Consider the following 72,089-nt stretch of genomic DNA (forward strand, 5'->3'; position numbering starts at 1 on the left):
GTCAGACCAGATTAACAAGAGTACAGTATCTCTGATTTTTGCAGTTCAAAATCACCGTCCATCATGTGGTGTTGGATATCTTTAGAAATGTGACACTCAGAAAGCTGTCTAATTGTCTGCACCCTGTTTTAAACAAAATTCACTCATGGTTGTCTCCAGTCGTATATATATTATGTGCGCTGACACTTAAAGCAAATGCAAGAAATGGGCCACCTGAAAGCACTAAATATCTAGCATTACGAGGTTGTATTAGTGTTTATTGCCACACTTTATTTTGCTTTTGCTTATCTGAATAATGGCTTAAATAATAAAAATATATTACACACTGTTCTTTCTGCCTGCATATTTTGCTCTATTTTTAATCACTAGGGGTTGAGAACCAAGTTCCTTCTCTCAGCTAGGTCAATCGGGGTGAGGAAGAGAGCACCTTGGTCAAGTCCGAAGCAACTTCTACACAGATGGTAGCAGGCTGTTGTCCTAGGCACAAGTGCATTGCAACTGTGAACTGTATATCCCCAAAGATTGGTAAGTGTTATGAATAGGCAAACTAAAGTAGTGATAGAGAATTAAACAGTATACTGCGGGCTTACATTAAAAAGAACCTGTGCATTTAAAAAGGGATTTTATGTTTTAAGAATCCTTCCATAATAAAAACATGAAGTCACCTGAAAAGCCACTGTTGTAATATTTTAAAAAAGCAAGGAATGAAATTGTTGCAGCATACGAGCATACTACAGTAGATGTTAATTTATTTGCAAGAGTTGGCAAAATGTTTTAGAACACCTCTTATGCTTTCCAGTCATTACTAACAGGAATTGTCCCACTTACAACTGTAGCACATCAGTTCACTCTGTTTTCTAGCACATGTTGGCACCATGCCCTTACAAGTGCAGAATTCAGACTGGTATAAACATGGTCTTGTTTCTCAGCAATAAAAGCTGCTGAAGTTGATACAAATAATTTACACAAATAAACTGTAAAATAGGACACAAACAATGATAAAGAGTTGGGGCATCACCTTGGTGAACCCATATAATTGAAAGGCTTTAAAGGAAAGAAAAACATGCAACAACTGCAGAAACGTCCTCACAGATGTGAGTTCATAATAGAACTAACTCGAGATGGCCGATTTCTGGGTTATGGGTTCACAAGGCAGAGAGGGTCCAGGCAGACGGACACTGAAGTCATGTCAGAGATGGAGTAGCTGTTAATCTTACATTCTGCACAGGGAGTAGAAGAGAAGGTATTTGAATATGTTCAAACCATTTAATAACAAATTACTATCAATTTTAAAAAATCCTGTTTCAAAACTTTCTGGGCAGGTCCTGTATTTCAGCTTACACTGTGTCTCTGCTTCTTCCCATCAGCAGGTCATCCACCTTTAGCATCCTTGTCTCTGGGGTCTTTGCTACGTGGGCTAGTTGCATTGCAAGGAAAGGTAAAATGGAGAATTTAAGTAGTTTCTGTTTGGGAATTATGTACTTCAGAATATTTTAAGTAAGCTGAATAAACCACTGAATTGCAGCAATTACTGTAATTTTCACATTACCTCCTCCTTTCAGCATAATATTCTAATTTCACCAAACATACTGTCTGAGAGCAATGGTTAGTGTAAAAATAGCATTATATGATTAGCGTTAACTGATCAAATATGGTATAATACACCAACAAAGAAATTATGCAGGTAAGTCAAAAAGTAAATATTACGTGGTAACTGCAACAGATAGAAGCTGATGCAATACATTTGTGATGGCTTATGGGTAGTTCAAACATGCAGAGCACAGCACTTTGCTGTTTGTCTAACTCAGGGGTGTTAAACTCTGGTCCTGGACGGCAATGGCTGCAGGTTTTCATTTTAACCACCTTCTTAATTAGTGACCTGTTTTTGCTGCTAATTAGCTTCTTTTGCCTTAGTTTTAATTAAGTCGACTCAGACCCCTTAGTTCCTTCTATTTCCTTAATTAGCACCCAAACAATAATGAGACACAAAATGAGCAAACAGGTGATCAGCTAACCACATTATCTGAACATAAAGAAAGATGAGGGTATCAGTAGGGTTGATTTCTCAGGTCAATAATCAGAAACAGAAAATCAACAGTTTGGGAAATGTCTGCTGTAGCAGAAAGAGAGCAGCAGCAAGCCAAGGAATTAAGTAATGGGTTTAATTAACAGCAAGAATTGGCTTCTCATTACGAAACTGGTTGGAGTGAAATTGGTTGGAGTTTGAAACCCCAGTTTAGATGGTCATCTATTGGCTCGTTTCATGTCACATTTCTGTTTGGCTGCCATTTAATGAAGAAAAGAATCAATTGAGAGGACTGAATCCTTAAAAACAGGGCTATTAAAATGAAGGGAAAAGTAGTTAATTAGCAGTGAAAACAGGTCACTGATTAGGAAAACGGTTAGAATGAAAACCTGCAGCCACTGTGGCCCTCCAGGCCTAGAGTTCGACACCTGTGGTCTAACTGAAGCAAAGGTCAAATTAACATGGATGCTCCACTGTAGGATTGCACCATTGTTGAATAATGTGCCATAGTGAGATTTCTTTGGGAAGAGTGAGTGAAACCTGCAGAAATTCACTGAAGGATGTTGGCTCAGTATGGAAATGAAAACAGCAAGACTCAATGAAGAGTTACTGAATGGGTAGAAACATTTAAAGGAGGAAGAACAAGTATAACCAAACTAGTGTTTGAACTACCCATAAGCCATCATGAATGTGTTGCATTGAGTAAGCTTTTATCTGTTTGTGATTACCTGTGTAATTTTCAAGTTGCCTTTCCTTTTTCATTTACCCTTATACTAGGGTATAACAATTTCAGTTCACAAGCAGTTTTAAAAATCAAGAATTCATTACATAATACCTTTAATATTGTGTAATATTCTTAACAGAGCAAAAACTACATAGCTAAAACTTTTCTTCTAGAACTTCTGTAAGTAAATAAAATAGTCATGCTAATCAAGTTGTTATTTTAAAACTACTTCTAATATTTATTTCTCCCAAAAATCCATGACCCTTTTTACTATTAGATTTAAACAGTTAAGGTGGGCTGAGTATGGAATAAAAAACCCACAATCAGTTAAGCCTCATGTATCAAAATCTGGCAAAACTCTCTTCACATCTGTCTGCACTTCCTGCAGGGCCTCTAACTACTGCCCCCTAATGACCTCTGAAACAGCCACAGCCCCCTGGATACAAGGCAGAATCAGATTACTCGGGTTTCTTCCAGTATGTTCCCTCTCGCCAAGAGAGGTTTCTGCCAAAATTAAAAAACCTCCATAAATATACCCCCCCTTATTTCATTTAGAGAGAATTATAAACTGGTGGGCAATCAGAGGGTTTTTTCGCAAAACTGTATTTACTTATATAGTTTAGTTTTTATGGTAACAAGCTTTTATGGTTTTTATACCATCATTTCATTTGCTGAACCTACCAATACATGGTCATGGAGATCTGGAACCCATCCCAGTAGCATCGGCAAAGGGCAGAATCGACTCTGAAATGGGTGCCAGTCTATTATAAGACACAGTGGTGCACACTGTCACACACACACATACACACACACACTTTAATTTAATTTCGAGATTAAAGTTGACATTTCGTGCTTTTTTCCACGCTCAAATCGCGATGTATAAAACCTAAACTTGGCGTAAAGCCACGCACATTTCCACGGTAACTCATTCCTTGGCGTACGCAATTTATCCGCCCGGTTTTGCAGACTGGCGGACTGGCGGCACCCAGCGTCAAAGCAGTGCTACTGTTCCTGTGTGATCACCCTTTCTTTCTTAGATCCACATTCCTGGCGCGTATAAATACACTGAAATTAACTGCATATTGTTTATTAGTGTAATGCATCTGATTGTAATTAACCTGTAGCAATATAATGGTCCAGGGAATAGCCATAGTATTCCAAATACCATAACTGCTTTAGCGTTGTAACTCTCACTGCATCTTCTTTCAGCTGATCCCGTTAAGGGTTGCCACAGCAGATCATCTTTTTCCACATTACTCTCACTGCACCACTCGGAGTATTTATATCACTGTATCTGAGTGGGAAATCACAGCAGCAGCTGATTGGAAAGAGAATTATCGGTACACAGCATGAAGCAGATGCTGCCTGAGCCACAGCAAACGCTTTAGTCCCTGTACGGACTTCGCGGTTTAGAAACAGTTTCATCCCAAGAACTCTAAAGGCACTAAATCAGTCCATCAAGTGCTCCTTGTAGAACTGTTTGTACTTATAAGTACAATTACCTCACTGTAAACTTGCACTACAGTTATAATATTGCACAACCTGCGCCACTTTATAAAGCGCGTATTTACATGTGATGACGGTATTCATTTCTAAGACGAAATGCAGCAAAACATGTTGATTATATTATACAGATAAAACTTTAACTTCATTTAAATAATCTGTATTGTTAATAATTCAACATGTGAGGACACGGTGCCGCAGCGCTAGCTAGTTCAGTAATTGTTCCTGCCTTGCGCTGTATTCTTGCTGGTGCTGACGCGACACTGGAAAGATAGACGGATATAATAATTAAACATGTACTACTAAAATATTTCAATGTTCCTTAAAGTTTTGAAGAATCGAAGTTCTAAGCTTACAGATGGCGTCACGTCTATTACATAGCTTATTGTGTGGCGATTGAGTTTTTAGAGAAAGAAAAGTAAGGACAGGAATTGGAGGTTAGTACGTTTGAAAGAAACAGTACTGCTGTGATAAATTATTTCATTGAAGGTTGCGCATGGCGCAGCAAGCCTCTTGCGTGAGACATGAACAAGCACTGCGCCACCGTGTTCCCATGTTTAATAACATGACTTCATTCCTATCATCATGAAAAAGATATCACGTATACATCTCAGTATTTTAATTATTCAGAGAGCTGTAATATCACGAATGTAATGGATTATGTGTCCTGTCGGAGAAAGAGAAAGCCCGTTTAAAAAGCAGGTAGTGATTCATACACATAGAGCACATAGAAGAACAAATACAGAACAAAGCATTTAACATGCCACTTTAGTTACAATGGGATTTGAGATACTAGTGAATTAAACGATTTTAAGATGAAGTTTATGATGTTCTACTTTAATGGCAAAATAAACTACGTGATTAAAGTGGAAATTTCGAGATTAAAGTTGACATTTCGTGCTTTTTCCCCACTGTGTGCCTATGTTTTTTTCTCTGTACCCTAATAAGCTTTCATATGACACTCAGACGGTGGGCTACGACTCGCTTTTTCACGGCGACTTTGATATGTGATTTCTTTTTTATTTCGGGCACTGTGCGACTTTGTGAAGTTGAGCCTTCTAGTTTCTCCGACACTCTGTCACTCGATCAGCTTCCTTTTGTTGATTATACCACTGTTTAAACCAACAAATAGTACTTTTTCCTTTGCCTCCACTTGGTATTCGCTGAAATTCTTATATTTTCTCCCGTGCTTTTCCCATTGTCTTTTCACAGAAGGCTATTATATTGATTTGCATATTCAAAGAGGCGTAATTCTGGGAGGAGTTGGGGGCGGGACAGAAGGCGCGTGCACGTGCGTTACTTTTCACGCAAATCGGGATTTATGTAGTAGAAGAACGTGAAAGTATGCGTGCGCACAAGATTCCTGCATCTGGATTTTTCTGTGCGTACGCACAATCCCGTTTTTGTGCTTACGCCATGTTATAGTGTGAGTTCTACGCACGGCGTTATACATGAGGCCCCTGAACTCTTTCTAGAGTTGGCTGTCCAGCCAAACTGAGTAAGATGGGCCATGGTCAGGGGAGTTGACCAAGAATCCAATGGTCATTCTGACAGAGATCCAGATGTCTTCTGCTGAGATGGGAGAACTTGTCATAAAAAATGACCATCTCCACAGCACTCAATCAGTCGAGCACATATAACAGTTGCTTGGAGTTTGCCATATGGCAGTTAAAGGATTCTGAGAGCAAGAGAAAAAAAAAGATTCTCTGGTCTGATGGGACAAAAATTGAACCCCTAGGCAGAACTCCAAACACTACATCTGGTAAGTGCTGAAATCACAGCTCATCACCTGTCTAATACCATTCATATGGTTGACAATGGTGGTGGCAGCATCATGGTATGCGGTGCATCTCAGTGGCAGGGAAAAGGAGACTGGTCAGAATTAAGGGAAGGATGAATGCATCCAAATACAGAGAGGTTCTTGAAGAAAATCTGCTCCAGAGTGTATGTAACCTGAGCCTGGGGCGACAGTTCATCTTTCACCACAACAATGAACTGAAGCATACTACCAAGACAATGCTGGAGTGGTTCAGGAAAAGTCCCTAACTATTCTTGAGTGGCCCAGCCAAAGCCCAGACTTTAATTCCATAGAACATTTTTGGAGAGACCTAAGGGTGGCAGTTTACCCCATGCTTTCAATTCAGCCTTACAGGGCTTGAGAGGATCTGCCAGGAAGAATGGGATAAACAGCCCCAAATCCAGATGTGCACGTGTGTAGAGTCTCGTCCAAAGAACATTCAAAGCTGTAAATGCTAACAAAGGGGCTTCTACAAAGTACTAAATTAAGGACATGAATACTTACATGAATGATAGTCTTTAGTTTCACATTTTGAAATAAACGTTTGAACCTTTCAGATAGCATGTCTTCACTTTGTCATTATGGGTTATTGAGTGTAGACTGATGGGAAAAAATAGTAAATTTATCCATTTGAAATTAAATCTAAAAACACAATACAGTGTACAGAAAGTGAAGCGATCTAAATACTTTCTGAATCCATAAACATGTTAAGCAATAGAAGTGAAAAAACACAATTTCAGTCCCCACAGTAATTCAAGTGCTTAATGTGGAACCCATCATTCCATGTCGCTGTTTATGGTAGAAATATAATGCCCTTTAAGGGTGGAACAGTATATTTTGTAAGTACAGGTTTTCTACCATGTCTGATCTGTACCGAATTCATCATAAAGAGATAGAGCAACCTCAACCTAATATTATAAAGCAAAATAATCTGTCCTGGTTCTTTCTTGATACTGCTGAGATGGGCTCCAGGCCACTCTCAACCATAAACTTAATTCAACAGTTTGAAAATGCTAAGGCATTTAAAATTAGTAGTAATGTTTTCAGAAAAAATTATAAGCGTTTGCACAGTTTTCTTTTCTTATAGCTTTTGTTCCTCTTGCCATTCTAACAAGAGATACTGCAATTTTATTGAACACTTTTGAGAGGAAAAATTGCTACTAAAGTATGCCAGTATTTGCAATATTAAAATTAAGAAATATTTTTTTCAGGCCACTTTAACCATTTTTTTATTTTCTTCTCAGTTCTCTGCAGAGATGCACGGTAAGTCCCAATTCAATCAGAAAACGCGAAGCAGAGGAGTAGTGGTTATTTACTGAAGTCACAGCAGCGTCTTGCACCCACTTTTACGCAGTATAATTTATGTAAAGAGTGGGAATATATGACATTCATATAATTATGTAACATAACACTCGTAGTACTAGGGTGTTGTACGTGCATCTTGCCTGAAGAAGGGGCCTGAGTTGCCTCGAAAAGCTTGCATATTGTAATCTTTTTTAGTTAGTCAATAAAAGGTGTCATTTTGCTTGGCTTTTCTCTACTAACATAACACTCTAAAAAAATAGTACTGGGCGCAAGATTTATGAATTACTTATTATGCAGAATTTGAAGTATACACACCAACAAAATTATAACAAACAAATAAATATTTTTTAATTGCTTCATCCAAAAACTGACCAAACAGACGTCTACCGGCTTACTACTCCGAACGAGTTTCCCTGAAAGAAAGCCGAAGCGTCCTTAAGGGTTCGGCTAATAATGTTCTCCTGCTGCAACCGAGACGTTGTATTTGAGTTCCAGTTGGTTTATTTCGGTTTCCGTGTTTATTATCGAAGTTCTTTTTGCTTGTTTTATTTTCCCACATTTATACTTTCTTTATTAATTTCAACGACGGTGAATAACGAATCGAGGAAAAAATAAAATATTATATTAATAGCCTAACGCATTGGAACACAAGATTTATCCCGGAAGTGTTAGGTATTTGTTTCCCCGTACTCAACCTTTCATTGACCATTGATGGGTGTCTGCATTGAGTGGATCGGGTGGTGACAAGTGCGAAATAGCTGTAGCATCAGCGTTGTTAAAGTAAGCACGTTTTTTATTCCATGTACATCGCTGCAGTGTTTGTGAGATATGTGCAGAAATTACGTAATGCGTGTCGCGTTTAAAGTAAAAGCACACGTTCTTTTATTTTGTTCCCCATGTCTCTTGTGATATTTTTAAACCCTGGCGTTAACGCTGTAAACCCTTCATAAACCATTCTCAAAACAAACATGAGATTAATTCTTAAGAGTCATACGCGCTAGTATTACGCTTCTATACATTATTAATATTTTTGTGTGTGTGTTCTAACTTGCGGTGCTTCTGGAAAGTAGGAAGCGTTTGTGACAATGTTGCTTGGGTCAGCTGCTATCCTGCACTGCAAACGTGTTGTTCCATATCTTTTTGACATGATATACTTTCTTAATCCCGGAGGTTGCTGCTGCAGGAATAGTTTTGAGGAATGGAAAGCAGGGTTGCGATGAAGCCTAGGAGCAAGCACTTTTTTGTGAAAGCACAGGGCAATCTCCGCAGGAATAGTTGAGCGACAGGGCTGAGGGATTGAGCTTTCGCGAAGTACATGCTGATCGATTTAAGATTTGGTCACCCAGCAGTCAGTAGTAAACTGGAAACAAGACGGTGGTGCAGATTCTTCCCTTTTATAAGGTGCCGATACTCGGAATTTTAATGACTCTTATATTAAAATAACAATTGCCTGAGTACAGCTAGATTTTTTTCTCTGTTGATGTTTGTTGTTGCTGTGCCTGCCACTGTTGGGGTTACCATAATAAAAAAAGTATAGCAAAGGCACATCCAAACGTACATGTAACTCCCAGAATAGTTAACCTAAAATATACTTAAGTATTTACTTATTTTTAATTATAATATTGCACCTTACGTTTTTGTCATTTAATATGCTTGGTGTGCACAATTTTGAAATATTTCAGCAGCTACAGGCACTTTCCTTACACATTTTTCTTCAGTTCTTGCAATTTGCCTTACTGCTTCTGTTATACTAGCTGCTGTTTACGTGAGAACTCCACCCAAAGTAAATGGGTATCCTTCCTCCAGGAAAGATACTGCCAAGATTCTATGATAAAGGGTCTTTCAACTTTGCTTTGTTTAATAAACTTACTTTAGAAAAACCGAAGACAAGTTTTCTGAAATCAGAACTGTTTCTTTTTGAAGTGGACACGTTTGTAAAGTTTTTTCCCCCATTTTTTCTTCCTCTGGTACCCTATAACTATAGGATAGTGAGTACATGACAACATTTAAGCATCACTTGTCTGCACACACTGACACTTACTTGTACAGTACTAGCAATTACTAATTAGTCTAACTAAAACAAAGAACTGTGGGTAGTGTTTGAAGTGGCTTAGGCACTAGAGTTTAAACCTGTTCAGATTCAACCTGTTTCATTGTAAGACCATAGCAAAAAGACTCTTTGTGCTCAACACTACCTATAAAGAATTGTAATGTATCCTGATTTCATAAATCACCTTGGATAAAGTTGTCAGTTCAGTATAAATAATATTTGCTTGATATAAACCAAATCAACGAGGAGAACAGATGTATTAATATGTCAATGTTATGTTCGTCTCGTATAAGGTAATTGTGAGTGCTTGTGTGAAGGTGACCTTTGTTATCTCTCTGGTATGGCATTCATCCATTTTTTTTTTAGTATTGTGCCAGTTTGTGTCAGGATATTCTCTGACTCCCTGTAATTCTGCCAACTGCAATAGAGGGTTCAATTAATGACATAACAAAAATGATTTCTGATATTGATCATAATATTAGAAATCTTTAAACTGTTATTGTTCTTTTAGTGGGTCAGTGCCAAAATGATTAGGAGATATGCAACTTAACCATTTCTACATTTAATGCTCCTTTTTTTCTTCCAGATTCTTTTTCTGAGTGCCTTTTGCCTGTTTGAAAATGTTCCAGAGAGTAACTCTTAGTGCCCAAAAGTTTAGGTCATTACAGGACTCGCAGAGAGCAGTACAGTGCATTATTGCTATGCATGGAAAAGCTGGTCAGAAAAGTCTATGCAACACATTGAGCCTCAATGACTCAAAACACAGAGAGTTCACATCTTACAGAGACCTGCAAAAGATGTATTTATCAAGCCTTGTGGGGCACACCTACTTTGACAGTGGTGCAGTCTGTCTACACAATAGTGTGTCTGACAAATTCAGCAAAGAGGCTGTAGCTGTAGATGAAAAAATATTTATAAATCAGCTGAGTAATTGTATGTCTTCAAAGCAGGTTTTGAGGCTTCTTGATACTTTGGAACTCATCCCTAATGTAATTGCTACCGTGGCTCTCCAGAGAATAGCTGATTTGGAGCATGATGCTGCATTCAGTAACACATCAGCCTTGATGAACAGCAATTCTTTTAAAGTACTGTGCTTTCAGTTGGAAAAAAAGTCGACGTGTCTTGCGGATACTTCATTGGTTACTGCCTTGAGAGCCTGCACCCAGCTATGTGTGGATCCATGGAGTACTTTTGTGGTGCGCTTGATCTCTGAGAGCCAGGAAAGGTTAGACAGAGGGTTGATGTCTATCAAGAATCTATGCAGCTTAGGGGAGTCTATGTTGGCTTTGGAGGGCCCAGGCTGTGTAATGGTAAAACAGATCATGGAGCAAATAAAAAAACATGACCTTGAACTATGGACTCCTGAGGATATTACCATGGTATATAAGTTGTTCCAGTCTGGAGTTGGAGAAGGTGGTCAATATCAAGACCTTTTGAACTCAATGAGCACTTTTACCAGAACTATATCTTTCAAGATGACTCCCACATCTATAAGTCAGATATTACACACACTGGTTGTCCTCAACCAAACGCAAGCCATGCCTTTAGTTTTAAGCCTTTGCAAACATTCTGTCAGGAAAGTTGCTGATTTCTCTGATGATGAACTAGTCCAGGTATTGGGAGCATTAATTCATTTTGGGCAGAGTGATAGTTATTTCACAGAAGCCCTGGAGCGTCATATTCCAAAGAAGGTTTTCACCATGCATCCTGAAGCTGTCAGCAAAGTAATGCAATACTGCAGTCGGAGACGGATCCTTTCACCTCCAATCTTTGACACAGTGGCAGAGAGTTTTGTTTATAAAGCTGACACTTTCAGCACCAGCCAAATTGCTCGACAAATCATGCCATTTGGGAAGCTCAATTATTTACCTCCAAATGCTGGGGAACTGTTTCGGAAAGTGGAAGGTGTTCTCCGTGACCGTTTCTCCCAGTTTCAGCCTCGCACACTCTTGAATCTGCTCCATGCCTGCACGCTTATTGAAAGATTTCCTGTTAACTTCCTTGCCAAGGTCTTCAGTCCCTACTTTCTTCAGCAGGTGGAGGGTAAGTTTTGTATGTGTGTGTTTGTTTTCAGATGAATGCCTTTTGTTTATTAGAGCATGAAGTTGAAAGTGAAATGGATGTTCCGTGGCATGTTTTAGGCCCTTCTAATTACAGAAAACTGTTTTGCATTTACATATATTTTATAAAGAGAATACAATAAGAGAATTATTGAAGAAAGTTTATTATTATATTTTTTGGAGATGATTGTATTTATTTTTTCAGATTCTTTTAAGCAAAATGATTAATTGCATTTAGTTCATTTTGTAAATCAATTCAGTTTAATTTCTCTCTCTATTATATAAAAAAATCCAGGGACGAGACAAGACTTTTTCAGAGAGATAATTTCAAGTGCCAAGAGATTTAACCATGACCCATGGTCCACTCACCTCTCATTTGTGTGAATGCTGTTGTAGGACACAGTTACTATGCTCTCAGCTCTTATAAATTTTTACGTTGTCCTCATTTTAATACAAGACATACAATCTATTTGTTTCCTTTGATGTAATCCTTTTCTGGACAATAATTTTATACATTCTAAATGACACATCAACAATTAAGCGTAGAAGAAAGGGCAGCGTGTCGAAAACAGGCCCAAAAGTGTTGGAGAGAAAAGAATTAAAAAAAGAACAGTAATAATCTAAGTGCAAATTCGGAAAATAAGGAAAGTTATAATCAGCACGGCCCAAATGGTATTGAAAACCTAACAGGTCGAAGCGGGGGGTGGAAATAAATGACAAAGAGTAGAAGACAAAGTAGAATGTCGTAAAGAGGTTCAAAAACATTGGCATGATACACATGCAGAGCAGGTTAGAGGTTATGAAAGTACTAAAATTCGAAAGTTTTAAAAAACTGATAGTAAAGATTGTATTAGCGCTAACAAACGGAAATAATTACTTGGCGAAATAACGGAACAGTGAAAAGAGATCGAATATATGGACATAGGTGATATGACAGAAGTATGTAGATATTGTTCAGCTTTAAAGTTTAAGTTGGAGACTTGTAGATCATCTAATTAGTGTTGCCATCAGGGAAAAGTAGTGTTTCTTCCCAATGAAGAGGCATATCCGCGTGAAATAAAATATTTGTTATTTGGTGAAAGTGAAATACACAAACACTATCCAAATTGACAATAATCTGTTCACGTTCGCATCATTCAACGCTCAAAATGTAGATTTACACAATTCAGGACCATGCGCTATTAGAATCTGTGGTCCCGCAACAATTGAAGTTACTACAAGTTTAATTTCAAAGAAACCACAATTCAGTCAGGTTTATATTTATGATCACAGAGAAGCGATGCAACATAGAATTGAAAGAGTTAAACGATCGGACGTATTAGAAATTCTAAAGCCAATAATGGGTACAAATCCATGTGTCCAAAAGTATCGCACATTACACAAAATTTATCTGAAAAACACGGACAAAGAAGTTTTCTTGGATTTCTATAGGAATCCGAAATATCATGCTCGCATATATAGTAAACCAACATGTGACGAACTGTCAGCGACAATAGTTTAGAAAGATGGAGATATCAAAGACAGAGTTGATACTCATGTTTATCCAAAAGCACAGCGTGATTCGTCACAAGCGGCAGTTCTGGGAAATGACTAGCGAGCAGGGGGCAGAGCCCCCTAGTAATTAATTAAAAAAAACAAACATTGCCAAATATTAAATGAAATTGGACTGAAAGCCTACAAAGAGCTCCATCCAACTGATATATTAAACTACTTTTTGAAATAAAACTACTTACTGTATTACACATTGTACCTACTGTGGCTTCTCGTCAAATTTGCAGCAAAATGCTTTTTTAAAAACTGTACACTTTGACAGTGATCACATTTTGCAGGATGATGTACTCAAATGCATTGTCCCATTCTAAATGATGTTATAATGAGTCCTACGATGTATGTTCCATTATGTTTCATATGTGTTTAAATCCAGAAAAAATATCTTTGGTTTACATAGTTGGTTATTATTAGATACATGTAATTAGTTTTGAACAACATTAAAATTAGTATGATGAAAGACTGAATCATTTTAATTTTTTTTGGCATTGGCTAAACACATCTAAAAATTTGTCTAATGTGAAAAGTTAGTGTATGCTTTTTTTCTAATGTCAATATCTAAATGCTTTACTTTTGCTTTCCATAATCCCTACTCTTTTCTCATTTTTTTAAAATTTGGTTTGGTTTTATTTAGCTTAAAGAGACTTAAAAAGGTTAAAACAGAGAAATAGCAAAAACACACAAATATTTAAAATGTTAGAGATATAAGAGAGGAAAGGAAAAGAAACTGAAGTAAATGTCGCGAAAATCAGCATTTGGGCACCTGAGGCCAATGCTGTAACCAAGCCCAGTACTTGAGTTACACTCTAACTGTATCCAAAAATTAGGTGGTACAGTGCAAAAGGAGTAGGCTGGATTTTAGCCTAACACAGATGTTAATTGGTGATCTATTTCTATGTGTTGAAGGGCTCATTTGGTCAAAAGTTTAAATGGTAGTGAGGAACATGAGTGGCCTAGAAGAAATTGATTTGATAACTGAAAAAATTTTAGCTGTAGTATCGTACAGATCTAATAATATAAGCAATGCACTTTTGGTAATTTTGAATATTTGTGACAGTAATGTTGCAACTGCAACATTTCATCTATGAAAAGTGTGACTTTTTGAAGAAAATAGTAATACTGTACTTCTAGAGATAATTTAAGGAAGAATTGAAGCTTACAGATGAGTATGAGAAATACAGAGATTACATCTGAAATAGATGTCAAATAACGGTCACTTTAACATTATCTGGTATAAAGTCTACAAATACAGTCATATGAAAAAGTTTGGGAACCCCCTCTTAATTATTTGGACTTTTGTTTATCATTGGCTGAGCTTTCAAAGTAGCAACTTCCTTTTAATATATGACATGCCTTAGGAAACAGTAGTATTTCAGCAGAGACAATAAGTTTATTGGATTAACAGAAAATGTGCAATATGCATCATAACAAAATTAGACAGGTGCATAAATTTGGGCACCCCAACAGACATATTACATCAATACTTAGTTGAGCCTCCTTTTGCAAATATAACAGCCTCTAGACTCCTCCTATAGCCTTTGATGAGTGTCTGGATTCTGGATGGAGGTACTTTTGACCATTCTTCCATACAAAATCTCTCCAGTTCAGTTAAATTTGATGGCTGCCGAGCATGGACAGCCTGCTTCCAATCATCCCATAGATTTTTGATGATATTCAAGTCAGGGGACTGTGACGGCCATTCCAGAACATTGTACTTCTCTCTCTGCATGAATGCCTTTGTAGATTTCGAACTGTGTTTTGGGTCATTGTCTTGTTGGAATATCCAACCCCTGCGTAACTTCAACTTTGTGACTGACGCTTGAACATTATCCTGAAGAATGTGTTGATATTGGGTTGAATTCATCCGACCCTCGACTTTTAACAAGGGCCCCAGTCCCTGAACTAGCCACACAGCCCCATAGCATGATGGAACCTGCACCAAATTTGACTGTAGGTAGCAGGTGTTTTTCATGGAATGCGGTGTTCTTCTTCCGCCATGCAAAGCTCTTGTTGTTATGACCAAATAACTCAATTTTTGTTCCAAAATGAATCTGGCTTGTCTAAATGAGCATTTGCATACAACAAGCGACTCTGTTTGTGGCGTGAGTGCAGAAAGGGCTTCTTTCTCATCACCCTGCCATACAGATGTTCTTTGTGCAAATTTCGCTGAATTGTAGAACGATGTACAGATACACCATCTGCAGCAAGATGTTCTTGCAGGTCTTTGGAGGTGATCTGTGGGTTGTCTGTAACCATTCTCACAATCCTGCGCATATGCCGCTCCTGTATTTTTTTGGCCTGCCAGACCTGGGTTTAACAGCAACTGTGCCTGTGGCCTTCCATTTCCTGATTACATTCCTTACAGTTGAAACTGACAGTTTAAACCTCTGAGATAGATTTTTGTAGCCTTCCCCGAAACCATGATACTGAACAATCTTTGTTTTCAGATCTTTTGAGAGTTGCTTTGAGGATCCCATGCTGTCACTCTTCAGAGGAGAGTCAAAGGGAAGCACAACTTCCAATTGACCACCTTAAATACCTTTTCTCATGATTGGAAACACCTGTCTATGAAGTTCAAGGCTTAACAAGCTAATCCAACCAATTTGGTATTGCAAGTAGTCAGTATTGAGCAGTTTACATGCATTCAAATCAGCAAAATTACAAGGGTACCCAAATTTTTGCACAGCCAGTTTTTCACATTTGTTTTAATTTCATATAACTAAATACTACTTCACTAAAATCTTTGTTCGGAAAACACCCCAGTACTCGGATGTTCCTAGGAAATGAAAGACATACCACTGTTATCTTTTTTGTTAAAAGTAGAGTAAATTATTATGCAGGCTGAGAGGGGTTCCCAAACGTTTTCATATGACTAAAGTGGTATCAGTAGTATTAACCTACATTGGAATGGACCTGTATAGAGTTTCTTCCTGCTTGATAAAACAGGTTTGAGGATGTTTGCATTTATTTATGTTATTGTATTTTGGATGCAATAAGCACTAGAGGCATATACTGTACATTTTTGGCAGTTTATGTGAGAGATGGAACATGCAGCCTTATTGTTTCCTGCTTCATTCATTTGCTGACTTGGATAGGCACGGCACTTTAGAAAGAGTTTATATGTATAATGTATCTATCTAAAGAAATGACATTATTAATGCACTTAATCAGTTAAGTGTCTGTTGCAGAGCCCGTCTTAGCAGTACTTTGCAGAGTGTAGAAAACAGCCCTGTACAAGGCACCAGTCCATTGGAGGGCCTGCTCATGCACTCAGCCAGACTCCCACCAGGTCAATTAAAGTTTCCAATTAACCTAACACACATATATTTAGATATCTAGATAGATAGATAGATACTTTATTAATCCCAAGGGGAAATTCACAATTTCACATTTGTTGATACAGCAGAAAAATACTGGCATACCAAAATAAAACAAATCGGGAAAATGTTCAAGGTTCAAACAGACAATAGCTAGGCAAGGGATTCAAGCATAGGACACTGGATCTGAGGGATGGAAGCACTTCCCACTGCAGTGCCACCCCATTCTTACTCTTTTTTGTCACTGCCACCAAATCAGTGATGTAGGTTTATTATCTGTTTACTTATCATATTCGTAGTTTTCATTTTATGTGATAGTGTATTCACATCCCTTTTCCTCATATGGTAATCAGTGACTGGTTTTCAATTTGTTATTGCATTTTCATTATAAACAATATTTGTTGTTTGCTCTTTTCAGCTCAAGGTACTGGACTAGATAGAACTGTGCTTGCTCAGCTGACACAGCTTTTCATGACAATGAAACTGGAATGTCCTTTCTATGAGGTAAGTATAAAACTCACTATGTCAGCTATGTCATGCACTATGGATGAGTGTGGTTTTAAAATTCTAATGTCTGGAGGGAGGAATGCTTCTTTAGATAGTTCTGTGTTTAATCGGCTGTAATGCTAATTATTTTGTTTATTTGTGGTGCATATACCTGCCTTGTGTCCAATTGGGTATACTTGATGTCATCCTTATTTGGAGGATTGAATGAAGTACTGAGTGTTGTGTGTTACTTTTGTCTGAGATTTGAATATACAGTGGAAGGTTTTAAATTTTACATGTTTTGATAATGACCCAGGATTCAGAATGGACTTTTCACTTCATACATTCAGAGAGGGTGCAAAAGTGATTAAAAAGGTTAATAGGATGTTACGTTATATAACACAATGTGTAGAGTACAAGTCTAGAGAGGTTATGCTTAATGTATATAACTCACTAATACTGTACACCCTCACCTGGAGTACTGTGCACAGTTAAAAAAAAAAAAAAAAAAAAATGGAGTAACAATCTTAGATGCACAAAATGAACAGAAACGAACTACTGTAAACTCTAGTTGGCCTTCCTATACAATGGTTCCTTGCCAAACAGTATGACGGCAATGCTCACTCCGTATTAAAGATCCACAGAAAAATACTCCTTTTTAACATGTCCCATATTTCTTTCTTAAAACTGTGTCTTGTATTCCTGTCATCAGTTGAGCCCTTCATTATCTCGCCTCCAGACTCCAAATTCATTACTGAATTGGGTGAAAGGCACTTTCGTGCCCTTTTAAGGAACTATGTCTGGGGACAACCTGATAAATGCATCCATGGTCAAGAATACCCTCCGATAGACTTGGGGCCATGCTTCTAGAACTCCTCCAAAAGACTCTAGCTCTGTGTAAAAGGACAGGAAACCTCCATGCTGTTCTTTGGCTCCTCAAAAGTCATCTTAAAAAGTTGTCCTTCGCCATAATATAAATAAATATGCTTCTGTACCTATAGTACATGCTATTAACATGAAAGAGTCACATGAGAACATGATGTTACTTTTAGAAAACATTCAGTATCAGAAATATAATTTCTGAATTTGTGTGAGTGGGGCAGCAGGGACAAGAAGAACCACCATTTTCAGTAAGAGTGTCCAGAATATGCCTTACTTATTTAAGAAAGAAAATGTGATAAACACTCCAGTTTTGACCCTGAGAAAGTTTATCTTCCTCATTTGCATACCAAACTTGGACTTACAAAAAACTTTGTCAAAGCAATAGATAAAATAAACACAGTATTCATGTACTTGAGAATTTCCCCAGATCAATGATGCCTAGATTAAGAGAGCCATTTTTGTAGGTCCTTAGGTAAGAGAAGTGATAATAAAAGTGAAACTAATTACTTATTTAATAGCCTTTTTCAGGTTATTACAATTTATTCACTTACCTATTATAGTGTAATATTAATTATTTATCTATTATAGTATAGTGTTGTTATTTACCCATCTTGTACTTATCCTGTGTTTATGATTATTTTACCCGGCTGGCGGTCCTGGGAAACGTTATTTCATGACACACTATTCAACAGTGCTGTGTATAGATAGTATGACATTAAAGCTTCTTGACTTAAAAGATGAGAGAGTTGAATAAATTTGAGAAATCTTCTTAACAGCTTCTTAAATGTAATTGCGGATTGCCAAAATTATTTTCAAAGCCATTCTCTGATGCAGTTCTCAGTCAACAGCCTTTCATTTTCTTTTTTCATGTCAAATTTCATTTTAGGGTCCACATCTTCACTCCAAGTACTGGGTAAAGTCCTTTTTGAGCCCTGCTGGTCAATCTATGGAGAGCCCTGTAGATGGATATCTTTATAACATGGTGAAAAATGCACTTGTCGATCTTCTTGGAGCTAGAATATATTTTGCTTCACGTGTTCTGACACCATACTGCTACACTTTAGGTACAGTACTAACAATGACATAATCCTGATGTTCATTTTAGAAGTAATGGCAATGTATGGGAGGGTTGAATCTTGTTTTAATTTTTTTTTGTTGTATTTGTATTTGTCCTAAGTAAATAATTGTATCTGGGGAACAAAGTAAATATAATGAAGATGCTAAGTGTGTGTGTATGTGTGTGTATGTGTGTGTATATATATATATTATACAGTGCATCCGGAAAGTATTCACAGCGCATCACATTTTCCACATTTTCTTATGTTACAGCCTTATTCCAAAATGGATTAAATTCATTTTTTTCCTCAGAATTCTACACACAACACCCCATAATGACAACGTGAAAAAAATTTACTTGAGATTTTTGCAAATTTATTAAAAATAAAAAAATTGAGAAAGCACATGTACATAAGTATTCACAGCCTTTGCCATGAAGCTCAAAACTGAGCTCAGGTGCATCCTGTTTCCCCTGATCATCCTTGAGATGTTTCTACAGCTTAATTGGAGTCCACCTGTGGTAAATTCAGTTGATTGGACATTATTTGGAAAGACACACACCTGTCTATATAAGGTCCCACAGTTGACAGTTCATGTCAGAGCACAAACCAAGCATGAAGTCAAAGGAATTGTCTGTAGACCTCTGAGACAGGATTGTCTCTTGGCACAAATCTGGGGAAGGTTACAGAAAAATTTCTGCTGCTTTGAAGGTCCCAATGAGCACAGTGGCCTCCATCATCCATAAGAGGAAGAAGTTCGAAACCACCAGGACTCTTCCTAGAGCTGGCCGGCCATCTAAACTGAGCGATCGGGGGAGAAGGGCCTTAGTCAGGGAGGTGACCAAGAACCCGGTGGTCACTCTGTCAGAGCTCCAGAGGTCCTCTGTGGAGAGAGGAGAACCTTCCAGAAGGACAACCATCTCTGCAGCAATCCACCAATCAGGCCTGTATGGTAGAGTGGCCAGACAGAAGCCACTCCTTAGTAAAAGGCACATGGCAGCCCACCTGGACTTTGCCAAAAGGCACCTGAAGGACTCTTGGACCATGAGAAAGAAAATTCTCTGGTCTGATGAGACAAGGATTGAACTCTTTGGTCTGAATGCCAGGCGTCACGTTTGGAGGAAACCAGGCACCGCTCATCACCAGGCCAATACCATCTCTACAGTGAAGCATGGTGGTGGCAGCATCATTCTGTGGGGATGTTTTTCAGCGGCAGGAACTGGGAGACTAGTCAGGATAAAGGGAAAGATGACTGCAGCAATGTACAGACATATCCTGGATGAAAACCTGCTCCAGAGCGCTCTTGACCTCAGACTGTGGCGACAGTTCATCTTTCAGCAGGACAACGACCCTATGCACACAGCCAAGATATCAAAGGAGTGGCTTCAGGACAACTCTGTGAATGTCCTTGAGTGGCCCAGCCAGAGCCCAGACTTGAATCCGATTGAACATCTCTGGAGAGATCTTAAAATGGCTGTGCACCGACGCTTCCCATCCAACCTGATGGAGCTTGAGAGGTGCTGCAAAGAGGAATGGGCAAAACTGGCCAAGGATAGGTGTGCCAAGCTTGTGGCATCATATTCAAAAAGACTTGAGGCTGTAATTGCTGCCAAAGGTGCATCGACAAAGTATTGAGCAAAGGCTGTGAATACTTATGTACATGTGATTTCTCAGTTTTTTTCTATTTTTAATAAATTTGCAAAAACCTCAAGTAAACTTTTTTCATTGTCATTATGGGGTGTTGTGTGTAGAATTCTGAGGAAAAAAATTAATTTAATCCATTTTGGAATAAGGCTGTAACATAAGAAAATGTGGAAAAAGTGTTGCGCTGTGAATACTTTCTGGATGCACTGTATGTAGGTATTTTATTTGGTCTCATTCTGAGTAAAGGACTGGATAGCCAATTTTTGGCTATACTTTATTTAGACAAATACAGTGAAGTTTTAATATATGGTTCTCAATCAAACTCTAGGTTTTAATAGATATCATTGAGAAATTATAATTGATAGATAATATTTAATCCTGCAGATTAAGAGGGTTACCTTTGCTGCAGTCTTTCTTCAAGTGGGGTGGGTGTAATGAATAAGGTACCACCACTTGTCCATCCTGTTATTATTACATCATCTCACACAGTATAACCAGGTGTTTTGACATTGAAAAAATATGTGTATCAAATCATTGATCAGTGCATTCCTAAATTAGCAAGTTTTTGCTTTTATACTGTAATTTGCCTGTTTGTTCATATCGTTAAGAAAGTCATTTTATAGAGGGTGATCTGCAAACTCAAGTGTTATAGAATATAGGAGTATATTGGTTAATGTTAAAGCACAGGTATCTTCCACTGCATAATGTGCAGCTATTAAATCAAACCAGAATATATTTTATCCTCTGGGAATAATGTGCATAGTTAAATAGGTTTTGCATTTGGACCATCTTTCCTTCCCTTTTAAAATTAAATGGTTGACATTTTTTTTCCATCTAAAAGTAGTTTCTTAATATAAGATAAAAGTGGTTGTTTAAGTGGTTGTCTCTCTATTATAAAAAAAAAAATCTTGGGAGGGAGGCTAGGGAGACGAGACGCGATCTACTCGGAAGACAATTTGACGTTCCACGAGAGACACTTTAGTCTCACACGAGACAAGCGAGTGAGACAATATTTAAAACAAGTTCACAGACATCTAACCTAGCAGTTGTTGTAATGCTTTCGACATATACACTTCATGTGCTCCTAGCTCTTAAAACAACGACAAGCAGAACACACAGCTCGCCAGCAGCAGCAATCCAGCAGATGATCCGACAGCTTCTCCTTAGCATGCTTTCAGCCCCTCATTCCCCCCCCCCTCCCCCCCCTTTCAGAAAGAAGGTGGCAGAGACGCGAAGTGGCAAAAGGACAGCTGCTGTACAGGCTTTTAAATGATCGACATGCAGCACGACAAACAAAACACACAGCTTGTCTGCAGCAGAAAGACAGCAGCTGATCCGACGGCATCTCCTTAGCATGCTTTCAGCCGACCCCCATTCACAACACGATCAGCTTTATACGTCCTGTGAGAAATAGATTTAACCATGCCCAGGGCCAGAAATAAAGGACAAGTATTGTTTTTACAAAAGTTTTAAAGTAAAAGTAAAACCAAACCCGGGGGTGGGCAAACAAAGCGAGCAGGGGTGGAGCCCCCTAGTTTCCTTTTAAAAAAATTTAATCCTTAATGAAAAGTGAAAGTATCCTTTTTCATTGTAGAAAATATTTTTAATCCATTAAATGTTATTTTTTCATCTCAAGCAGAGTAATTCCTTGGTTACTTATCAGTTCTTGCATGTTTTAGGAAGACCACAAGTTCAAACACATTAATATGGAAGCATTACCCAAAAGAGAACTTGCTCTCCAAATCAGCAAGGTTGTTTAAATGTACATCTAATCAGAAGTCGTAGAAGCCAGCCCTTTGTATAAACAAATACTTGATCCATCCATTTTCCAACCCGCTGAATCTGAACACAGGGTCACGGGGGGTCTGCTGGAGCCAATCCCAGCCAACACAGGGCACAAGGCAGGAACCAATCCCGGGCAGGATGCCAACCCACCGCAGGACACACACAAACACACCCACCCACACTAGGGCCAATTTAGAATCGCCAATCCACCTAACCAGCATGTCTTTGGACTGTGGGAGGAAACCGGAGCGCCCGGAGGAAACCCACGCAGACACGGGGAGAACATGCAAACTCCACGCAGGGAGGACCCGGTAAGCGAACCCAGGTCCCCAGGTCTCCAAACTGCGAGGCAGCAGCACTACCCGCTGCGCCACCGTGCCGCCCTAAAATACTTGATTCATCTTGTGAAGACTGTATTTAAATATGACTGCTAGTGTGTGTGAAAGAAATAAAGAAAGACCATATTCAGTATTTAAATGAGGGGAAGATATAATTGGTGATAACCAAAAATGCATTGAATTAAAAGAAGTATTGAGCATGTGTGTGTGTGTGTGTGTGTGTGTGTGTGTGTGTGCGTGTGCGCGTATGTATGTATGTTAGAGAGGCAGAAAGAGTCCCTGCTAATGAATGTCAGGTGACTTCATGAACAGTGAGAAGTGACATACATCACACCTCGCTGTCAAATGTGAGGATGAGGAGAATGCACAGGTTAACAGTATCATGTTTAATTTGTTAAGATTGTGAGCACTAATAATTCTTTAATTTTGTCATGTACACTAATTTACACACATCCCAGTTTATACTGTATATCACCCATACTTGCTGTACATAATCTTGCTGCATGCAATGTCAAAGTTTTATGCTTTAGATCTACAATGTGTGGTGTGAAATTTGGTAACATAAATTAACAATTAGTGTGAATAATATAGATTACACTACTGTATTGTTTGAAGTACTCCTCAACAGTCTACTCTGAAAATGCCTTTACTTCATTCTAGTTAAAAACTGGAAAACATATTCCATGCACACACATTCATATTGAATTACCTAAAGTATATAACTTCATTTTTTCTAATTGATAATTGTAAGCTGGCCTCAGGTTGGCAAGCAGTTGATTATGCCCAATGAAGGATTGGTGCCTAGTCCAGGGCTCTTTTCCACCTTGCATCCACTGCTGCCAGGATAAGCTCAACCCTCTGAACTGGATTAAGCAGGACTGAGAGTATATTGTATGTATGTAACTAACCGTCCATCATTTTGCCCATTCTACATTATCCCAATAGAATTTTGCCTTAAATGAACTGTGAACTGAACCTGGTATTCTGAATTTGATTTTATATACTTACAATTCCAATGATTTAATGTTATACAAATTAAAAGCAGTTTATGAAATATTCTAAGTATCTTAATATTTTATTGATTTAAATGCTATACATGCAAACAAGTAGAATATGGAATTTTTAAGTCAATCTATAGTTTTATTTTGAATTTCATTGTATTTTGTGTTCTGAATTATGAGGTTCTTTGTTTGCAGATGTGGAAATAAAGTTAGACGAAGAAGGTTATGTGCTGCCAGCTACATACCATGATGAAGTCTGTCAAAGGTAAACGAATGAAAAAAATAAAAATAAAGGTGACATTGATGGTGCATGAATCTTTTTGAGCAGTATGCATATGCATTCTTTTTTCTGTTTTATTTATTTTGCCAATCACATTACAATAGATGAGATGTAGATCAATCAAGGATTCAGTTGATAGTAAATCTCATACATTTTTTTGGTCAAGTATGCACCTATACTGTATGTTTCTGTAAGTAGCAATTTATAATACCTATCAACATGCCATAATTACAAAGCAGAAAATAAATGTGCATGAACATTGAAGAAAATATAATTAAAGGACATTTAAGAATTACATTTCTTATAGGGCCGATGTCACAAGTAGCTTCATGCAGTAGGAAACCGTGCTCTGCGCAATTTTTAAAATATATTTAAGTTTTGACAACTTGTACACTACTGGTCAAAGGTTTGGGGTTACCCAGAAATTTTAATGTTTTTAATAGAAACTGATACCTTTGTTCCAAGATAACATTAAATTGATTTTAAAATATGGCCACTACTAGTGTGTATAATGGCCATTACTGCTTGAAATGACTGATTTTTAATTTATTATTCACATATGGTTGCCGGGTCCTCCCTGTGTGGAGTTTGCATGTTCTCCCCGTGTCTGCGTGGGTTTCCTCCGGGCGCTCCGGTTTCCTCCCACAGTCCAAAGACATGCAGGTTAGGTGGATTGGCGATTCTAAATTGGCCCTAGTGTGTGCTTGGTGTGTGGGTGTGTTTGTGTGTGTCCTGCGGTGGGTTGGCACTCTGCCCAGGATTGTTTCCTGCCTTGTGCCCTGTGTTGGCTGGGATTGGCTCCAGCAGACCCCCGTGACCCTGTTTGGATTCAGCGGGTTGGAAAATGGATGGATGGATGGACATATGGTTGCAAAGTCCCATTTTCAGCAGCAGTTTCTTTAGTGTCCTAATGGTAAATTCCCTTAGCTAATCCTTAATTAGTCATGTTTACTTACTAATAAGTTATTAGAGAATCCCTTCTAACTGCTGTAATAAGGCGCTATATAGCGCCCGACCCGGCACAGACTACGCAGAGGCACATGTAAAACACACAGACTTTTTATTTTTCTTCACCTGTGGGGCACGTCTTCCCCAAGAACCCCACAGGCAATACACAGTTCCAAAAGCACTCAACAGTAAGCAAAACAACCCTTTTTCTGGCACCACCACTCCTCCCAGGCAACCTGTCTTCTTCCTCCCGATTCTGGCTCCTGAGTGGTTTATGCTGGCCCTTTTTTATAGCCCACCCGGAAGTGCTCCAGGCGCTTGATCATCTGTGGCTAATTGCTCTTGCGGGCAGGGCTGTAGAGATGTCAAGGTGGGCTCCAGGATCCATGCAGCACCCCCTGGCGGCCATCCCAGATCCCCACAGGGTTGTGGAGAACTCCATCTCCCATGAAACCCTGCGGGAAACTGAGGCACCATCGTCAGCCAGGGAGGCTGCCACCAAGCGTCCCGGGGGAGGTAGTGAGATGCCCATGGTTGCTCCCCTGGAACATATGTAGAAGGGGCGTCCCGGCCGGGCGTGGGACCCGGCCGCCTGCCACACTGCATTAACACAACTGAAACCTGTTATTCTGTTCACTTATGTCACAAGGTACTGGCATTCCTAAAGTTTCGTTCTGGGTTAAAAAATCAGTTGAAAAGTAACCCTGGGAGTGCACCAAATTAACATAATTTTGGACAAAAATCTTTAAATGCTTATCAGACAGCTTTAGTGTCAAAAAGTCACTCCTAACTCATTAACAGCTGTGTTTGGTGTACTCCCAGATAGGCCTAAACTGGATGAGAACAAATTTGAGTGTAATGGCCTATACCACACTACCAGTACTGTATGTAGACTTGCATTGCTTAACTGGAATAATCTAAACCCACCTCTTATTGATGTTCTATACTGTTTGAAATTGGTAAAACACATCTTGATTAGAGGATCTGTTCAAAACATTTTTAAAATTTGCAAAAGTATAATTTTAGGAAACTTTAGAATAAGCATTCATATCGGGGGGGGGGGGGGGGAATTTGCTCCTTTTTTTCCCCCTATTGTTTTTTTTTTTTTTGCCCAGGCTGTTTGTTCCACTGTCTTTCGTTCAGGTGAGGGTTGAGTTCTGTTTTTGTTTTATTTTTTTTTTCTACTTTTTTGTAGTTTGACTATATTAATATTGTTTTCTTAAAATAAATACAAATGAAAAATAAAGTAATTGTGGGTAACACTGTCACATGTTTAAAACAGTAAACCAAAGTAGTTGGTTTAATTTACAGTTTTAGTTATAACCTATAGTCAGTTAATAATATGATAAAGCCATCTTGTTCTCTAGACTTATTACGGCGCTTCTCAAACTCAGTACTGGGAACCCTCTGTGGTTGCAGGTTTCTGTTCCAGCCAGTTTCACAATCAGTCTTTTTTTTTTTTTTTTTTTTTTTTTTTTTTTTTTTACCTCATATTGATCTTTATTTTATCTTATTCTGCATTTAGAAAAGCAGTTTGATTTTTACATTTATAACACACTAGTCACATTACCTGTCAAAGACAAATAATAGAATGTATGTAAAAATATTTGATAGCTGTTTTCCTATGTGTACTTTCAGTGCCTTTCCTATGTATCATCATTGGCCTGAACCACTCTTGAACAGTGCTCCCACTGTTGAGCTTGTTCCCGTAAAGCCAGCATCTAATACTCTGTCATTTTAAGGCTATTGCTCACCTTCTGTCTGCTTTACACTTACTGTATCTGAAAATGACTCTCTGTGTGACTCTTAAGCCTTTACTCCTCCTCATGTGCCTGCAGTGCGTGATTGAGACACTGCACCCACGGAGGCATATAAGAAAAAGCCAGTATGTGAAAGTAAGAGATTGGAGAACGAAAAGGAAAAATGAAAGAAAGGAAGTTAAAAGATGGAAAGACAAGGCCAGATGGAGAGAGACAGGGTGAGTGTGAATGGAAAAAAGAGAATGCAGACAGCTGGGAGGAAGTTCCTAGAGGAAGTGTGCGACCAACACTCAGGTGCTGATGGCCACTCCAGCTGAGTGACTTAGAAGCTGGAGTGAACAATGTACGCCGCTCGGTTGGAGCGACTTGCCAGAGATTAGCAGTGCAGCTGCACTGAAAGGAGAGGCTCTGTGAGGCATTCTGTGGGTGGTGCCATGGACAGCAGAGACACAAGCCTGGCAGCGGAAGTTAGAAGCTTGGTGTGGTGCTCTACCAGGAGCCACAGAGATCTACAGGGGCCAGATCCTAGGAGCAGTGTAGAATGTTGGATAAACAGCAGATTAGTCTTCTCCTTAGCTGCAAGGACCCATTAGGGTTAAGCTGAGGAGAGGTCAGTATTAAAGAAGTGCACCAGGGCTCATGTTTTTAAGGACAGTTTCCTGCTGTGTTTTAATCTCGTTTTAAAGGATTATTTTTTTATTGTACTTTTTGCACTGCACAATTTTTGGACACTTTTTTTTGGTTTGCTTTGATAAAAGCACCTTCCCCTTGCTTCATGTTTTGTCCTCATCTGCCGGCTCATCCTGTTGAACCTTGTTTATGAGGCTCCTAAAGCAGAAGTGGGAGCATGGAGCCGACCTACACCGTCAAAAGGTTGAACTTCTTAATTGTACATAACATATACAATATAAAAGAACATTTTTTTCAATATTTGCAAGTACTGATTGTGCAAATGTCCAATATAGTGTTTCATTTCAGCTGTAAGATTTTGCCACTTTGCAAGTCTCTGTGAATCAAACTACCGTGTTTTTATTTAAGTAAGGTTGTGACAAAGGTTATACTTGCTTCTGCTTGTCTAAAGCCATCGAACTGATTGTCTCTCTGTCCATCTATTCATCCATCCATTTTCAAAACTAATTATCATGAGGAGGGTTGCAGGGAAGTTGGAACTAATGAAGAACACAGCAACATGTAAAATTTGATCTTAAGTTATGTAAAGAATCATGCTGAAAAAGTCATCTTTGTGCTTTTCCTCTGTTTGCGTTGCCATGTAATATACATCTGTAACTCTGAATATTCTTTGAGGCCTTCACACCTCACAGTATTATTTCTTTGATCTTTAATTTGGAATTTTATCTTATTTTTTCTGTATGGCAGATTTTAACCTTTCTTTCAACTTGACTGCTGATAAATAAGAATAAGCTATCAGGAATAGAAACTGCTAGCCATGTTGACTTAGCATAATGAGTAAATCATTGCTTATTGCATACATTTAACAAGATCAAATACAACCTTGTGTATTTCATCATTCCAGTGTCATTCTTTGTTTTTAGTAATTTAACTACAACCTAAAATATTTGATTTAAAATGTAGCCTTCTTTCAATACTTATAAACTATTTTGACTGCTGTGATTGGATAAAATTCAAAATGGACAGAATGTGTGTCTGCAGGATTCCTTACAATGTAAAAATTTCCTAAATACTGTACTCCTCCGTCATCTTAAGGTTCAAAGGACAAAGAAACAAACAAATGAAATAAATAAATTAAAAAAAAAAAAAAAAGTAGAGGCTTTAATTACAGGTTCACAAAACTGTGAAATTATCTGCTTACTTTTGTAAAGGATGTCTTATCACACCATTTAAATTCTGTCTGATGACTTACTACTAGTGTAGTGTATGCTGATTAGTGCTTCTGATTACATTTTCCATATTGTAACTTTGCTTGTTAATCATTTACTCCAAACTATAGTCTTGTAATCATTATGAATTAATATTGACCCTCTTCCATAATGTTTTTGTTTTCATTAATTTAATGGTAAAAGAAACCAACTTGTTTTTTTATTTGATTGTGTCTAGCTTACAATGTAAATAAGATTTCTTAAATACTCTTAGACAATTTGGTTTGTCCATTTGGGTCTAGGATGGGGTTAATTCTTTAATTTTGTTGTTCAAATTTGAAATCAATTTTTTTTATATAACAAGTGTGTATGCTTAGAATAAATAGTTGCAGCTAGCAATGCAAATGTATAGGCAAACCATACCACAGTTTTATTATACTACAGATGAGCAACCTGTATAATGAATAAATCGGTTTTAATGAGGTTTACCAGTATTTATGAATGATTTAGTCTTGTTTAGAGAGTTAGCTGTGTTTAAGCACTTTAATATTCTTGTATGTCTCAAATCATTACATTCTATGTATTTTCCTTTGTAGGATAGCTGTGTGCATTGATGGGCAGAACAGATTTTGTTCCAACAGTCAAAATTTGTTGGGTAAGGAGGCAATTAAGCAACGGCATCTGAAGCTGCTGGGCTATGAAATTGTGCAGGTAAAATCATTAATGCCCAAGACAATATCATAAGACATACTGTAATTCTTTCTTGAACCCTCAATCAACTAATGTTCTCATGAGCAGTAAGCAGCACAGCATTTTTTTGTCACTAACATTCTATACAGCTCCACTTACTGAATAAGTAACTGTTTCAAATTTATCTTAAATTTATCTTATTTCAGATTGTATATTTTTGTTTTAGTGGCATGATAGTTGCTTCTGATGGCAAAATAGATCTGCTATACAAGTTACTGAAATGATAGCTGAGTTATATGTGTAGCCAGAAACACACTGTCACCTCATTAGCTTTAGAAAACCACTGCAACACCAAATTAGTTTTCCTAATGCTTGAAATCAGACCAGGTCAGTTAAACAGTCTTCATAACCATAAAAATAAAAACACCCAAGCAAGGAAAACAAAGTTGTTTGACCTATCTAGAAATGAATGGAAGACAAAAGGAGCTCAGTAGGCTGTAATACATGCAGTGGATAAATATGTACGCAGTATATACATTACACTAAAGACAGCCTAACATCTGCAGATCATAATGCTTCAGCTATATAACAATATAATTTATCAGCAGAATGGCACAATCACCTGCTGTCTATCATGGTCCATTGTCTGTCTGTCTGTCAGTCAGTCATTATCCAACCTGCTAAATCCTAACACAGGGTCATGGGTTCCATTGTATCCAACAAATTTAGCTTGAGACTGCAACATAAATTTTACCCCTTCATTACTTCTTTCAGAAATTGCATGTTTAAGAAATATGAAAAACACTTGGCTATAGACACTTCATAACTAATCATGAAAAATAGTACAAAAGTGCAATTTTAACATTTCTTGAGTTGGAATTTTATGTCTGTGAAAGCCCATTTGAAACACAACAAGCCTGAATGGGCTCTGTTTCTAAACATATGATATATAACATATGTTTTATTTACTGTGCTAACACATGTATTTACATTATTATCACTGTTATTTTTACACTAGGGGGCTTCGCCCCCTGCTCGCTTTGCTCGCCAACCCCCGTGTTTGGTTAATCTGATATACAATGTACATTTTTTTTTTTCTTTGTAATTGTTTCAATTTCATTATTTGCACTTTTACTTTAAAGCTTCATTACAAACAATTTTGTTTAGAGACACATTGTGACAATGCCCATAAGTGAATATTGTTTCTGTTTCTCTAATAAATAATCTGACTTTTTCAGATTCTCATAGCATATGGTCCATTATTGTGTAAATCCACGTTTTGTGCATTGAATGATGCAAATGCGAAAAGACTTTGTTGTTTACTCTTTGCCTTTTATTTCTAACCCTGATTTGTCCTGCTATTTTTTCAATTACATCTGGCTCTGATGATTAATCACCTTTTGTTTGCGGTAATGCGATCTTTTCTATCTTTTCTTTGATACTGTAGCGAATGACATGATAAAGTGTCACAAAAGTTTTACTTGAACAATCGCCAACTTCCTAACCCCAAACACAACTTTCTAGCACCCTCTCCAATGCCCCCCCTTACCGCATCAATCAATACCCTGCTATCAGTCTTCAGTGCTGTACTCCACCCTCCCTCCATCGGACCTAACGGTCACTTAAAACCAAACAGCCCTCAACCTGCCTGGGACGCTACAATACTTTTGGATTTTACTGCTTTCATATTCTGTACCTTTCTCTGCATGTGTATCGCGCCATCGTTTGTTGGAGCCTTTCGAATTCCACCGCTTTCGTAATCTCTTATCTGCTTTTTTCACGTTTCACTCTGGGGCGGGGGGCTGAATCCTCTTTTTTGTGTGTCTGTGTCGTCACCTATGAGGCGCGTTGCCTCATTTCTTATTTACGTTAGTTGAGCTCCTTTGTCTTTGAGCCGTGATGTGTTGTAGGCGCTTATTTACGTCAGTTGAGCTCCTTTGCTTTTGAGCCGTGAGGCATGGTGGGTTTGGCTATGCTGTGGTTTTTGGACGTCTCGGGACTCCGTACTTTGTGAGATTTGACTGTGGGGCGGGACGCCGAGGCCTCTTGCGTTTGTCTGTGAGTACTCATATTATTGTATTACTGTAATGTGATGATTCACTTATGCTGTGGAGTCCGGATCTCTGGGGGGTGTGCCTGCGGTGTGTTAAACGTGCGTTGTAGGCGCACGCACCTTCCGTACTATGTCGCGTTTGACTATGCTGTGTAGTGTGGACGGTTAGGGCTCCGTATTGCCTGTGCTCGTTGCTTTATTTTGTATTTTATCTATGGGGCTTCTGTAACATCTCGGGGGGTCTGCCTGCGGTGTGTTGGACGCGCGTTGTAGGCACCCGCACCTTCCATGTGGCTGTGTTGTTCGTAGTCTCTCCCATTTCACTCTGGGGCGGGGGGCTGATTCCTCGTTTTTGTGTAGCGCCTGCGCACTATGTCTCCTGCGTCCATGGGCATGTACCTGCGTCCATATCCGGTTTACCATTCTCGGTTAGTAATATGGATATGACTCATTGTTACAATAATATTTCATTAAAAAATGTTGCATGTCACTTTAAAGTATTAAACAAAAATACTCCAATTTCAAAACAGTTAAGTCCCAAAACACCTTGAATATTACACTAAGCATAGCTAAAGCGCATTATACAACTTTTACTCAGACAGGACGTCAAACTTAATGAATGCTGTTGCAGATTCTTGAATTGAAGGGTATGAATAATTGTGCAACTCACAGCACAGCTTCAAATTTCCAAAGTAAGCTTGCCACATCTGAGAGCCAGATAACTGGCTGGCTGACCGTGCCATTGCCTGTATGAATTCTTTCCAGGTATGGCGAGTTCAGTCTGTCTCAGGCTGCCTTTCACCTTTTTCCATTTTGTTGCAGTTCGACAGACATAAGACATCAACCATAAGAGTCTCTCTTGTGTTGGTGTGACCCAAAACACTCGCTTTCCTTCTTTGCTTATGACTGCATCATATGTGCTATACTTCTGGATGAGTAGTTATTGATTGTCAGCTCTTGCACATATATGAGTCTGCCCTACGCCTTAAGGCAAACTGAAACCATTTTGATTTTATCAAGGTGAGTAACGGATCGATCTGATTTACTTACTGGAGCTGTCAAACTGTATAGCTGGTGGTCAGTTGAGCATGCTTTTGACAGCTCCTGACTCACAAAGATTATGTAATGAAGTCTGCAACTGAAAATCACTGAAACTGGAAAAGTCTTGTAGAGTGGTAGGACCCTTAACTTGTCATAAATGGGGGAGAACCCAAGTTATGTTTGTGCCAAAAACTTGGTGGAGTCATGCTTTGTGTTTCAGCACAAAGACAATGCTAGCGTTGCCTGTGGTTGGAAACTGTACACATAATATTGGTTAAAACAGTCAGAAAGGTTGTATTAGCATGTTTGTTAAAGAGCAAGCATGTGATTAATGCTGAAAAAATACAGTTCACACAGTAGAAAATAATGGAGATGTCCATAGACTTCACAGCATGTCTTTTTCTGTGGCAGGAACCAATAATCCTTGACTGATCCCAATGGGAACATACACACATCTGTTAGGAATGTATGTGACAACCCCGTGTGCAGAAAAATAAATATCACCCAGTTAAGAAGCATTGGCTTCCCCCTACATCCCAATAAAACTAGCCTGGTGCGGGTGTGTGCACAAGGATGTCCTGTGACAAACTGATTTCCAATTCCAGAATAAGCAGTTTAATGAAAATTGAAACTCATATCAAAATAATTCCTGGACATTTAGTCATTTTGGCAACTACTTGTGCTCAAAGACTGTTAAATGACCTGCTGTAATGGAGAGTAATATGTAGCATATAGGTTGATATTTTTTAAATGTCTTAACAAATATCTAATTTTAAAATATAATTGGACATGGGGAAGCTAGATTAGACACTAAATCACTAGATCAGATAGAAAAGAAAATGAAAGAGAAGGAGGCTTATTTACTGGCGAGTTAGCCTGAGGAAATACAGGTGGCCAAAATACATAAAAGGACATGATGCTGACTAAAGAGTAATTAGCATGCTAAGACAGAGAGTCATCTGGTAGCAAAGCATACAGCATAAACTGCTTATTAATCAAGTTATATTATTTTGCATTAGGGTAATTTTATGCTGCTTATATCTGTGGCACAATTGAAAACCTTAAGTTACTCTATAAATAAAATGTTTGAACTTTTTCTCCTATCCATTCTTGTACTCTAATTGCCTGGACTAATAGAGGTAAACAAAATGGGGATGTATTGAACTACAGTAGCAGTCAAGAGTAAACAAAATCTATAGATTGGATTTAGGGCATTCTGTTAATATCTTTGTAATAAAGACTCCACAAGGGAATGTAGGGCCACCCTAGTACCACAACTAAACACTTGCTTCACATTTATATTCATGTGTATTTGTCCCCTGGCCGTTGTAAAGACTTCATATCATTGCCTCAGAAGAACAAACTATTGCATGGCTGCAGTGTTCATTTCTCATTTACAAATAATGAGTGATGTATAATTTTATTTAAAATGAACCATTGATTTGTTTGAAACAACTGACCTGAAACATTTACTGCGTTTTCATGCATTTCTCACCCTTGGACCGTTCACTTTGCAGATACCATTCTATGAATTTGAAAATCTGAATGGCAAAGAAGAGGCGATGCAGTATCTCCATAAGAAGATCTTTCCCCACAGTTACAGACACAGTTGGTAATTTATGTTTTGGATGACAAATTTAAAAATCCTGCATTTATTGCCCTGCATATTATAAAGGTTTTCAGAATAAAAGAGCTGGGCTGCTGTTCATTCTGATGGCATATATTAAGTTGCATTTTGTAAAGTGCTTTGTTAGGCTGCTGAAAACTGTCTGCTGTACATGTGTCAGATGACTTTTATTTTAGTTATTTATTGTACTATACCAGAATCTTAGGATTAATATTTGTGTATATATTAAATATAGTTATTGTAAAATTATTTTATATTAAAATAAATGTCTTTTTGTATTTTTTTCATAAATTAAAAAGGTTAGATGTTTCCATTTCAGGTCTTGCATTTCAGCTGTATAAGAAGTTTTTTAAAACGTATTACTGCATTTGGGATGGCTGCAGAAATCTGTTTGAAGGAGATCTGTAGTGATGTGCCATACCACATTCCTATATAAAGGATCATGGCATAGGTTTTCCTGGCAGTCTCAGACCTTTTGAACATTATGGTTGTTTTCATCAAGGTCCAGGTAACTTTCTGAATTCATCCAAATACATGAATTGATCCTTGCAATGTCATAACTACTGTAGGTAGAATGCTACTACAACAGATTTTTGAACTCCTGATACAGTTTTTTAACTCTCACAATGTCTTTGAGTCATTGCTGTGCCTTCTGGTTCTTTTTGATGTGATTCTAAAAATCCTTTTTAAATGTCCCGGATGTCAGGCTTTTCAACTCAAACCAAATTTTGATTGATTGACCATCTTAATTTGTGGTAGTGATATTCCTAAGTTTTAAAAACAGATAACATTAACTTTGCTTTTATAGGAAGTAAACAAAGAGAACCCTAATTTGAATGTGAAAGCCACTAAAACAGAGAGACAGAGATAGTTAAATAGTACTTTCTGCGTCTCAAGGGGAAATTTTAGCTTTTAAAAAAGCTCAAGAATTTTAGAAATTTGGAGAGTTATAATTGACCTGAAGGACATGGTAGCATTCAAAATGCATAGCACCCGTACAAAGCTGTGACATTTGGAAACTTTTCTGCTTTTTGTAACATCAGGGTGTTAACTGAATGCAGTGGAAAACCCATTATAGTCGACTGTGGGTGAAAATTGACCCAAAAGATATGGCAAGATAAAAATGTTTTAGAATCTTTACAAATTATGGGATGTTTAAACTTCTTTTTTTACTGTTTATTAATTTGGGGAAATGTAGGAAAATTCACAAATTTTCATCCTCAACAAATGAAACTGAAGATACTTTAACTGATTTCAAACACAAAAACAGGTCAAATTCGACGAGAAGACGTTGCAAGGGTCAAATGATACTTTTTACATTTTTTTTTTTTACTAATAACCAATACTTAAAGACTCTTCATAGTGTCAAATTCCACGCATTGTTAGGACAAATAATGCATGCAACAGAAAGAAACAAGTGAACAAGAATTGGCTTATTTGAAAAAGTAGGTAACCTACAAAGGGAGTTAGCTTAGGCAATAAGGTAAAAGGAGAGGGTACTAAACTAAATAACCAGGACAAGACCCCTGAACCCACACCAAGTGGTCACAGGTGTATGCCATGACTGTCCATGCCTCAAAGATTATGTAAATAAAGACTTAGACTTAAGCCACTATCACACTTCATAAGTTTTCCAGCAATTTTTAATCAAAGTTAAGTTATCCAGATCTTTCAGGACGTAAAGCAGAAAAAAAAGGATGGAGGCTTCCGCATCACAGCAACTAGCAAAGAATGAACAAATTTGAGCAGCTTTATTAAAGTGAGAGTGAAAAGCTCAGCTCAGGCTAAATACCCAAATAAAATACAGCCATGTACTAAATTTAACCCCGGGAATGACACACAAAGCAGCAGGATAATCAGCATTATAACTTTCTCATCTGTTGTGAAAAGAAAAATAAATCAGCAGGATATCCTTGACTGAATGTGCATGTGTATTTTTCACCTTCACTCTTAAGTACATTCGGGAACATTTTCTGATTTTATGTCAACCCAATTACCTATCTCTGTTATGATGAACGATAGGCAGAGGTGGGCGTCCCAGCCGAGAAGGAGGATGGTTCTTTAACCGGATGGGAGGCCAGCCCTATGCCACTCCAAGAAATGGGGCAAAGAAAACTCTTCCCAGAAAAGAGGCAGAGAACATTAATGCCAGGAGGAATACCCGGGCGGCCCGGTTGGGTTAGATCCAGGAACAGTACCCAGCTGGGAGGCCCATATACTGGAAGGACTGGGGAGAATAATGGATTCGGTACATTGCCTCCCCCAGAACGTTAGATGGCAGCTTCCTCAAATTGCAGTGGTGCCCCGGGTTTCCACAGGTAGTATGGGACTTGGAGTTCTTTGTCTCAGCCCTGTTGGGTACCATGGGTGCTGCTAGGGGCTGCTGTGAAAATAGAAGAGCCATATGGCATGGGGTTTCCTCCTAACCCAGAAGTGCTTGCACACCATGTGGGCAGAAGAGCAGAAGCACTTCCAGGTTAGCTAATATAAAAGGACTTGCCGTCCTCTTTCAGGAGTCAGAGTTGGGAGAGAGTGGACAAAGATTGCCTGGGTGACGTTGAGGAGTAGATGAGAGAGAGAGGAGAAGCTGAAGAGAATTATGGTGATTATGCTTTTTTACCTATGTGGAAGGTATTTGTACCAATAAATCAGCTTTATTTGAAAGGGACTGGTGTCTGTGAAGTTGTGGCTCTCTGGTGCCCCCTAGTGGTGTATACTGCACATAAATGAGAATACAACTTCAAGATGTCAGTTCTGTTTAGTAACCTTATTCTGTACGATTACGTAGATCAGACTTCAGTAGGAAGAATAATTTGGGCAGTCCTGGCAAAGCAGTCAATTGAAAACGATTTCCAAAGAGTTCTTCACTGTTACACACAGTAGTTCAAGTGTCATGGTTTGGAGCTCCTGCTTTGCCCAAAGAACCTGGACAGACTGCAGTCTTTGACAGAACTAAGAATTCAGAGGCAAGCTAAAATATTTAGGCTATCTGTCTGTGAGTTGACACTAAGCCAAAAAGCATCCCTCCAAAATTAAATGACTCAACATTTCCTTTAATCTGCCAAATAATAGAGTAACGAGGACATTTTTGTGTTAAAATTGTCTAGATCTCAACCCAGGAAGAATGTTTGTAATAAATTGTTAGTGAATCTGTTTCTATTAAATAAAAAAGGAGCAAACATTTGCATAATTGTTAAAAAAAAAACAAAAAACTTTTATTATAAAACTTTTAGCAATTCCCCTTTAATCACTTATAAAGTATTCTATTTGAGAGGTGGGGGGTAGTGAGTGAAGCAACAACACCCTTGTTTTTGGTCAAAATCTGATTGACAACACAGTCTGTGCAGGTATATTGTCAGGGTGCAAAAAAACAACCCTTGAAATATAACCATGGTGACTGCAAGAAAACAAAATCAACTAATTTCACTTGTGTGATTGTACACTAAACGCCAGAAATACGCACAAAATCAACCCAGCACAATGCCACTCGGCAGACTGATTTAACCTGAAAGGTGTTCATAATGATATCACTGTAATGTTACTTAGACAAAGACAACAGCAAAGCCAAATCACTCCATTGTACATACTCCTTTTACTTCTGTGTATACTTAAAGTGCTTTGAAAAAGAATTTAGTCCACAGTCATATATAAATGACTAGCAGAATACCTGCGCTTCGTAGCGGCGAAGTACTGCTTTAAATATGATATGATATGGCTGTGCAATATGTAATACATAGAATGGAAAAGGCAGTCGCCATCTCCGGGTATGGAAACCACTCGGTAAGTGACAGTTCTTTGATCGATGGTGATCACCTCAATAGACATGTTAATGGGGGTACAGTTGGAACGATAAACGAAATGGGTACCTGAACAATGTAAACTAAGTCTAAAATACCTACACAATAACTATAATCGTAATAAATGAACAATAAAACAGCGGAGAAGCCGTGGATTAAATAAAAAGGCTGCAGTTATCAGCAGGGAGACGTGAATACCATGGCGAAGCAAGGAAGGGAATGAAGAGACCGGAGTGACGGATGGCCTTATATAGGCAGGCAGCCAACTACGTGGGAGGCGTGGGGATGGGGGACCCAACGCCGCCTCACATGGCGACTGAGCTGCAGGCTATGGACGTATATATGTATGTAAGCAGGATTCAGTTAGTGTTGGGAACCTGCGTACCAAATTTCTTTAAGATGGGCCCATAACTAACAAAGACTGTTAGAAAGTTCAATATGGCGGCCGACAGTGGCGTCATACCATCAAAATAAGTACGTACATCGGTTTTGGTTAGCGCAGGGAAGCCGCCTATCAAATTTCGTGAAGATGGGGCCATAAATAAGAAAGTTTAACATGGCGGACATTGTCAACCGTTATGACCGTTACACATAGAATTTCGAAACGAAACCTACTTAACTTTTGTAAGTAAGCAATAAGGAATGAGCCTGCCAAATTTCAGCCTTCTACCTACACAGGAAGTTGGAGAATTAGTGATGAGTGAGTCAGTGAGGGCTTTGCCTTTTATTAGTATAGATTGTTACTACCTGGGATTTTGATCAGATTTTGGCTGGGACTTTTTATTTGTAAATCAAGCTGTTTTTTCATGGTTCTGCTCAAAAAGGAAAATTATAAAATATTAAAAAAGTAAATTGGAAATACTGAAACGTCCAAAATTTATAGGTATTCATGCACCCCTTGGTTGTGGTACTTGGCCGAACCATCTCTCGCAACTATTATAGCAAGAAGTCCTTGAGTGTAAGTCTATTAATTTTGTGTAACATGGTGGAGCAAGGATGTGCCCATTCCTCCTTGTAAAATTGCTTACGCTGTGCCAGTTTATTGGAGAGTAGGGGTGAGCGGCAATTTTTAGGCCTTGCCACAGATGTTCCCTGGGATTATGGTCAGGACTTCGCCAGTCTAGGACATCTATTTTCTTCATTTTAAGACCATCCATTGTTGCTGTTACAGTGTTTTTTGGGTCACTGTCCATCATAAGCATTTTGGCAAAGGAGAGCAAATGTTCATTTAGAATTTGTCAGCATTGACCTGCATTCATCACACTGGATTGCTAACCCCTGCTACTGAAAAGCATCTCCACAGCATGATGCTAATACCACCCCATTTTACAGTGGTGTTGATGTCACTTGACTGGTAATGTAGTGTTAAATTTACATTACATATACTGTACCACTTAAGGTGCTTAACCCAAAACTTTATACTTTAGTCTTGTCAGATCACAAGACTTTCTGCCACATCTTTGCAAATTCTTTACAGGCAAGGGCTTTTTTTATTTTTCAGTCAGGACTTATTCCTTGCCTCTCCCAATGCCCTGGAGAGTGTTAAGCTGTAAGCATCTTTTCCAATCAAAATCAGTCAGAATGACAATGGGTATCACAGTAGACCCTCAAACAAGTTATATTCTTATTAAGCACCCAAGTTTAGAGAGGTGACTTAACCTAGGCAGTATGGCTGTAGTTTTGTATTTTCCTCTTCCATATGATGGACTGCACTCTGAGGTACAGTGCATCTGGAAAGTATTCACAGCGCATCACTTTTTCCACATTTTGTTATGTTATAGCCTTATTCCAAAATGGATTAAATTCATTTTTTTCCTCAGAATTCTACACACAACACCCCATAATGACAACGTGAAAAAAGTTTACTTGAGGTTTTTGCAAATTTATTAAAAATTAAAAAATTGAGAAAGAAAAAAATTGCTTTCTCAATTGCAGCAAAATTGAGCTCAGGTGCATCCTGTTTCCCCTGATCATCCTTGAGATGTTTCTGCAGCTTAATTGGAGTCCACCTGTGGTAAATTCAGTTGATTGGACATGATTTGGAAAGACACACACCTGTCTATATAAGGTCCCACAGTTGACAGTTCATGTCAGAGCACAAACCAAGCATGAAGTCAAAGGAATTGTCTGTAGACCTCCGAGACAGGATTGTCTCGAGGTACAAATCTGGGGAAGGTTACAGAAAAATTTCTGCCGCTTTGAAGGTGCCAATGAGCACAGTGGCCTCCATCATCCGTAAGTGGAAGAAGTTCGAAACCACCAGGACTCCTCCTAGAGCTGGCCAGCCATCTAAACTGAGCGATCTGGGGAGAAGGGCCTTAGTCAGGGCGGTGACCAAGAACCCGATGATCACTCTGTCAGAGCACCAGAGGTCCTCTGTGGAGAGAGGAGAACCTTCCAGAAGGACAACCATCTCTGCAGCAATCCACCAATCAGGCCTGTATGGTAGAGTGGCCAGACGGAAGCCACTCCTTAATTAAAGGCACATGGCCCGCCTGGAGTTTGCCAAAAGGCACCTGAAGGACTCTCAGACCATGAGAAAGAAAATTCTCTGGTCTGATGAGACAAAGATTGAACTCTTTGGTGTGAATGCCAGGCGTCACGTTTGGAGGAAACCTAGCACCGCTCATCACCAGGCCAATACCATCTCTACAGTGAAGCATGGTGGTGGCAGCATCATGCTGTGGGGATGTTTTTCAAGGCAGGAACTGGGAGACTAGTCAGGATAAAGGGAAAGATGACTGCAGCAGTGTACAGAGACATCCTGGATGAAAACCTGCTCCGGAGCGCTCTTGACCTCAGACTGGGACGACGGTTCATCTTTCAGCAGGACAACGACCCTAAGCACACAGCCAAGATATCAAAGGAGTGGCTTCAGGATTAACTCTGTGAATGTCCTTGAGTGGCCCAGCCAGAGCCCAGACTTGAATCCGATTGAACATCTCTGGAGAGATCTTAAAATGGCTGTGCACCGACGCTTCCCATCCAACCTGATGGAGCTTGAGAGGTGCTGCAAAGAGGAATGGGCGAAACTGGCCAAGGATAGGTGTGCCAAGCTTGTGGCATCATAATCAAAAAGACTTGAGGCTGTAATTGCTGCCAAAGGTGCATCGACAAAGTATTGAGCAAAGACTGTGAATACTTATGTGATTTCTCAATTTTTTTTATTTTTAATAAATTTGCAAAAACCTCAAACATTTTTCACGTTGTCATTATGGGGTGTTGTGTGTAGAATTCTGAGGAAAAAAATTAATTTAATCCATTTTGGAATAAGGCTGTAACATAACAAAATGTGGAAAAAGTGATGCGCTGTGAATACTTTCCAGATGCACTGTATGTTCATCATCTTTAAGATGGTCTTGTACCCTTTCCCAGATCTGTGCTCTGTATAATTTCACCCCTCGCTTGTTTTGAATGTTCTTTTGTCTTCATTTTGGGTTGCTTTCTGGAAAATTTGTACCATACTTTTGGACCTAAGTGATAAAGGAGATGTTTATCCTCATAAATGAACTGAGAACTGGTGATCCACCTACCTCCTACACCAATGGAGACCACCAACAAACTGGATAAGTTTGTAACCTTTACAAAGTATTTGAATGTTTTTTAAATCTAACAATTCTGATTGTTAATTTTTTAGCAAATTATTGAAATATTTGTTTTGATTTGGCATGATGTATACACTGCAGTGGGTTGGCACCCTGCCTGGGATTGGTTCCTGCCTTGTGCCCTTTGTTGGCTGGGATTGACTCCAGCAGACCCCTGTGACCCTGTGTTCGGATTCAGCAGGTTGGAAAATGGATGGATGATATATACATTTTTAGTTTAATACATTGTAAGTTAAGAATCATAGAGAATAAAATAAAAAAAATGTGGACTGAATACTTCCCCAGTCACCATTTACAACATTTTTTGTTTAGGTGCAAAAACTTATTTCACTACAATAATGATTCCTGGATTTTGCAACTCTAGCAAAGACACTGCATTGTCTATGGAGGTTGAAGTGGGAGTAGACAATGAATGGTGTGCATTAATTAGGCTGGAAATCAAATCGAAATCCCTTGTTAGTACCAACAGCTATAATTAATTTTTTATCCTAATAATACAAGTGTAACAAATGGGACATGTCCCTCCACACCATTTGGCTTGCTTATTTACTAGCCTGATGTTTCACCCCCTTACTTTGGCATGGTATCCAGCTGAACAATGTGTGTTCCCCACATAATGCTTGGCTCAAGCAGGAACAAACAAAAAACAGTTTTGCCAGGCCTTCCTAATTTATTCTTCCTAGTGAAGCCTGATCCACATAATCATACAGAATAACGTTACTAAGCAGAACTGACATCTCAGGAGTTGTACTCTCATGTTACATACAGAGATCGATAATTGGGTTGACATAAAATCAGAAAATGTTCCCATGGCACACCTCAAGAATGTACTTAAAGAGTGAAGGTGAAAAATACTGCACATCCAGACAAGGACATCCTGCTGATTTATTTTTCTATTCACAACACATGAGAAAGTAATAATGTGATCCTGCTGCTTTCTGTCTCCATCCTGGCGAATACATGGCCGTGTCTCATCTAGGTAGTTTTGCCCAAACTGAGCTTTTCATTCTCACTTTAATAAAGCTGCTCAAATGTGTTCATTCATTGCTAGTTCCTGTGATGCCAATGCCTCCATGTTTTTACTGAATTATTTACTGATAGATCTGGATGACCTTAGACTTAGATCACTATCAAAATTCACAAGTTTTCTAGCAATTTTTAATCAAAGTCTTTATTTACCTAATCTAAGTCATGGACTTTTCATGTCATATACCTTTGACCATTCATGTAGGAGACATTGGCAGTGACTCGGTCACAATGCTCTGCCACTTCCCACAATACAAATAAGTTTGATTTTGTCTGAAATCAAAATACGAGAGTTGATGATCAGAGTTGTGCTCAGCCGGAAGTAGTTTTACAACATTTTGCCTTATTTGTTTGTCATACACAGCAAAAGCAGCAGTGGCTACCAGCTTATGGTTCTCCATGCTGTTTATTTAATTTCATGTGATGCACCTGTTCTCATTTTGGTGTGGTCCAGTGTTGAATGGCTACCAAAATGTGTCAACATTATGCTACTCTCATTCCACAACAGAAAACTTGACTCATGTAATCAGTCATTCCCAGCGATTCCTAGTCATGTAATCTGACATCCTTTAGGTAGTGAAATCCAGAAATTGCACTTGTTAAGAGCAGCATGCTCTCTGACTAGAAACCATGTAAAGTAACAACCGCCTTAGAAGTAGTCTAAAACAAATAGAGCACCCGAAATTGATCAAAAATTCATGCACCTGAACACAAACAGTGACTTATCTAAGCAGTGTTAATAGCACTACTGCCAAATGGTTAGTTTACAACAGTACTGCTGCATTTCTTTTTTGTTTTATGTCAAAGTGGTGCATCACTTTAATTACCAAAAAAAATCCACAAGTTAAAATCAAGTATTAAAAGTCACAGATTATTTTTGAGATTATACATGTACTCTGATGGGTCTTGAATGTATAAAATACTGTATCTTCCTGTGTACCTGTGTACCATATGTTAATTTCTGGCGATCAGACTTGCGTTGAAGTAGAAATGCTGTCTGAAGATCTCCCAAGAATATATCTTCTATTAAAGCTGAAGACTGTGTATACTGACAGTGTATTTCAGGCAATTACAATCTTGCTAATAAAACATAAATCTGCAAAATCGTTGTTATAATATTTATTAATGCACATAAAAAGTACATACAATTAGAATAAATTCACATAAATAAGATGCTCTGTCACTAGAGCACTCCATTTGATTTGCGTTGCTCATAGAGCAATGTTCTATGTATTACTAATATAGCACATGGGTTATTCAGAAAGTGCAAAGTTCTTTGAGTGTAACTTTGTCTGCTGATCTGAAATACTTGCTTCTATCCGGTCACACAAAGCAAGATGAGTCTGTCAAAAACAAAAACATAAAACAGTGTCAGAAATTATTGTTTCTACTGAGATCCCCTTACTAGAAAAAAAAAATCTTGTTGTTGTATCTTTCATTGCAAAAATGTATCAGGTTTTGTATTGTTTTTAATATTTTGTGCTATAGTTTTTAATACTAGCGGTGGGTGTTGGGAGCATGTGCTGACAGAGAGCATTGCTGCACCCACTACATAATGAACCACTTCAGGATCCCAAATTAGGACCTGAGCACAGCCGTGCAATGTGGGACACCTCGGCACCACACTAAGTTCAGATGGCGTGGAACAGTGTGAAGTTTTTTTTTTTTTACAGTGGCTAGACTGCCAATCCTGCCACCAACCCCCAAGTTCTCCCTGCAAGTTGGGGGACCTCCTTGCAGGGCAGGAAGCAGGTTAACGTCATACCCAGGACGGACCAATTGCAGGTTAAGGGCCCAACAGAGTAGGTGCTTATAGAAATGTCAGTAACCCATTGTGCAAAGAAAACTGACGGTTCCATGACCCACAAGGTTTTAAAAAAATACATTTGGGATATTTATATAATGAGTATGTTCAAAAGTTTATAAAGTGATAATAAAAGTTGATTAAGGTGAACAGTGTATAAACCTGTATGGGGAAAAAAATAAAAAATGTGTTACTTTGAAAAAAGAGCCCAGTAAAACTCAACATAATATTTGATACTTACATACAGCATTTAATGAACGAGCTGATAACTACAACTGAATGATATGAAAAAGGCATCGCATTACCACATAAGCGTGGGAAGCAAAGTCTCTAATTCACTGAAAACCTTTACTAACCACAGTAATCACAGTGTCCACATTAAAAAACAGCTTACGTCTGTTCTTTAATCTGTGCTGTCACCATTTACAATAGTGTGCCTACCCAGTTAGATATAATAATTAAACTGCTTATACACAACAAAGGATACAGTCCTGAAAAATACCTATTGGCTTAGCCAATATTACTGGGGCTGGTGTGTTTAAGAACAACTATAGTAACAAGCCACATTAAACATTCAGATCTTCTCAGCATTTCAGTACATAGAAAACAGTTGTCTATGGTTAGTTTAAGAAACAACCAGATGCAGAGATGGTGATAGTTACAAGGAATTTGGCAGTACATAAAGGATTATGCAGTCTTGGAAAATGGTATGATATGGTATAATTAATTCAATTCCAGTAGAGGTAAACAAAACCTTAAGTATAAAATGTTTTTGCATAAATGCAAGTGCTAACACTTGAAAACATAACCAGTTCTCTATAGTAAAACAATGGACCAGTATACAAAAATTACCGGAGTGGAGACTTAGACTACATTCACATTACAAACCTCATTGTTCAATTCAGATTTTTTGCTCAGTGACTTTTGATGATTTTGATGGTTCACATTCGTTATTACAAGTGACCTGTGTCAAACTTCAATGTGAACACATCTGTTCTTCAAAGTGGCAAGCATGCACATATTGATACATTTATGCACAAGTCATCTGTGACACCAACAACAAAAAACATTTTTGTGAGATGGTCGTAAAACTGACAAAATGAACACACTACTAGCTGGTTTATGCAATGCATTTTGCTGGAGTACAGCAAACAGTTCATCGGCTGTAAGTGATTAAGTTGTGAAGGCAAAAAAACAAAAGCCAGATGAGTAGATTTTGTGGGCACTGATTCACCGAGAGATGTGTGGGTACAAGAAAAGAGCCAGCAATGGTGGGACCATGACTGTTGTTGCAGCTATAGCTCTTCCCCATTGTATTGCCACACTGCCGTGCTGACTGATAACGATAACGCTCTGCTCATACATATAGTCAAAAAAAAGACATGAATTCCTACCTGACCATTCGTATTCATACTTCATATCTGATCTAGGGCCACATATGAAGTGACTCAAATCTGTTTTGAAAAGATCAGATTTGTGTGTCCACATAGCCTTGAAAACATCAGATTTGTGTCACTTAAGGCAAAAAATCATATTTCAGTCACTTCAGCCTGATAATGTGAATGTAGCTCAAAACATAGGTTTGAAAAATGATGGATGAATAAGGTGAATAGCAAAATGACTTTCAACTTTAATACTATTAGACATGTATCAAGGACTGAAGTGGATCATTTTATCTGCACATCTAGGCTTTTTGTAATGGGCAGAATAAACAATTGTGGCATAAAACTGAAGCTGTGAAAGGTGTGCATCATGACATATGTTTATACATAACTCACCTGTATTGCCTTGACCAATCCCTTTTTCTTTATTCTACAATCACTAAAATTTTCGGGTAAACTCTAAATAAGAAAAAGAGAGAGTTTTTGGAGGATTTTCTTTTTTTTTTTTTAAATTGTCATCAGCAAACAAGAAATTAATAGGACACTGTAAAGCCTCACTTTCTAGTAACCATTTAACTGATCTGACTGAATATAAATGAATACAATAAATTCAACTTAAGGTCCCCTTAGAGATCAAGCCTAAGTGTGCTGCCATTATAAAAACATCAAACAGCTCTTGAAATGTAATTTTTTTAGCAACATTAGCCACGGAGCAAACTGATAGAAATAAGAAAAATGTGAAGTTGCATTTTGCAATTCTTTCAGGATATATTCATAATTTCTTATGTATTTATTTTTGTACTGTTCTAAGGAAAAAGAACAAACTGAAAATTACATCATGCTTTAAAACACAGTTTTTCCGCCTTCTACAAGTATCAACATTTTGTTTGGTTTACTAATGTACTGTAATTTGAAATAACAAAATATTAATATTTCCAAAAATACTATTACTACATTTATAAACTGGGGTGATGTTTATTTTAACACATACAGACTTTCAATATACTTTTTTAAAAAGTCAAAGTGAAAATAATCAAAAAACAGGATACCGGTTCAAATTTGGTAAACCAGTCTATAAAATTTAGTGACAAACATGTAAGATCAGAAAAGTCTGAGAAGGCAGAGTGCAAAACTGGTAATGGAATCCATCCATTTATTGATAAACTTGCTTACACAAGTTCTGGGGCCTCATGCTTAACGCCGTGCATAGATTTCACACTAAAACCTGGTGCAAGGACAAAACCAGAAATGTGCGTATGCACAAAAAAATCCAGATGCATAAATCTGTGCGATTGCCAACTTCCACGTTTTTCCGCTCCATAAATCCTGGTCAGTGTGAAAAGTAACGCACGTGCACGCGCCTGCTGCCCCACCCAAACTCCTCCCAGAATTACGCCTCTTTGATTATGCAAATCAATATAAATAGCCCTTAAGCTCAGCCTTCTGTGAAAAGACAATGGCAAACGCACGGGGGAAAATAGAAGAATTTCAGCAAATGCCAGTTGGAGGCAAGGAAAAACCTACATATGAAAGCTTATTAGGGTACAGTGAAAAGAAAAAAAAAAAAAATAGGGACACAATGAGAAAAAAGCTCGAAATGTCAACTTTAATCTTGAAATTTGCACTTTAATCACGTAGTTTATTTTGTCAATAAAATAGAACATCATAAACTTCATCTTTAAATAGTTTAATTTACTAGTTTCTCAAATACCATCGTAATTATAGTAGCACGTTAAATGCTTTGTTTTGTATGTGTTCTTCTATGTGGTCTGTGTGTGTGAATCACTACGTGTTTCTTAAACGGGCTTTCTCTTCCTCCGACTGGACACAGAATCCATTACATTCGTGATATTACAGCTCTCTGAATAATTAAAATACTGAGATGTATACTTGATATCATTTTCATGATGATAGGAGTTAAAGCATGTTATTAAACATGGGAACACGGTGGCGCAGGGATAGCGACGAGCTGGCGTCCTGTCCAGAGACTACCTCACACAAGATGCTTGCTGCGCCGTGCGCAACCTTCGATGAAATAATTTATTGTAGCAGTACAGTCTCTTTCAAACATACTAACTCCCAATTCCTGTCCTTCCTTTTCTTTCTCCAATCGCCACACAATCAGCTCTGTAATAGATGTTAAGCCATCTGTAAGCTTAGAATGCAGATTCTTCAAATCTTTTAAGGAACACTGAAATATCTTCGTAGTACATGTTTAATTATTCCATCCGTCTATCCATCCAGGGTCACACCAGTCCCAGCAAGAATACAGCGCGAGGCAGGAACAGTCCCTAAACCGCCAGCTCCTTCCTAGCGCTGCGACACCGTGTCCTCACATGTTTAATTATTAACAATATACATTTAAATGATGTTAACATTTTATCTGTATAAAGTAATAAACATGTTTTGCTGCATTTCATCTTAAAAATGATATCGTCATCATATGTAAATATGCGCAGGTTGTACAATATTATAACAGTATTGCAAGTTTACAGTGAGGTAATTGTACTAATAAGTACAAACAGTTCTACAAGGTGCACCTGATGGACTGATTCAGTGCGTTTATAGTTCTTGGGTTGAAACTGTTTTTGAACCGCGAAGTCAGTACAGGAAAGGCTCTGAAGCATTTTCCATATGAGAGCAATTCAAATAGGCAGCATGTTCTTGATGCTGTATACCGATAATTCTCTTTGCGATCAGATTGCACACTCATATACAGTGGGATAAATAGTCCGAGTGGTGCATTGAGAGGAACAATGCTAAAGCAGCTATGGTATTTGGAATAGTTTGGCCATTCTGTGGACCATTATATTGTTACAGGTTAATTTCAATCAGATGCCTTAAACTAATAAACAATGTGTGGTTAATTTCAGTGTATTTGATAAAGCCGCGTCAGGGATGTGGATCTAAAAAAGAAAGGGAAACCACACTGGAACAAAAGCACTGCATTGACGCTGGGTGCCGCCAGTTTGCAAAACCGAGCAGAGAACTTGCGTATGCCAAGCATTTAGCTAGTATGAAAATGTGTGTGGCTTTATGCTAAGTTTAGATTTTATACATCGCAATTTGAGCATGGAAATGGGAGTACGCAACATTTTTGTGCGTACGCACCGTTTATACATGCGGCCCCTGGACTGCAGAATGAAACTTAAGTGAATATACAAATGCCAAAATAAACTCACGCATAAATATAATTGGTGATATGACTGCAACATGGTAACGTTACTCATTATACCACCTGCAATCTGTGCATCATCATCTCAGGTCACCCAGCTTTTCAAAGTAAGCCGATTTCAACCCAAGTTAATCTATTTAAGTTGGTATTTCACAAGATCCGGTGTTATACTTCTAAATGAAAAACGTATACTACAACCTGCTACTGTGATATCATCTAATGACTGCTAAAAATTATACTACTCTAGGCATTATTCTATCTATTCTAATGTTTTTTATAAGTTTAGTTAAAAGCTAATGATATAAAAGTTGATAACATTTTGGCAGTCATACAGTACTGTGCAGCTTGATATGCTGTCTCACATAATACAACAGCACTTTAACATAAGTGACAGAAATGTCTTCCATTTAGTGCTTAATTGTTTTCTGAAAAGCATCAGTTGACATCAGGAATGGTCTTTGGAAATATGGATTTCAGCTGTGTTTCAGGTACTTGCATTATGTGATTTAAGGTTAAATTTTAGTGACAAGAAATAAAAATACCTTTTAAAAAAAAATTTCCCCATAATTTCAAATTTTAGAGTTGTTATTTTCATCTCCACCATGATCGAATGAATATTACATTATTATTGGGCAGTTATATTTTTAGAAATATTTAAAAGTATATGTAATTAATAGTATAGTTTTATTATTTCATATTTATTTTGCTGTAGTAAAATACACTGAATAGTTTATGAGACATTTCATGTGAATAACATGGGATTAAAAATAATATACTTATTGAAGAACTTTTTTAATGATTCACTGAAAGCACTGTACATCAGAAAGAAAAGCATGAAAATCTTGAGAATTAAAATCACACCCTAAAGTATAAAGAACAAAATTTCCATATTCTTCTAAACCTAAATTAATCCACAAATGTGCTGCTCACAACTATAAGCAGAAAAAATTGAATGATTTGCTTAATTTGTTAAGGTAGAAATTGAATCTCTAAAAATACATACAATAATAGACATACAAAAAGCAACTTTTAGCTCACCCACCATGGAATCCAATTGTTCAAGCAGCTTCATGAACTGCTCAGCAGTTCCCTTCACTCTGTGGTCAAGTTTACCTAAAGCTTCTGCCTGAAGGTCTTTTGCCAAGAAACCCTATAGCACAACAGCAAGACAAAGTAAAAATGAATATATTACAAATGTTTTTCTTACTATCCAAATGTGCATACAGGATTTAAATTATTGAATTGTACAGTGTATTCTTGAGGCACCAAGTCAGACATAAGTAAATCAAAATGTCTAAACTACCAGCTGGCAAAAAACAAGCAAGTTCTGTATAATAAGGATGTGGAATTATAAAATTAAAGTATTAAAGTATGGATAAAAACTTCAATAGTACATTCTAAACAACCACAAAAGGATATCAAGTTATTTTTCTGTAGAGAAAAGCCAAGCAAAATGACACCTTTTATTGGCTAACTAGAAAGATTACAATATGCAAGCTTTCGAGGCAACTCAGGCCCCTTCTTCAGGCAAGAAGAAGGGGCCCGAGTTGCCTTGAAAGCTTGCATATTGTAATCTTTCTAGTTAGCCAATAAAAGGTGTCATTTTGCTTGGCTTTTCTCTACATTCATAATGGCTAACACGGTACAACACCCTAGTACTAAAGTTATTTTTCTAAATTTCCATATTAGACTGATAACAGTGGCAACCATGCCATTTTCTATAATGGTGTATAAAGTCAGCCTTAGCTTGTGATGGGTTTCATTCCCTTTTTATTCTTAGTATTACTTAAATATTTAAAGGGAAGACTGAGAAGATCTCATTTGCCATACTTACAGAACATAAACTGTGACATTAAAAATTTTTGAAAATTGCATTATAGAGACTCACTGACAAAAGCTTCCATTAGCTAGAAATTGGCCCACAATCTCCAGAAATCATGAGATAGTTTATGTCATATCACTCTAAATTTGAATTCACCCTTTCAGTTTTACCTTGATACAACTACAGTGGAACCTCGGGTCACGAACGTCTCGGAACATGTACAAATCGGTTTACGACCAAAAAGTTCGCCAAACTTTTGCATCTGTTCACGACCACACACTCGGGTGACAAAGAAGCCAGTTTCCCTTCTGGTTCGTACGCGCTGATGATTTCCGCACGTGTTCAGTCTCTCACTGTGCGTTCGCTGTGAATTCTTTGTGCTCTATTTCGTTTCCCTTCCAGTCTCTCCCTGTATAGTACATTGTTCTCCATCAGACGTGCATCGTGCAGAGGGACTTTGTGGTATAGCGGGTCCACAGCTCACGTCAAGAGGCCAGTTTTAAATAAATAATCCCTGCGCTTGCAGCTTACCGTGGGGGCGTGGTGGTTGAGTGGCTGAAGCAGTTCCAGGGGAATTCATGGTGTGGGCATTTCTCACCTAAGTGCACAGGTGGGAAATTGTCCACATCCGTAATTGGTCCCAGGGCTGCTGATTGCTACAGCTGCCACGTCCTCTTCATAAATAGAAGCGTGAGGCGGCTAAAGGGAGGAAAAAGAAAGACGGAGGTTGCGGAGTGAGGAAGTAAGCAGGAAGACATGTGGAAAGAACCGGTGTGAGCAAGCGAGCGCATGCTCACAGGCAGGCAGCTGGACAGTGAGCCCAAGCAGGGGAGTTTGGATGACACTCGGTGGGGCAGAAGGAAGTGGTCGCTCCAGCTGAGCGATCAAGGAGCTGGAGTGACCAGAAGAAGGATGGCTGGCTGCGTAAGGCCAAGAAGGCAGCGGGAGTCATGAAGCTTGGGCGGTAAATACCCTGACGTGGGCGTCCTGGTCGCCAGGGAAGCCAAGTCTCGGTCTGGAGAGTGCGTGACCGAAGCCAGGGATCGGGAGGCCTCCAGACCAGAAGGAAGAAGGAACGACAGCTGCAGGTAGAGTGGCTCCCCTGTTGCAAAGCCTGGATAGGGAGAAGCAGGGGGGTCACCAGTTAAAGAATGCACCGCGCTTGTTTTTAAAGAGACTGCTTCCAGCATTGTTTTAACCTCATTGTATTTAATAAAGACTTTTTTCTATTGGATTTTAACCACCACTTCACTTCTGTTTTTATTGGATTATTTATTGAAGGATTCTGAAAGCACTGCACTTTATTTAATTTGGACTTTGTTTTTGATTGTTGTTTTGTTGATTTTCATTAAAGCACTTTATTCTTTTTGCACCAGCCCCTTGCTCCACTGTAGTGCCTCACTGTCGTGATCATCGGTAACATTACCAACGGTGACGGGTTTAAGGGCTCCCAGAAGCGAGATGGGGCATGCAGCGAACCCGCATCGTCACAGACTTTACCTCAAAACTGTAATCTCCTCTCCAACCAGTTCCTCCTCACTTCCTTCATACCAGAACTTGACTCATGCAAGGTTAGTTGTCTTGGTTGTTTATGGTTAGTTTTTGTATAAATTAAGGATTTTTTAAATGTTCATTTTTTTTCCCTGTGCTTAAAACTCATTAAAAAAAAGTGTTTACAGTGAGCGGTTCGTAAGACTGTAGCGTGAACTCTTGCAATGTTAGTTTTCTCTGTTCAAAGTTTTTTCAGTGTTATTCAATGTTTTTACATTTAGTTTACTATTACACTGTGCATTCTATGGTATAATGAACTATTTTTGTGCTTAAAAATCTTTAAAAAAAAATATTTACATACAGTTCATATGGTCTGGAACGGATTAATTGTATTTACATACAATCCTGTGGGGGAAATTACTTTGGGTCATGACTAAATCAGGTTGCGACCAAAGTTTTGGAATGAATTATGGTCGTGACCCCGAGGTTCCACTGTATTAGTAAATTCAGCAGCCAGTTTGATAAATACGTGCCATGTTTAGTTTTAACCTACAAGTTTCCTAATTAAATCAATGCACTAAATGTATATGTAAATCCACATTTTATGCTGAAACTCATCTTCTGCTTCTTTAATAAATAAACTTCATCAAAGCAGCTTGGTTGTCATCCAAACCAAGCAGAAGACTCAAAGCTCCATACTTACATTCTTTAACCCAGTGAGTTCTCCATCCACCTTCTCTAATTTCTTCAAAATCTGCTCCACAGACTTCTCCAGCTCTTTCAGTTTCTTCAGTCCTGCTTCTTCCTCTGGGCTGTTCTGTTACAAATTAAATTCAAAATCCCCAAATTGATGTCAGTAATAATAAACATTATTGAAATTCCACATTTGCAACATTAATGACCATATGCTGAAGTAAGAGCATTTGTACTATGCATTTTAATTCACTTCACATGTGCAGTTAAACAATAACATTCCTATCATATTATGTAACACTTTAAAAGGACTATTTTTTGTGTATCACTAACTGCATTCATTCGGTCAACAAAAAAAAATTAGACATGCTGTGTGGCATTGTCAAGAGAGTGAGCACAGTGAGATCAGAGTTATATATCCGGTGGCAGTACTCTTAATATTTCTCATTATTCTCATTATTATGTAAATTACTAACAAAAAGAGGTAGAAAATAATTTTACGGGTGAACTGTTTTTTTGAAGCAACTTATTTGGTATGTTCCACAAGTATTGACATTTCATGCATGTAAACACACTCACCTCGATGCACAGCTTGGACTCTGGAACCAATCTCCTTGAGATGGGTTGGACTCTCTACCACTCTGGAGTTGCCCCCGGTGAGAGGCGCCGAGCGGGTGTGGGTATACTTATTGCCCCCCGACTTGGAGCCTGTTCATTGGGGTTTACCCCGGTAGACGAGAGGGTAGCCTCCCTCCGCCTTTGGGTGGGGGGACGGGTCCTAACCGTTGTTTGTGCGTATGCACCGAACAGCAGTTCGGAGTACCCACCCTTTTTGGAGTCCCTGGAGGGGGTGCTAGAGGGCATACCCTCTGGGGACTCCCTCGTTCTGCTGGGAGACTTCAATGCTCATGTGGGCAATGACAGTGAGACCTCGAAGGGCGTGATTGGGAGGAATGGTCCCCCGATCTGAACCCGAGCGGTGTTTTGTTATTGGACTTCTGTGCTCGTCACGGATTGTCCATAACGAACACCATGTTCAAGCATAGGGGTGTTCATATGTGCACTTGGCACCAGGACACCCTAGGCCTCAGTTCGATGATCGACTTTGTGGTCCTGTCATCAGACTTGCGGCCACATGTCTTGGACACTCGTGTGAAGAGAGGGGCGGAGCTGTCAACTGATCACCACCTGGTGGTGAGTTGGCTTCGATGGTGGGGGAGGATGCCGGTCAGGCCTGGTAGGCCCAAACGTGTTGTGAGGGTCTGCTGGGAACATCTGGCAGAGCCACCTGTCAGAAGTAGCTTCAACTCCCACCTCCGGCAGAACTTCGACCACATCCCGAGGAAGGTGGGGGACATTGAGTCCGAATGGGCCATGTTCCGTGCCTCTATTGTTGAGGCGGATGACCGGAGCTGTAGCCGTAAGGTGGTCGGTGCCTGTCGTGGCGGCAATCCCAGAACCCGTTGGTGGACACCGGTGGTGAGGGATGCCGTCAAGCTGAAGAAGGAGTCCTACAGGACCCTTTTGTCCTGTGGGACTCTGGAGGCAGCTGATAGGTACCGGCTGGCCAAGCGGAATGCGGCTTTGGTGGTTGCTGAGGCAAAAACTCGGGCGTGGGAGGAGTTTGGGGAGGCCATGGAGAACGACTTTCGGACGGCTTCGAGGAGATTCTGGTCCACCGTCCGGCGTCTCAGGAGGGGGAAGCAGTGCAGTGTCAACACTGTATATGGTGGTGATGGTGCGCTGCTGACCTCGACTCGGGACATTGTGGGTCGGTGGGGGGAGTACTTCAAAGACCTCCTCAATCCCACTAACATGCCTTCCAATGTGGAAGCAGAGCCTGGGGACTCAGAGGTGGGCTCCCCCATCTCTGGGACTGAGGTCACCGAGGTGGTCAAAAAACTCATTGGTGGCAGGGCCCCAGGGGTGGATGAGATACGCCCGGAGTTCCTCAAGGCTCTGGATGTTGTAGGGCTGTCTTGGTTTACACGCCTCTGCAACATCGCATGGACATCAGGGACAGTGCCTCTGGATTGGCAGACCGGGGTGGTGGTCCCCCTCTTTAAGAAAGGGGACCGGAGGGTGTGTTCCAACTACAGAGGGATCACACTCCTCAGCCTCCCTGGAAAAGTCTATTCGGGGGTCCTGGACAGGCGGGTCCGTCGGATAGTCGAGCCTCGAATTCAGGAGGAACAGTGTGGTTTTCGTCCTGGTCGCGGAACAGTGGACCAGCTCTACACCCTTAGCAGGGTCCTAGAGGGTGCATGGGAGTTTGCCCAACCAGTCTACATGTGTTTTGTGGACTTGGAAAAGGCATTCGACCATGTCCCTCGGGGAATCCTGTGGAGGGTACTCCGAGAGTATAGGGTACCGGACCCCCTGATAAGGGCTGTTCGGTCCCTGTACGATCGGTGCCAGAGCTTGGTCCGCATTGCCGGCAGTAAGTCGAACCCGTTTCCAGTGAGAGTTGGACTCCGCCAGGGCTGCCCTTTGTCACCGATTCTGTTCATAACTTTTATGGACAGAATTTCTAGGCGCAGCCAGGGTGTTGAGGGGGTCCGGTTTGGTGGACTCAGGATTGGGTCGCTGCTTTTTGCAGATGATGTTGTCCTGTTTGCTTCAACAGGCTGTGATCTTCAGCTCTCTCTAGATCAGTTCGCAGCCGAGTGTGAAGCGGCTGGGATGGGAATCAGCACCTCCAAATCCAAGACCATGGTCCTCAGCTGGAAAAGGGTGGAGTGCCCTCTCAGGGTTGGTAGCGAGATCCTGCCCCAAGTGGAGGAGTTCAAGTATCTCGGGGTCTTGTTCACGAGTGAGGGAAGAATGGTGCGTGAGATCGAAAGGCGGATCGGTGCAGCATCCGCAGTAATGCGGGCTCTGCATCGGTCTGTCGTGGTGAAAAAGGAGCTGAGCCACAAGGCGAAGCTCTCAATTTACCAGTCGATCTATGTTCCTACCCTCACCTATGGTCATGAGCTATGGGTAGTGACCGAAAGAACAAGATCACGAATACAAGCGGCTGAAATGAGTTTCCTCTGCAGGGTGTCTGGGCTTTCCCTTAAAGATAGGGTGAGAAGCTCAGTTATCCGGGAGGGGCTCAGAGTAGAGCCGCTGCTCCTCCGCATCGAGAGTTGTCAGATGAGGTGGCTCGGGCATCTGATCAGGATGCCTCCTGGACGCCTCCCTGGTGAGGTGTTCTGAGCACGTCTAACCGGGAGGAGGCCCCGGGGAAGACCCAGGATACACTGGAGGGACTATGTCTCTTGGCTGGCCTGAGAACGCCTTGGAATTCTTCCGGAAGAGCTAGAAGAATTGGCCAGGGAGATTGAAGTCTGGGCATCTCTGCTCAAGCTGCTGCCCCCAACCTTGGATAAGAGGAAGAGGCTGGATGGATGGATGGATGGAAACACACTTAATTACACATCGGGCTAATGAAAACAACTCCCTTTTAACTATTGTATATTACAGTGTTTTAATAGAAACAGTGTATTTCTACATGTTCCAACCCTAGAATATGTTCCTTTTTTATGCACTGCAAGATATGTAATGTAGTTGTCATTATTAAAGGACCTTCTGGACAGTTCTGTACCAATCCAATGGACACTGCAGTTTGAAATTTATCAAAATATTAAATGTTGTGTTTTGTACTTTAAAGCAGTTAAATAATTAGAAAACAAAGCGTACCCTTTTCCCAATCAGCATTACTTTACATCCTTGTTTTACTCCAAGACTTGATAAGGATTGTTCCATTTCCCTTAGTGATTTTCCTAAAGATAAAAAACAAATGAGATGTAAATGGCAAAATCTTTTTATAAAATTAAAGAGAATATTTCACTTCTAATTTCAAATGGAAACCAATGGATGTTCAAAACAATAAAAGACTACTCATAACACCATATTCAACACCTCTTAATCAACATATTAATTTAATAATTCAAAAAATTGCATAAACAGCAAACCTAACAATACTTTCTAATCAATCACGTGTCTCATACAAAAAAGGTAACTTTATGGGATGCTTTTAATTATCTTTTCTTTTTCTTGCTTGTGTGCCTTGCATACAGATAAACAAGGAAAATAAACACAGCTTTTTTACAATGTTTAAATAAATTTAAATAAAGCATTAAACATTATTACCAGTCTTATTACACTTTCAGTTTATTTGGCCTTGTCTAATAAATAGGGAGGTTACTCAATACATTGACTTCTCATTCAAAATACCTACATGTTTCAGTCATACATACCCCTAAAAAGATCTGTCAGCCCTCCAAACAAGTATAATGTCTTTTATTAAATTCAGTATTTGGAGTAATCACACAAATAATGAGACCAAAATGTGCTGATACAAGGAGTAATGAGTAATTATTGTGCCTATGGTACTGATTATAAGATGTAAACACTTGCTTCAACTATATCTAGTTATTATGCTTGTACAGTATTATTGAGTTCTTACTCTTTCTAATTAAACCCTCATATGTGCCATTCTGTGTGAGGAATTCTTTTTGTGTTAAAAACACAAAGGAAGCACAAAGAAAACAACTATCAACCTGATGCAATGAAAGATAAAAAAGCTCTATAAATGTTTGGTCAGGAATGGAAGTAAGAACCTCATTACTTAGGCCCTAAGGTTGCTCCAGATACCAGATGGAGATAGACTTGTTTCAGTAATCACTGGAGGCATATACTGAAGTGTCAACAACATACTTGTACAAAAGAATATTTCTCCTTTTCATTTTGACTTTCTGACAAATCTTAATCATAGCGAAAATCAATGAGAAAAGTTTAGGTCTACACCAAACCTGGAATGGCACGGCTTACTAGAGGTGGGGAACAATTAATACAAAAGAGTAATATTTTTTCATTGCATTGCTGTGGGGGGATTTGAAATGGGCTGTGCCTGCAGGACACTCCTCAGGGATTGCACAAAAGAAGGAATTCTTCATGGAGGAAGGAGAAAAACTTCATCCCAGTCTAAGTCATACACTGGTGGACAGTTGCAGAAAATACCTACTTGAGGTAATTTCTGCCAAACTTCCAGCTGTTACTGCCAAGGGTGAACTTACTAATTTTTTTTTTTTTTTTTTTTTACACAGGTGCATATCAGTTCATTTTTCAAATACACTATTGCAAAGTCAAATTTTATGTATAGTTCATGCTTAAATGAAAATCGAATCTTGAAATGTCCAAATAAGTTAAAAAAAAAATTTCATAGGTTGTACATACAGTACTTTTTCACATGAAAAGAAACTTACCTTTACAAATTAGCTTCTGTGATTGAAGAGGGACACCAGTGACCTGCATAATGGCGTCTGCCATATCCTTCAACAGAGGCTCCACTCCATCCTGCCCTCTGACTTCAATGTTATGTTTTGCAGTTCCTAAAAACACAATTTTTTATCTTTACTTTCATCATTTATTACTTTATTTAACAAGAATACGTCATTTTATATGGCTCCTTAAAACTAATGTCCCTGAAATATTATGTTTAATTCTCTGATTTTAAATAACTAAACATTTTTACAAATACGCCAGAATTTGGTATTTTTTCATTTAAATCACACTATTGATCTGCTCAATAACATTATAAACTCGTCCTCATTTTTACAAAATTTTGCCTACCAAATTCTACTGGAATAAAATTAGATTAGAAGTCTAAATTGTATTTTCTTTTCAAAGCAATGCGTTGTTTTCATAACAGTTAAGCTTGAATTATATTTTCTGAAGATTCCAATAACAACCTGTCCTGTTCTCCACTCAACTGCAGTTAACTGAATCAGTCAAACCCAGTGTCCCAGAACTGTAAGTTCGCAAGTGAGTGATAATTTGACTAAAAGCAAATCCTAATAATGAGGGTGCCAAAGAAAGCATACTATTATAAAGACTAATAATTTAAGAGTCATTCTCATTTGTGGTACTCCTTTAAAAGCTGGACACAAAACGCTTCACATTTGCAATTTCATATTGAGAAGTTGTAAACTAAGGGGTGTAGGAGATTAAAACAATATAATAAACTAAGTAAATATTTTCTAAAAAAAATGCACTTTCCATGCCCACATATTTCCATAGCTAAAAAGGAAGTTTAAACAAGTTTAACTCATTATTATTAAAAATTAGAAACAGATTAAAACATTCAAATGTCTTCAGCAAATATGGCTTTCTAGACAATGCCTAATTTGTTCTGATGGAAGGAACGCTAGCTGTAATAAAGAGACTGGGATTTCTACAACGTTGTAAAGTTGTCTCCCAACATTAGAGCCATACCATAAAACCAAATGATTCCATTAGAAGGCAGAATACAACAATAAAATTTAACAATTACGCACATGCATAATAGTCTGTGTATTTTCCTGTACAGTCAGGAAAACCGTCAACCCATAACAAAACTGATTTTCCTGTTAAACGTGCCAATGTACCAGTCTAGTTGAGAGCGGTCAAAAGCGCATGACAGCGGCCGGCGCAGGAGTTACGGCAGTTCATCAGAACATACCCTGTTAGGAAATGGCATGTGCTTAACCTGTAAATAAGAACACACTGCACTCCCCCAATGCAAATCAGATACTGCAAAGAAAGCAGTTTAATGAAGCTTGTAACTGGGCATTTTAACTGCCCTTTTAGTAACAAAACCATTCAAAAATCTGTCATCTTTTCAAAATTACTACTTAGCAGAATCCCCTCTTATCTCAGAACCATACTGAAATGTTACATGTGTAACTTAAACTGCTATTTCTGAGTTATCGTCGTTATATTTATATTTATATACCCGAGTTACATTTTACTGCGCAAATTGTAACTCTGACAGCTTGACCTCAGTGCCTTCTATTACAGTACCAGGGAAACAATGTAGCCGTTTGTCTCCGGTAGTAATATGTGTACTGTGGGAAGCAGCACCCCACGACTTTGTGCTACAGAAAGCCTCACAATAAGATACACGTACACACATCTGAAAGATGCAATAAGTAAACAACTCTACCATGAGTGACGGTCAAGGTAACAGCAGCATCAGCCATCCTTTCTTACAACCTACCACCTCCGGCAGTGCCCCGCCCACTTCCTCCTTAAACAGGAAGTTCGCTCACATAGGACGCGTGCGCAAAAGGTGTCTGACGTATTTCTGAGGGATGTGCGACATGTATACAGAAATGTTCAGTGATTTTCAATCATTGACATTAAAACGGTAATAACAGTTGCCTACGGTGTCACGCTCGTATCAAAACGAAACCATTCTTCCTCCGTCTATAGCAATACTGAAACGTTAATGTGTCCCTGTACTCAGTTATGTTCCTGTTTCTTCCTTGTCGTTTGAGTAATATAGAAAATGGACTGACATATACGTCATAGTTTACGCAGCCAGGTTTTTAATGCTTTATATAGATAATAAAAGTTCACGTGCAGTAGTTAAGTATACTTTAATGAATGAAGTATGCAACTTTAATAACATCTGTACATAGCATATTACTTCACATCTATGAATAGGACCTTGAAACAAAGAATATGAAAGGAGAGAAAAGAGAAGTGAAAAGTACGAGGGGGTAGAGAGAGATTTAAGGTAATACTCCACAGGTTAAAATCAATTCCACTGTTTCTTTACAGTTTTTTTCTTTATCTATTTAAAGATGAAGACATTGTATCCAAGTAATGTTTTACACCCTTCACTAAAATTATAATAAGTTTTCTTTCAATGAATTTACATTAATAGATATGATATTTATGTAAAATTATAAGGAAGAAGGCATTCTCATTACTATCTTCATGGTTATACTGTAGCAAACAAATATTAGTAATATGTTGTTATCAATGAAGGTGTTGACGTCCTTCCAAAGTTAATCAGTGTAACTGCAGGTCCAGAATAAATGAAGAAAAATATCCAGATGCCATATGCAAAATTAACATTTTATGTCTGAGAGGTTTCTTACAGGGTAAAATGTATGAATTATCTTTAAAAGTATTGCTTTTATCTTATTAGTTTAAAGAAATGTGGTACTGTAGTTCCCAAGCTCTTTTCCTGTTAATATTTTAAGCAATGTTATTCCAATATGGAATTATTTATGGAACAAGCGTAATAGTGTCAAGAAATATGTATTTATTTTATAGTTCTTTACACCTGAAAGTGAAAAACAAACCTTACAGGAGAATTAATTGGTTCTGGGGTTATGCTAGTAAAGGTGAATTTCAATCCCAATTTCTGAACATCATGCATATATATGCCAGATGGAACAGCCCTATGCACTGACAGCGTGTTGCCGCACCCACAACACATCGAACCACCTGGATTGGGACCCAAGTGCAGCAGGTGACACCTTGGCTCCATACTGCAACAGTGTGAGTTTTTTTTAAGGGTGGCTGGATTGCTAATCCTGCCTTAAAAATGCAATAACAAATTCATTTGGGGTTACAGATGTGTTGTATCTTGAATGAATTCCAGGCACCTGTAGAGCAGGCCATCTTTATTGCATTTGTTGACTCACCAGTATTATTCACACAGGTTCATTTTTTAATATTTGAGGATTTTCTTTATATACAGTCACATGAAAAAGTTTAGGAACCCCTCTTAATTCTTTGGATTTTTGTTTATCATTGGCTGAGCTTTCAAAGTAGCAACTTCCTTTTGATACACGACATGCCTTATGGAAACAGTAGTATTTCAGCAGTGACATTAAGTTTATGGGATTAACAGAAAATATGCAATATGCATCATAACAAAATTAGGTGCATAAATTTGGGCACCCCAACGGAGATATTACATCAATACTTAGTTGAGCCTCCTTTAATAAATATAACAGCCTCTAGACGCCTCCTATAGCCTTTGATGAGTGTCTGGATTCTGGATGGAGGTATTTTTGACCATTCTTCCATACAAGATCTGCCCAGTTCAGTTAATTTGATGGCTGCCGAGCATGGACAGCCTGCTTCAAATCTTCCCATAGATTTTCGATGATATTCAAGTGAGGGGACTGTGACGGCCATTCCAGAACATTGTACTCCTCCCTCTGCATGAATGCCTTTGTAGATTTCGAACTGTGTTTTGGGTCATTGTCTTGTTGGAATATCCAACCCCTGTGTAACTTCAACTTTGTGACTGACGCTTGAACATTATCCTGAAGAATTTGTTGATATTGGGTTGAATTCATCCGACCCTCGACTTTAACAAGGGCCCCAGTCCCTGAACTAGCCACACAGCCCCACAGCATGATGGAACCTCCACCAAATTTGACTGTAGGTAGCAGGCGTTTTTCTTGGAATGTAGTGTTCTTCTTCAGCCATGCAAAGCACTTTTTGTTATGACCAAATAACGCAATTTTTGTCTTATCAGTCCAAAACACTTTGTTCCAAAATGAATCTGGCTTGTCTAAGTGAGCATTTGCATACAACAAGCAACTCTGTTTGTGGCGTGAGTGCAGAAAGGGCTTCTTTCTCATCACCCGGCCATACAGATGTTCTTTCTGCAAATTGCGCTGAATTGTAGAACGATGTACAGATACACCATCTGCAGCAAGATCTTGCAGGTCTTTGTAGTTGATCTGTGGGTAGTCTGTAACAATTCTCACAATCCTGCGCATATGCCGCTCCTGTATTTTTCTTGGCCTGCCAGACCTGGGTTTAACAGCAACTGTGCCTGTGGCCTTCCATTTCCTGATTACATTCCTTACAGTTGAAACTGACAGTTTAAACCTCTGAGATAGCTTTTTATAGCCTTCCCCTAAACCATGATACTGAACAATCTTTGTTTTCAGATCTTTTGAGAGTTGCTTTGAGGATCCCATGCTGTCACTCTTCAGAGGAGAGTCAAAGGGAAGCACAACTTGCAATTGACCACCTTAAATACCTTTTCTCATGATTGTACACAACTGTCTATGAAGTTCAAGGCTTAACGAGCTAATCCAACTAATTTGGTGTTGCAAGTAATCAGTATTGAATAGTTACATGCATTCAAATCAGCAAAATTACAAGGGTACCCAAATTTTTGCACAGCCAGTTTTTCACATTTGATTTAATTTGATACAACTAAATACTGCTTCACTAGAAATCATTGTTCGGAAAACACCCCAGTACTCAGATGCTCCTAGGAAATGAAAGACATACCACTGTTATCTTTTTTGTTGAAAGTAGAGTAAATTATTATGCAAGCTGAGAGGGGTTACCAAACTTTTTCATATGACTGTAAATGCTTTATTTATAGCCCAAGCAATAAATCCCTATGACAACAATAATAATATAACATGCAACAGGACAAACAATATAATAAAGTAATTTAACTTAATTTAGCATTTCCATAGTTCTTTTAAGGTCTTATTTTTACTATATTGAACAGTTTTCTCATAAAAATCCATTTCTGATTAAAATATGTTAATACTTGGGTGGAGATCATTCACTTCATTTTATGCATGTGTTATGTGTTTATTGTTATAATAAATGTATTAAAAATATAAACCTTTGGTCCCTATGCAGGTGTGTAAAATAAAATAAGATGTCAAAATCATTAAAAGAAGCCTGAACATTTAAAGATCCTAATAAGAAATGTTTCTGATTTAGAATCCAAATAGGTCTTCATACATGTTCTATATATTTACAACCCCAATTCCAATGAAGTTGGCACATCGTGTAAAACGTAAATAAAAACAGAATACAATGATTTGCAAATCTTTTTCAACCTTCATTCAATTGAATACACTACGAAGACAAGATATCGAATGTTCAAACTGATAAACTTTATTGTTGTTTTGCAAATCTTCACTCATTTTGAATTTGATGCCTGCAACACGTTCCAAAAAAGCTGGGACACTCAATAAACATTTGGGAACTGAGGACACTAATTGTTGAAGCTGTGTAGGTGGAATTCTTTCCCATTCTTGCTTGATGTACAACTTCAGTTGCTCAACAGTCCAGGGTCTCCGTTGTCGTATTTTGCGCTTCATAATGCGCCACACATTTTCAATGGGAGACAGGTCTGGACTGCAAGCAGGCCAGTCTAGTACCCGCACTCTTTTACTACGAAGCCACGCTGTTGTAACACATGCAGAACGTGGCTTCGCATTGTCCTGCTGAAATAAGCAGGGACGTCCCTGAAAAAGACGTCGCTTGGATGGCAGCATATGTTGCTCCAAAACCTGTATGTACCTTTCAGCATTAATGGTGCCTTTACAGATGTGCAAGTTACCCATGCCATGGGCACTAACACACCCCCATACCATCACAGATGCTGGCTTTTGAACTTTGCGCTGATAACAATCCGGATGGTCCTTTTCCTCTTTGGCCCAGAGGACACGACGTCCATGATTTCCAAAAACAATTTGAAATGTGGACTCGTCAGACCACAGCACACTTTTCCACTTTGCGTCAGTCCATCTCATATGAGCTCGGGCCCAGAGAAGCCGGCGGCGTTTCTGGGTGTTGTTGATATATGGCTTTCGCTTTGCATGGTAGAGTTTTAACTTGCACTTGTAGATGTAGCGACGAACTGTGTTAACTGACAATGGTTTTCTGAAGTATTCCTGAGCCCACGTGGTAATATCCTTTACAGAATGATGTCGGTTTTTAATGCAGTGCCGCCTGAGGGATCGAAGGTCACGGGCATCCAGTGTTGGTATTCGGCCTTGCTGCTTACGTGCAGAGATTTCTCCAGATTCCCTGAATCTTTTGATGATATTATGGACGGTAGATGATGAAATCCCTGGATTCCTTGCAATTGTATGTTGAGAAACATTGTTCTTAAACTGCTGGACTATTTGCCCATGCAGTTGTTCACAAAGTGGTGAACCTCGCCCCATCTTTGCTTGTGAACGACTGAGCCTTTTGGGGATGCTCCTTTTATACCCAATCATGACAAACACCTGTTTCCAATTAACCTGTTCACCTGTGGAATGTTCAAAACAGGTGTTTTTTTTGAACAATCCTCAACTTTCCCAGTCTTTTGCTGCCCCTGTCCCAGCTTTTTTGGAACGTGTTGCAAGCATCAAATTCAAAATGAGTGAAGATTTGCAAAACAACAATAAAGTTTATCAGTTTGAACATTCGATATCTTGTCTTTGTAGTGTATTCAATTGAATATAGGTTGAAAAGGATTTGCAAATCATTGTATTCTGTTTTTATTTACGTTTTACACAACGTCCCAACTTCATTGGAATTGGAGTTGTATTACACTTCCTATTTAAAATATTAACACCACTCAATAGTGCTTTCAAATGTTAAGTGATTAGTTGAGTGATTATATGTACTGAGACTTCTAAGAAGAGAAATATTCTATGGTCAGAAGTGGAATCTTGTTTCTAAAAATTGTGCTCATGTGAATAAATTGCCATTCTCAATTATAAATTGTCCCATTAGTATAAAATCATTTTCAAACTGTTTTTGAAAGAAGATTGTGTTATTTTATAATGTATATCTTTGTTATTCCAGATACTACATGAATGCGGGGAAAACTGTGTTTGTAAGCCCGAGTCCAAGATACAGTAAACTGTAAGTGCTTGTTCTTAGAAATTTGCTAAATTAATGGAAATATTGTTAGCAACAAAATTCTCTCCCAATAAAAATTAAGGACACCCACCTTCTCAAAGAAAAACTTAGGCATGACATTCCATAAGGGGTTTGAGCATTTTATTCAGGTCAGTACTGGAACAGTGATGTCATTGCCAATATTTATGAAAATGGCTACATAATTTCACACTGCAATCTTTCAAAGCTCATGAAAGAGTACTTTTCTCATCCAAAGATAGCAAAATTTCACCATCCTCTTTAATCAAATGCAGGTTTGTTATGATTTAGGCCAGTTTGCTAATTTTTCACTTCTTATAATTATTTCTGCTGCTTTGTTGTGGGTTCTTGGAGGCATCATGTGTCAGGGAATATTAATACTTGTGTTTTTTATTTTAATAGTTTAACTAGTTAATATATTTTTGCACTGTTTAATTTTAAGTGTCTCATATCTCCATTTTAAAGCTTTGGTTCTTTTTAACTGTGTTACTAGGACACACTGCACTGTTGATAGGGGCTGCCTGTCAGGAGGCGCTCTGCGCCACGTCATGAATGTTCAGCTTTACAATCCCACAAGGCATACGGTGCAGTGTGTGAGATTCCAATAGTCAAACAGCTTGATTTTTGATTCACAACAATTCTCATTTCGGCTTCTGTAACAGTCTTGTGTCTGGATTTATATGGCAGCTCATTATCACACTATTGTACAGTTTTGAGTTTGGAAACACTTTATCTTCCAGTTGCCAACTACTGGCATTTCTCATTTTGGCATTAATCACAGTTTCACACTTCAGTTTTGACTATATTTTCTCTGTGTGTTCAGATAGTATTGAAAATAATTTGTTTTTCAACTGATAGTAATTCTCCCCTTGCTTCTGTTAACAGTTTTGAGTGTAATTTTGGTAAACAGCACGTTTTGACTTCTGACTTGCAGTTGTTTACCTTTTGAGTTCATTGTCAGTTTTGCATTCATGTTTGTAATGGCACATCTTTAATAATCAAATTCTGGCTGTTCACTTTTTGGCAACATCCACTATTAAGTGCCTCAGGTTTGACAACAGTTTATCTTATTTTCTATATCAACCCTTGCAAAAATGTACTTTCCTTTCCAGCTACCACACGCCTAAGGGTTTTGTCTTTCTCTCTTGCTACCAGGCAACTCAGAGGGGTCAGCTAAAACTAAAAAAGAAGGAGGGCATTGCCTTTGGTGTGGTCCAGCAGACTACAATAGATTATGCAACTGGCACAACACTTGTGAGGAGCCATAGTCTATTCCAACAGCACTGGGCACAAGGCAGGAACCAACTATGGGCAGGGTGTCAGTCTATTGCAGGTCCGACTCATGCACACGCCCACAATTACACATCTAGTTTGGAATGGCCAGTTAACATACCTCAACATTTTTAAGAGATTTGTGAGGAAAACTGGAGTACCTAGAGGAAAAGCCACGCAGACACATGGAGAACATGCACACTCCACATAAACAAATCAAACAGACATGGTAGTCAAACCTAGAAAAAAACATTTGCAAGGAAGCAGGGTCAACAGCTGTGCCACCTGCACTTTAACATATTAAACATATCTACATCTTATTCTATTTTTATTTATTTATTTATTTATTTATTTATTTATTTATTTACTAGGAGGCTTTGCCCCCCCAACCTCCCATACCCTCCCCCGCCATGTGCTACACACCGTTGTGAAAAGGGAGGCTGAATGCACCCCAACCAGACACAGCTGCTCCTCTGAAACCCCTCTTAAACAGTGATACAATGGGAAACAATTTCCTTTTTTTTACCTCCTCTTTGCTTGATCAGCTGCTGGCTTCCTGCTGCTCCCTTGCCGCATGATCTGCATTTTGTGCAGCGCTTCAAATGTTTTAAAGTCACTGCCTTGTCTCTCTTCTCCCCCAGACACTCCCCTCAAACACTATTCGATCTCTTTTTGCTGTTCTGTTATTTCACCGAGTAATATTTTCCGTTTGTTTGTGCTAATGTAATCTTTACTCTCCTTTTTTTGAGACTTTTGAAATTTCCTACTTGCATTATCTCTAACCTGCACCGCATGTTTATCATGGGACTTGCTTCCAAAGGTTGTATGACCTGACTTGCCTGTCTCGCAGGACATGAACGTGTCTCTCTGTCTCTCTTCAAAAGATATCACTTCAAAAGATCACATCTCATCCCAAGTTTTTTTTTTTTTATAACAGAGAGACATATTTTTACTATTATTAAAGTGCTACTCTGCTGGCCTAGCTCACTTTCTCATGGGTGGGGGTCGATTTGTTTCAAACCAGTTTTGTTTAACTTGATTTGCGTGTATGGAATGTTTTTTGATTTTAATAAAATAAAATATAAAAAAAAAACATATCTACATCTATTGGATACAAAGTATAATTGTATTTGAATTTAGAATTAATGAGAATTATAATGTGTACAATGTGAAAGATACAGCTGTTACTTTATAATAATATGGATGTTCCTTCTGGATTCTTTGGCCATTGCTGTTTGTAATATAAGGTGGTCCTACATTGCCACCTAGCAGTGGAGAGTTTGAACTGTTGACATTTAGATAAACAGTTAAACATGCCTGGCAATGCTTTTACACACAACAGCAAATGTAAATGACATATATTTTTTTCAATAATTACTTCTTTTTTACTTTTATGCATCTCCTTTATTAATTACCTACTAGTTAAGGAAAAAACAGAACAAAAATTCTGAAAATTAGTAATAGGACTAGCTACCATAAATTAAAATGTGGTGAATAAGTATACTTCTGAATTACTAAAATATGTGAGAATGTCATATTTCTTTCTGAATTTCATATGCAAAAAAATTCACACCATAGATAATTAGTTACTCAAAGAAATAAGACCAGTCAGTTAAGTAAATGAGAGGTACAATAACAACAGCAAATGACTTCATATTTAAAATCTGGAAAATATTGTGGCATGTTAGGCCAGGCCTACTCACAACTACAAAACACAAACGTATAGGGAACAGTTGGTAGATTCTGGAAAAACCTGGAAATTCTACAGAGTAAGAAATTAGAAACAACTTACAGTAACAACCTACTTTGCAACATATTTTGAAAAAATTCCCATGTCTCCACCCTCCTTTTTTTTAAAGAAAAGCAATATTAACTTCATAAATCTAACTGATTAAATACCTTGTTCAGTTGAACACTCATATACTGTATGTGGAGAACTACAATGATTTTTATATGTATGCAAGACCTAGTTAAACTGAAAACATTTAACTCATTCATACCGATCTTCATGACAACATAGTGCAAAACAGGGTATAATATGTATTTATAAAGATTGAACGCTGTGATCTTTTTACAGTCTTGATTACTCAGCTAAAAAGAATATAAATATCCTAGAGAACAACAAAGTGTCAAGACAGATATAATTAATTTCCCCACTGTATATTAAAGCAGATATGCTTTCTCAACTCAGCTTTGATAAAATAATCCTAGATTCTGAACCAGGAAATCTAGAAAGGAAGTATTTTGATTTGTGTATACATGAAATCCTTATTCTATTTTACTGTATAGCTTAATATTGTTCTTATTTTGAATTACAAATAAGGAGCTGCATAATTTTTAACTGTTATTGGCCTCTAAAAGTCTTTTTTAATCTGGCATTAACCACATATTCCTTCAGTATGCTTACGAACCCGACACAAAGAAGAATTACACCAAATGCAATAGTAGCAGGTGAAGAGAGGGGCAGAGCTGTCAACTGATCACCACCTGGTGGTGAGTTGGCTTCGATGGTGGGGGAGGATGCCGGTCAGGCCTGGTAGGCCCAAACGTGTTGTGAGGGTCTGCTGGGAACGTCTGGCAGAGCCCCCTGTCAGAAGTAGCTTCAATTCCCACCTCCGGCAAAACTTTGACCATGTCCCGAGGGAGGTGGGGGACATTGAGTCCGAATGGGCCATGTTCCGTGCCTCTATTGTTGAGGCGGCTGACCGGAGCTGTGGCCGTAAGGTGGTCGGTGCCTGTCGTGGCAGCAATCCCCGAATCCGTTGGTGGACACCGGCGGTGAGGGATGCCGTCAAGCTGAAGAAGAAGTCCTACCGGTCCCTTTTGTCCTGTGGGACTCTGGAGGCAGCTGATAGGTACCGGCAGGCCAAGAAGAATGCGGCTTCGGTGGTTGCTGAGGCAAAAACTCGGGCATGGGAGGAGTTTGGGGAGGCCATGGAGAACGACTTTCGGACGGCTTTGAGGAGATTCTGGTCCACCGTCCGGCGTCTCAGGAGGGGGAAGCAGTGCAGTGTCAACACTGTATATGGTGGAGATGGTGCACTGCTGACCTCGACTTGGGACGTTGTGGGTTGGTGGGGGGAGTACTTTGAAGACCTCCTCAATCCCAATAACATGCCTTCCAATGAGGAAGCAGAGCCTGGGGACTCGGAGGTGGGCTCCCCCATCTCTGGGACTGAGGTCACCGAGGTGGTCAAAAAACTCCTTGGTGGCAGGGCCCCAGGGGTGGATGAGATACGCCCGGAGTTCCTCAAGGCTCTGGATGTTGTAGGGCTGTCTTGGTTGACACGTCTCTACAACATCGCATGGACATCAGGGACAGTGCCTCTGGATTGGCAGACCGGGGTGGTGGTCCCCCTCTTTAAGAAGGGGGACCGGAGGGTGTATTCCAACTACAGAGGGATCACACTCCTCAGCCTCCCTGGAAAAGTCTATTCGGGGGTTCTGGAGAGGAGGGTCCGTCGGATAGTCGAACCTTGGATTCAGGAGGAACAGTGTGGTTTTCGTCCTGGTCGTGGAACAGTGGACCAGCTCTACACCCTTAGCAGAGTCCTGGAGGGTGCATGGGAGTTCGCCCAACCAGTCTACATGTGTTTTGTGGACTTGGAAAAGGCGTTCAACCGTGTTCCTCGGGGAATCCTGTGGGGGGTGCTCCGGGAGTATGTAGTACCGGACCCCCTGACAAGGGCGGTTCGGTCCCTGTACAACCGGTGTCAGAGCTTGGTCCACATTGCCGGCAGTAAGTCGAACCCGTTTCCAGTGAGAGTTGGACTCCGCCAGGGCTGCCCTTTGTCACCGATTCTGTTCATAACTTTTATGAACAGAATTTCTAGGCGCAGCCAGGGTGTTGAGGGGGTCCGGTTTGGTGGACTCAGGATTGGGTCACTGCTTTTTGCAGATGATGTTGTCCGGTTTGCTTCATCAGGCCGTGATCTTCAGCTCTCTCTGGATCGGTTCGCAGCTGAGTGTGAAGCGGCTGGGATGGGAATCAGCACCTCCAAATCCGAGACCATGGTCCTCAGCCGGAAAAGGGTGGAGTGCCCTCTCAGGGTTAGGAGTGAGATCCTGCCTCAAGTGGAGGAGTTCAAGTATCTTGGGGTCTTGTTCACGAGTGAGGGAAGAATGGAGCGTGAGATCGACAGGCGGATCGGTGCGGTGTCCGCAGTGATGCGGGCTTTGCATCGGTCTGTCGTGGTGAAAAAGGAGCTGAGCCATAAGGCAAAGCTCTCAATTTACCGGTCGATCTATGTTCCTACCCTCACCTATGGTCATGAGCTATGGGTAGTGACCGAAAGAACGAGATCACGAATACAAGCAGCTGAAATGAGTTTCCTCCGCAGGGTGTCTGGGCTCTCCCTTAAAGATAGGGTGAGAAGCTCAGTCATCCGGGAGGGGCTCAGAGTAGAGCCGCTGCTCCTCCGCATCGAGAGGAGTCAGATGAGGTGGCTTGGGCATCTGATTAGGATGCCTCCTGGACGCCTCCCTGGTGAGGTGTTCCGGGCACGTCCAACCGGGAGGAGGCCCCGGGGAAGACCCAGGAGATGCTGGAGGGACTATGTCTCCCGGCTGGCCTGGGAACGCCTCGGGATTCTCCCGGAAGAGCTAGAAGATGTGGCCAGGGAGAGGGAAGTCTGGGCATCTCTGCTCAAGCTGCTACCCCCGCGACCCGACCTCGGATAAGCCGAGGAGAATGGATGGATGGATGGATGGATGGATGGATGGCAATAGTAGCAGGCATCTCAATAAGGTTTGGGGTTTGTGAATGGCCAGTCCCCCAAGCAATTGTCAGTTTCTCATCATACACATAAAAATATAAACACATAAATGTGTAAATATTTTAAGAAAGCAAAACAGAAAATGTTTGTTATTACTCACAGTGAAATCTAAAATTAGTGGGAGAATAGGTGCATTATTTGAAAAAGGAGAGCCAAAGCAGAGATGTGGCAAATTACTAATTATGACAAAAGAAATAGAAAGTGGAAACTAATGTGGCAGTAATGGGTCTTATTAAAGTTTTTTATACTCTGCGTTTGTATAGTGACAGTTGAAATATTTTGGCTTTCTGTGTACAGGTCAGGTCAGATAATTTGATGTACCTATTTGATAATACATTTTATAAAGTGACCTTGGGTTTGAGAGAAGGCTCTATATAAATAAAACATATTATTATTATTATTGTTATTATTGCTAGCAAAAAAAAAGATATGGATGGCGATTTGGATGACAAAGATGGACATTTAACACCTGAAGCCACAGAGAGTATTAGGTACAACTGTGCAGGCTAATTAGGTAGCTATTTCATCACCTCACCATATTCCCTGCCGCCACTACTTCACACAAGAATCCAGCGATATTCGTCTCACGACAACCCTCAGCCTTGTCTTCCCCCGAGATGGCCCTGACAGTACCTTCTGTGTTCCACAATACTCTGTACACAAAAACACTCCTAAATGAACAGTTTAAATTAAACAAACAACACTCTTTTGTCTCCTTCATCTACATGTCTCACAAAGCTAATCTAATCAACGGCTCAGTCTCTCCAGTGCCCACATTCATTATGACTTCCACAACAGGTCTAATCAATGGTAATTTCACTAAACTATCAGCAAATTTATTGTCTATAACATTCAGACATACTGGCATGTTACAAAACTCATTCTGCATGGTTCAATTAATAAGTCCACTCTTATGGACTGAAAAAAAGATGCAGAATCAAAGAAAAACACCACTCAGTAAAGCCCTAGAACAATCGTCATGACTTCCAGTAAACAAATAGATGAATTATTGGGAGACCT

At 39.1% G+C, this 72,089-nt stretch overlaps 2 protein-coding genes across 2 annotated transcripts; one reads left to right on the top strand and one right to left on the bottom strand.

The window, feature by feature from the left end:
* Nucleotides 1-7,840: 7,840 nt before the first annotated feature.
* fastkd3 (FAST kinase domains 3) lies at nucleotides 7,841-34,075 on the top strand. Its single transcript, XM_028803788.2, has 7 exons — nucleotides 7,841-8,136; nucleotides 9,993-11,449; nucleotides 16,750-16,835; nucleotides 18,586-18,763; nucleotides 23,718-23,787; nucleotides 28,945-29,059; nucleotides 33,650-34,075. The coding sequence occupies exons 2-7, from the start codon at nucleotides 10,027-10,029 to the stop codon at nucleotides 33,746-33,748; spliced, it is 1,971 nt and encodes a 656-aa protein (XP_028659621.1). The 5' UTR covers nucleotides 7,841-8,136; nucleotides 9,993-10,026; the 3' UTR covers nucleotides 33,749-34,075.
* Nucleotides 34,076-43,294: 9,219 nt separating this feature from the next.
* On the bottom strand, nucleotides 43,295-59,622 carry bag1 (BCL2 associated athanogene 1). Its single transcript, XM_028803789.2, has 7 exons — nucleotides 59,525-59,622; nucleotides 57,807-57,932; nucleotides 56,239-56,321; nucleotides 52,565-52,678; nucleotides 49,591-49,698; nucleotides 45,770-45,832; nucleotides 43,295-43,530 (listed from the first exon to the last, which is right to left on the bottom strand). The coding sequence occupies exons 1-7, from the start codon at nucleotides 59,559-59,561 to the stop codon at nucleotides 43,441-43,443; spliced, it is 621 nt and encodes a 206-aa protein (XP_028659622.1). The 5' UTR covers nucleotides 59,562-59,622; the 3' UTR covers nucleotides 43,295-43,440.
* Nucleotides 59,623-72,089: the final 12,467 nt, after the last annotated feature.

Source organism: Erpetoichthys calabaricus, chromosome 6 (genome assembly GCF_900747795.2).
Source record: "Erpetoichthys calabaricus chromosome 6, fErpCal1.3, whole genome shotgun sequence".
Taxonomy (NCBI): domain Eukaryota; kingdom Metazoa; phylum Chordata; class Cladistia; order Polypteriformes; family Polypteridae; genus Erpetoichthys; species Erpetoichthys calabaricus.

Bases quoted from the DNA above. Each gene is read 5' to 3' on its own strand.
- fastkd3 (XM_028803788.2), top strand. From the start codon at position 10,027: ATGTTCCAGAGAGTAACTCTTAGTGCCCAAAAGTTTAGGTCATTACAG. The intron at 16,836-18,585 runs GTAAGTATAAAA...ATTTCATTTTAG, and splicing joins TGGAATGTCCTTTCTATGAG to GGTCCACATCTTCACTCCAA. The intron at 23,788-28,944 runs GTAAACGAATGA...TTTCCTTTGTAG, and splicing joins CATGATGAAGTCTGTCAAAG to GATAGCTGTGTGCATTGATG.
- bag1 (XM_028803789.2), bottom strand. From the start codon at position 59,561: ATGGCTGATGCTGCTGTTACCTTGACCGTCACTCATG. The intron at 56,322-57,806 runs GTAAGTTTCTTT...TTTTATCTTTAG, and splicing joins ACAGAAGCTAATTTGTAAAG to GAAAATCACTAAGGGAAATG. The intron at 45,833-49,590 runs GTGGGTGAGCTA...TTTCTTATTTAG, and splicing joins TTGAACAATTGGATTCCATG to AGTTTACCCGAAAATTTTAG.